The sequence below is a fragment of the Dermacentor albipictus genome, chromosome 1, assembly GCF_038994185.2.
Source record: "Dermacentor albipictus isolate Rhodes 1998 colony chromosome 1, USDA_Dalb.pri_finalv2, whole genome shotgun sequence".
Taxonomy (NCBI): Eukaryota; Metazoa; Arthropoda; class Arachnida; order Ixodida; family Ixodidae; genus Dermacentor; species Dermacentor albipictus.
Genome location: NC_091821.1, coordinates 15,892,288 through 15,964,376, shown reverse-complemented (window position 1 = coordinate 15,964,376; position 72,089 = coordinate 15,892,288). Strand labels below are relative to the sequence as shown.

General features: G+C 44.9%; 2 long non-coding RNA genes and 1 other non-coding gene across 4 annotated transcripts in view; all 3 read left to right on the top strand.

Moving 5' to 3' along the window:
- Positions 1–21,555: 21,555 nt before the first annotated feature.
- On the top strand, positions 21,556–62,611 carry LOC135917105 (uncharacterized). 2 transcript variants are annotated; one of them, XR_011511427.1, is made up of 4 exons: positions 21,556–21,679; positions 26,319–26,440; positions 29,674–29,958; positions 62,539–62,611. It is a non-coding gene; the product is annotated as an uncharacterized lncRNA (long non-coding RNA). The 2 variants fall into 2 exon arrangements; XR_010569183.1 differs by lacking the exon at positions 62,539–62,611 and adding an exon at positions 57,297–57,424.
- TRNAK-UUU (transfer RNA lysine (anticodon UUU)) lies at positions 27,450–27,522 on the top strand. The gene has a single exon. It is a non-coding gene; the product is annotated as a tRNA-Lys (tRNA).
- Positions 62,612–71,891: 9,280 nt separating the features above from the next.
- The window catches only part of LOC135917124 (uncharacterized), a 3,577-nt gene continuing 3,379 nt past the window's right edge, over positions 71,892–72,089 (top strand). The window contains exon 1 of the long non-coding RNA XR_010569196.2: positions 71,892–72,033. This is a non-coding gene — a long non-coding RNA (uncharacterized lncRNA). The remainder of the gene's footprint in view (positions 72,034–72,089) is intronic.

The following is a 72,089-nucleotide window of genomic DNA, read 5'->3' as shown; positions in this document are numbered from 1 at the left end:
TTTGCTACAAGCGGCGCATTCTAGACAGTAGACTACATTGCTTGATGTGCAGGTGAAAGCCGAAGTTACCTTGTGTGTGTAATTCGACGCTGTACTTTTTACTGTAGTAGTGGATTGAATGTGTTTGCATGTAGAGCACCTGGGGCGACCACAGGGATTGGTTCCCAACTTCTTCTTTTTCTGTAGTTTGGCGTGCACAAGAACATCTTTAAAATTAGTGTTGCGTCTGTAGGCTACTCTGGGAGGGTCGGGAAAAATCTTCTTAAGTTTCTGGTTGCTGGTGAGAATCGGGTAGTATTTACTTAGGATGTTATTCACGTTTGGGAGTGCGTTTGAGAATTTAGTAGTAAGAAGAGGCGTTGTTGTTCTTGTGATCTTCGGGTGGGGCTTGAGGACCTCGGCTCGATCAAGTTTGGTTGCAGCGATGTAAGCTGTTTGAAGGTCACTGTTTGGGTGGTTCCTGTTTGATAGCGTTTCTTTAAGGTGATCGAGTCTATCTATGTAGTCTTGGTTTTCAACGCAAATGCGACGTAGTCGTGTGGCTTGGCCTTTAAAGATGCCTTGTTTGCAATGTCTGGGATGGTGGCTGGTATATTCTAGGTACTGTTGTTTGTCGAAAGGTTTCCTATACAGCGTTGTCTTTAGTTCACTATTGTCAATGTATATTGTTGTGTCCAGAAAGTTTATGCGCTCAGTTGAGGATTCTGACGTGAATTTTATTGTTGGGTGAACAGAATTTAGAAAGGATACATATTTATCTAGACTGTCTTGGCCATGTCCCCAGATTATGAGTATGTCGTCTATGTATCGTAGGTATGTGTGGGGCTTGGTAGTGCAGCGCGATAGGAAATCTGTTTCTAGAATCCCCATAAATATGTTCGCGTAGGTTGGTGCAAAAGGCGTACCCATGCTTGTACCATGTATCTGTAGGTAGTAACTGTAGGTAGGTAGTCATATCATTTCAAATCTGAGCTGCCGGAATGACATTGTTATTAAGGAAGCAGATAAGGGTGGAAGTATAGTTATTTAGCCAATAGAAAAATACAAGCACGAGGCTTACAGACAACTAAACAACCCAGAACATTACCGCAAACTAGATAACGATCCGACATTGTCCTATACAGTGACAATTACCAACAGGCTGAAATCACTTTTGGCTGATGAATTGATAACACCATCAGAATACAAATTTCTTAAACCAAGCAACAAAACTGCCGGACGTTTTTACCTCCTTCCGAAAATTCATAAAATTCCATCCGCTGAACTATACACTGCTATTATCCCAGGCCGTCCGATAGTATCAAACAACAACACCCCGACAGAGAGCATTTCCACATTCCTTAACCACTACCTTGGTAACTTGCCGAAAACACTTCCGTCATTTGTACAAGATACGCCCCACCTGCTGAGAATTATAGAAGACATTAATACTAAAGGCACACTACCCCACAACACAATTCTCGCAACACTAGACGTCACGGCGCTGTACACCAACATTCCAATCCCTGATGGTTTATCTTCGATAAAACAAACGCTGTCTAAACACAGTGCACAACACTCTACTGAAGTTTACCTGTCTCTCCTTGAATTAGTTCTCACACTTAACTACTTCGAATTTGAAGAGAGTTACTACCTACAGATACATGGTACAAGCATGGGTACGCCTTTTGCACCAACCTACGCGAACATATTTATGGGGATTCTAGAAACAGATTTCCTATCGCGCTGCACTACCAAGCCCCACACATACCTACGATACATAGACGACATACTCATAATCTGGGGACATGGCCAAGACAGTCTAGATAAATATGTATCCTTTCTAAATTCTGTTCACCCAACAATAAAATTCACATCAGAATCCTCAACTGAGCGCATAAACTTTCTGGACACAACAATATACATTGACAATGGTGAACTAAAGACAACGCTGTGTAGGAAACCTTTCGACAAACAACAGTACCTAGAATATACCAGCCACCATCCCAGACATTGCAAACAAGGCATCTTTAAAGGCCAAGCCACACGACTACGTCGCATTTGCGTTGAAAACCAAGACTACATAGATAGACTCGATCACCTTAAAGAAACGCTATCAAACAGGAACCACCCAAACAGTGACCTTCAAACAGCTTACATTGCTGCAACCAAACTTGATCGAGCCGAGGTCCTCAAGCCCCGCCCGAAGATCACAAGAACAACAACGCCTCTTCTTACTACTAAATTCTCAAACGCACTCCCAAACGTGAATAACATGCTAAGTAAATACTACCCGATTCTCACCAGCAACCAGAAACTTAAGAAGATTTTTCCCGACCCTCCCAGAGTAGCCTACAGACGCAACACTAATTTTAAAGATGTTCTTGTGCACGCCAAACTACAGAAAAAGCAGAAGTTGGGAACCAATCCCTGTGGTCGCCCCAGGTGCTCTACATGCAAACACATTCAATCCACTACTACAGTAAAAAGTACAGCGTCGATTTACACACACAAGGTAACTTCGGCTTTCACCTGCACATCAAGCAATGTAGTCTACTGTCTAGAATGCGCCGCTTGTAGCAAACAATACATAGGTGAGACCGGACAACAAATCAATACAAGACTCAATGGTCACCGCGCGGACACAAAACACAATTTACCCAAAGCAGTAGCCAGCCACTTTAATGAACATGGACATATGTTTGACAAAGCAAGGCTCTATATACTACAAACAAATTTCCGTTCCCCTCGCGAAAGGAAGTACACGGAATCATACCTCATACACAAGTTTAATTGCCTACACCCGACAGGAATTAATTTGGCACGCGGCAACTTAGAATCTTTAAAAGCTGTAACTTAAATCTGAAACTCTCATATCATCAACCAATACACAAAACACATTAGGCCACCAGCCAACTTTAATTCTTAACCTCATCTACTCTTTCATTTCGGAGGAAAAAAGGGGAGAGGGGGAGAAGGGGAAAGAAAAAAAATTCCTGCCTACTACTCAATTTAATGTACTCTTTCAGGATTTTACGTCTACACCAAGTGTACGATCCCCTTCTTCCATGTACACTTGCCCGCGCCCGCTTCTGCACGCGTCACCCTCCTGTTTGCTATACCGATGTCGCCCCCCCCTTCCTCCTGCCCCCTTTTTTAGTCTTTTTTTTTAAACCCCCTCGACAACACATTCCGAAGTCAATATGCCTTTTTCGGCGCCTCAACCCGGAGTATCGCCTTCTGGATGCCGCCGTAACGACACCTACGTTAAGCGCGTGGGGCAGTGCCCCTTGAAAGACCATGCCGCTGCCTTTCAGTCACCCCACACATTGCACCGCAGACTCCTCGTCGCCACCTTAACTATTTCAAAATTACTCGACCTATTGCTTGACCGGCCGTTCTAATGCCTCAAAAACATGCCGCCAACGACTCCCCTGAATACCTCCTAACCTTTCGCATCCCCAACACGCTCCCAAGCCCCCGTATTTCTTAAAGATTTCATTTTTCTCTTTCTTTTTCTTTCACCCCCCCCCTTTGTTGTGTCTTGGTACGGCCCTGGCTCCCCCCTGCCTTTTTTTCCCTTTTTTCCCCCTTTTTTCTGCTTCTATTTCTTTTCTTTCCTCCCCGCGTGCCCACTCTCACGCTCTTGTCCCTTCGTCTTGAGAATGAGGCTCACAGACGTCGGACGACAACGCCTGTTCCCTCTTGTAATCTCTCTCTTTAAAACCAGCCGCCAGCGACAACACCCGCACGTGACGTCACTGCACTAACCCTTTAAAACTAACACGCCGAGGATGGCGAGGCCGCCTTTGAGGAAGATAGGTCCACCTATCGAAACGTTGGCCAGCCTGTCTGAGGCACTTCAACCCTGTTTTAAAAAAGTTTATACCACAGTAATGGTAGGTCTGTCATGGCCTTGTCGTCTTCTTCTATGTTCACTTGCTTCGTCTTCTGAGACGTGCTACTGTGGGCGACCACGTTTCACAGCTGCCGCTGAGTTAGACGCTTCGGAGTCTATCGCAGTAGGCACAGCGCCGATGAAATCCGAAGATCACGTGACCCGCAGGAGGCAGCGACGTGACGTGTGCAGTGAAGCACGCACTAGGCACACCTCGAATTATACACTTTTGATCTGGCGTCGAGAGTGCACGGCAGTTGACACAGCGCGAATGAAATGCGAAGAGCAAGCGATACGTGTGAGGTAGCCCACCTAATGGACAAGTCTGTTTCCTCTGCTGCTGAAATTCCGATTGGCTAGGTTGGGGCACGCGTCAGAAGGAGACAGGCGCCCCAACCAATCAGCACTTCCGCAGCAGACGATATTGACAAGTTCACTATAGATGGACACTTACCGAATACCTGCTCCCCAACTCTCCCCGCTCTCTGATGAGAAGCTCTGCTTGCACAGTGCATATATCCAACATCGCTACTACTTCTTTTCCATCTTCGTACACAAAAATTGTAACCGACAATATTGTTAAATGATTATTTCTCACGATGTTTCTGCTATCTTATAAAAACCCACCCCTGATGTAATGCTCGTGCGGGGGACTTTTAACGTAATAAACTGAACTGAACTGAATTTGTCTTACTGCATTTGAGACAATACAGCTTTGTCGTTTTACTATTTATTCCCATTGTGGCTTCACGCGAGCCATTTTTCAAAGGGATGAAAGTGGCAAAAAGGCGGTAAGGCGGAAAGATAGGTACCTACAGTGCCAAATTTTCGGCGGAAATAAATAAAATAAAGTAGTGTAGTATAGGCAGAAATTGTGACTTTCTCTGTCTCCTAAAACTGCTAACTTTGCTTTATGGTGTTTGACGTTTAGTTGTGTTTGCATTTCCACCGCTTCCGCATTCAGAAGAAACGCGTTTACCCTTGCCTTCGCCGATCCTTTCAGTAATTCTGACACGCGTAGCAAACTTGAAGGCTATGGTTTTGTTTATGAAAGGAGAACCTCCTTTAGGACATTTTAAAGTCTAGTGCTGTGGACCTGAAATTGGAGAGCCCCGACGCAGCATTCGCATGTCTGAGCTTAATGTGCTATAGTAAATAAAACTATATCAAGACGCAATGTTGGGAACAAGAAGGAGGCTCTAAGGTCCGACCGAAAAGATCCGTGATTGCACAGAAGGCTTTCAACAACTGCTTTTCAGTTAGTAAATAGTGGGCGTCGGCGGCACAAGAGGCCCGTGTAGCCAACTATGCTGTCGGTTGTTCAAAAGTTCGCGTTGGTCCATTCTTTTAGGTCTTTCGTTATTTTTGCTTCTGACGTCCGCTACCTATTGCAACCCATTAGGAATCGAACGCTGAAAGTAACTTCTTAACAACTGACGACAAAAAAATAGGAATAATTGCTAATGTAGTACTAGCTTAATCAGAGTAATGAATAATAAGTGATTATATGGTTAATAAAACACAGGCCTTGAATCCCGTAATTTCTTTTTACACTGCAGAAACGCGCTTTCGACCACAAACTGAAGTGCGCAGGGCGGCCTGGCAATGCTGGAGAAGGCGCTTCTTCGTGATCGCCCGAACACCACAAGGCACCCACTTCGGCTCGTCGCCGTATACTGAAAGAAAGCTTTCAATTCGTTGCGGCATGAAGCAGTATTTGAAGTGACACGAGAAGCAAAGCTAGGCCTTCATGCCGTGAATTTCATTAAGGCTTTTCTAAAACATCACACGTTCCCATTTCGTGTACCAGAGGGAGACTCAAACATAGTAACCGAAATTGCCGTGCCACACAGCCGAATAATGGCGCTAATCTTGTTCAGTCTGGTTGTGGCTAATCTCGCCCGACGATTAGACACCAATAGCGACTTCCATTTTAGAATCTACTCGGACTATATTACCATGTGGATAACGACAAGCGACATTAACTACCCATAAGATAAAATTCAGAACACCCTCAAGGCCATTGACTGTTTCCTCCGTCACACCGGTATGCTGCCCAATCAATCAATCAATCAATCAATCAATCAATCAATCAATCAGTGAGTCAGTCAGTCAGTCAGTCAGTCAGTCAGTCAATCAATCAATCAATCAATCAAAAAAATAATTTCACTATCAAATACAGTTGATGGGTAAAGACAAAAAGCCATCTATCTGGCTTGACAGCGTCTGCCCCCCTCCCCCCCCCTCAGAGTATGGGCGAACAAGGCAGATGGTAAATACAGCACTTGCACAGAATAAACCAGAGTGCACAGAAGTCAGCTGAAACGTGCGGCCCCGGTGCTTATCAATGGGTTAATCTCGACGGTTCATTAAACGACGGCTTGGTAGGCTGCCGGATCCTCGGCTGCACGAGCCCGTTCTTGTGCTCGGGCTGCAGCATCGGCATAGCGCATACGAACTCGTTTCTGGTTGTGCTCGCAGCATTGCTGATCGAAAGCTGCCTGCTCCTACGGAGTACGTGTGACGCGTGACCTGTGCATTTCGGAGCCGGAGAGAAACTGCTGCGTGTGCGCTCGGCTTCGACGGAGATCAGCGACCTCACTACTGGCGCAGCCTCTCTTTATCTTTGTTGTTTTTTTCGTGCATCCTCATCTCATCTATCAACTCATCCGGCGCATGGGATTGCGCTGGATGAGCTTTCGGCGTACAGGCGAAAGACGGACGCACGGACGAGTCGGCTAGCTATATACAGCTTCGCTGTAATAATGCGTATATATAAGGGTGGGCCATGTGCGTGCTTCCCTACTTCAGCCAATAGTAAGCGTAAGTTGATTCGCAAGACCAACATAGCCATCGCAGATGACTTAAGAAATTTCTACGATAGGGGTGCAGCCGTTTTAGGCACATAATTATGTGCCTAAAACTAGGACGGTGTCTGAGTGATCGAGCCAGGAAACATGAACAAAATTTAACGAAATATGAATTGGCGCACTTGCCTGCGCACTGCAATGTCTGTCGCTGTGCACCTCTTTTTAAAGAGATAAAAATTCTGGGGAGAAGCCATGACCAAACTGCACGCGAACTGATGGAGGCTTATCACATAAAAAAGAAAGGCCAAGGCTGTGTTAGTGACACCTCCATTAGGTTGTTTCAATCGGAAATAGATTTTTTTGATAATTGGTGAAATTCGACATACCGCGAAAGGGAACGCCACAAGGCTCCGTCATTTCGCCGATGCTATTCAATCTGGCGATGAGCACACTACCCAAGCAACTGAAGCAAATAGAAGGGATTGGTCACGCAATATATGCTGACGACCTCACCATCTGGACTACGGGAGGGTCGACAGGTCAACAGCAAGACGCTCTGCAAGAAGCGGTTGACACTACGGAAAAGTACCTGGAAGCATGTGGACTGACGTGCGCACCTGAAAAATCGGAGCTCTTGGTGCTAAGGAAGCGCACAAGAGGCCGACAACCGCAGCAGATACCAGACCCGGTAGTAAAGGTGGGAGGCATCATGATTCCGCAGGTTACGACGCTCCGCATCCTCGGACTCCTGATTCAAAAGGACGGGGCCGGGGGAGCAGAGTTGGAAAAAATTCAAAGAACAGTGCAACAAATAACTCACCTTATCAAAAGAGTGACGAGCAAAAGCCACGGACTCAAGGAAGAAGACTGCACGAAAATGATACAAGCGCTGCTCACGAGCATCGTCACGTACGGGACCCCATACGTTGACATGAAGAACAGTCAACGAGACAAAGTAAACGCCCTCATCAGAAAATCATACAAAATTGCCTTGGGTCTGACCCCCTCCACGTCCACAGCGAAATTACTCAAAATGGGAGTCCACAACACGTGGGAAGAGCTCGTGGAGGCGCACAACGTCAACCAACTGGAGAGACTAAAGCTGACAAGGACGGGAAGAGCCCTGCTGCAAGATCTGGGCTACCAAGTCGAGGATGAAAGGCACCTACCTCAGCGTATCCCACACGAGATCAGAGACAAGCTACACATAAGTACCATTCCCAGAAACATGCATCCCGAGTACGACAAGGAAATGAGACAGGCGAGAACACAGGCGCTCAAGCGCATACTCGAACGCACCAACAGCAAAGAAGAAAACGTTAGATATACAGATGCAGCTGCGTACAGTACCAACGACCGATTCGCAATCAGCGTGGTCGACGAGAAGGGCGAACAACTTACAGCCACATCCATACGTGCCAAGGACGCGAACACAGCGGAAGAGGTGGGCATAGCCCTGGCCATCGCAACGTGCAAGAAGGCCATGGTTACCGTGGTGACGGACTCGCAAGAAGCATGCCGAAGGTATATGAACGGAAGGATTGGAAAGGCAGCGCTTCAGGTCTTGAACACCACCAAGATAGAAGCAGCACAAAGCCTCTGGACACCGGGGCACGAGTCTCTCACGGGGAACCAGGCGGCGCACGCCGCGGCTCGAGATCATGCACGCCGAGCCATCTGCGACGCGCAGAGAACGCGTACCGACGACTGTGAAGAGGATGAAGAACGCATATCCAAGAAGTACTCGGATATCTTGGCGCACTACAGGAAGCAGAGGCGTCGCTACCCGCCCGCGCATAAGACGATGAGTAGGGACCAAGCGGTAACCTGGAGAAGACTACAGGCTGGAACGTACCCACACGGAACACTGCTGCACGCCATGTACCCGGGCATCTACGGGCGAGACTGCAAGGTCTGCCCGCCGGACACGCCCAACACCTTGCGCCATATCGTGCTTGGATGCAAGAATAATCGAGAAGCACAACCATCATCATCGCCATCAGGCGATAACATGCAGAAAGAGGCGGACTCGGAAGAAGAATTGGAAGACCAGTGGGAGGCTCTGCTGGTGACGCAAGACCCTGACAGCCAGCTGCGGTTGGTGAACAGGGCTCGGGCGGCGGCAGCGAGCCATGGCTACCTGGACTGAGGAGGCCACCCACCTTTGGGCTCAAGAACCCTGGTCTCAAAATAAAGTTTATTTCTCTCTCTCTTGATAATTGGTTGCCACGCTAGCCTGATCAGTGTTCTTGTTGGCTGCGATCTGCGCATGTTCTATATGTTTATATATGCCCGCGGGCTGCCATATATAAAGCAGTTGAAAGTTACCGCCCGCGTTGTTTATGTGTTCTCTCCCACTGTCCCCGTCTTTATTTGCACTCAATCTGATATGCAGTAAACACCAACTAGGCCAAACTGAAGTTCTTATGTCTATCTAAGCCGCTGCAGCTGACTCAGGTACGGGTTAGAACGCGCCTTTGCGGCTGTTTGGCCAGAGGTCACAACTGATAGTCGAAGATGGCGCGTGTTTATCTCTTTGTGGCAGGCCTTGATATGCCATCTCGAAGTGAGTTGACCTGTTTTAGTGTATGATTGTATTGAGCGTGCGCTGCTGTGGAAGGCAGTAACATTAATGCTGGGCGGCGAACTTCTGCCTAATGTCTGATGGGCTGTGTCTCTGTATGTGCGCAATAGCTTTAATGATCATACTCGTCATGACACTCTTTTGGGTGTTAGCAAATGGAAGTGTAGCATCCGTCCCTGTCAAGGGTCAAGCTTGTCATTGATGTGTTTTGAACACCTATATTGTTTTATTTATTTTTTATTGTTTGATCTTCCCCTTGCTCATACGGCTGCGGATGATTATTTTTTCCGACGCCTTGAGGCTATATAACTCTTAATGCGATATAAGAGAATGAAAAGATGCCTAAATGTTTCTAATTATGAACTTGTTGCTGTTGCACAATTCATTCTCGTCTTTCGTGTTGTTAGCCTCGGCCTTCTATTATACAGGATGTTTCAGTTAACATGGACCAAGTATTAAATAAACAAACATAGGCGCTACGTGTGTCGAATTGACGCAGTATTGGTCTGAGCCATACGGAGCACGTCATGATATTTTTTTACCCAATCCGCTAGACTGGGTAATTAACAACGATTGCTTAATTAATTTTTGAAGTAGTAAGGCTAGCGACAAGTCTTCAATACAAAAGTTACAGCTTGACGTAATAGTTCTGCGGAAACCTGCAAGGTGGAGAGAAGTAATTATTAAAGGGAAAATTAGACATTCACCCAAACGTAGCTAAGTGCTACGAAGGAAACCCATACGGGCTCCTCGAAAGAAAATAGTCACAGATTTCAAAAAAATTCATCCTGGTCAGGGACTCGAACCCGGGACCACCAGCTTGCCAGGGCCTGCGGTGACTGCAATTGACGTTAAGTGACAAAAGGGGAGTACCATTTTCAGAGAAGAAAAAACATCGAAAATGCGGCATACACATGCGAATGCGATGAGGGACCGGAGGCAGCATGGTTTTATCTTCGTCCTTCAGAACACAATCCACCTCGCCCCCTCCATCGTGTTTCTTCACGGGTCCGAACTGAAAAGTAAAGATGTCTGCGCTGCGTCAAATGCTGCTTCTGGTTTCATATCGCATTCGCACGTGGCGGCCCCTTTCACGTTGAAGAATGTTTTTTCTTAAAACTGTGCGCCCCTTTTGTCCCTTAACGTCCATCGCAGACACCGCAGGCTGTTCAATCGATCTCTGTGCGCGGAGCCGCCTTTGCTATTACGTTGAACTTAAATTTCGGGGCACTAAATGGACGGCACCTTAGCCGGCCGACACGTGGTATTTTTTTTTTATTTAGCGCACTTTAAAGAAAGGCTGGGGAAAAATTTAACAGGGCAATTAATCTTAGAATAGATGAAATAATCCAATATTTCTTAACAAACTCTACAACTTCTGCATTGAAGATTTATCGATAGGGTTACTATGTAGAAAGTTAATTAAGCAATCTCTGTTGATTAGCCAGCTTAGTGCATTAGAAAAAATATCATTACGCGCTCCATATCACTCAACAATACTCCACCAATTCAAGACGCGTAGCGCCTGTGTGTGTGCTTTTTTTAATACTTAGCCCAAGTTAGCTGAAACACCCTGTATAGCTCATAGTTTCCATTCAGCACTAAGTTGAAGCGACGTAGTGTTGTGCACACGGTTTCGCTCATTCTGCGGCCTATGATGTAAACCAAGGTATGCGTTCGACGGATGGCAATCCTGTCTGATATGAAGCGGGACGTCAGTACCGTGACATATAAAAAAGAAATTGAGATTATTTCTCGTACCACCTTTGATACGAAAATCATGTGGACTGCTTGAACAAGAACGATGCTGTAAATTAAAGCAGACCTCCTGAACGAACCGAACAATTGTCGCATGAGCACACACACACACACCCACACGCACACACGCACGCACACACACACGCTTATTTATATTTATACAACCACACTGAATAGTACCACTGGAGACACTTAGTTTTTGGTAAGGAAGCGCGCAACATGATGCTTATAAAAATGCCACTGAGTTTTTGTCTTCCATGCACAAAGCAAGCAATAGACAACAGGCCAAGGGAAGCTAAGGTGACAAAGGAAAGCGACTGCAGACGACAGCCATCGGCGTCTTATGATTGGCTGAAGAGGCTCATTCAAAACTCCACACTAACACCAGCCCTGGGCGGAATGCTGTTACTCACATCATTCGGGCGCTTCGTGCGATGTTTTTTCCATAGTTTGCCACTCATTAAAAAAAAAACATTCACAGCCTTCACAGGAGTTTGTGATTTGAGCGCAAGAATTTTCGTCAAACCGGCAACAGTCTTGTCGCGCTCCGCGCCTGCTGCGCAGTAGTCCGGTCAATATGACGGCATAAGAAAGCCAGTCACAGTGGCCTGGTATCGCGAAATGTACAATGTGAAGCACGCACGATGAATGGTCACTAAAATGCGTCGTATCAGCAAGATGAGCATTTACGTCGCTCAAATTATGTTGCCTTGTGTGCTCTCCCAACGGCACCCAGTTCGATCGCTTAATTCAGCGCGTTTAGCCCAAGCTCTGACCTTTGTTTGTAATTAGCGGTGGAAATGCATATCTTATGGATTGTACTGAAGGACTGAATGAACTTCACATCAAGGTGCGGGACTTGCAGCATACGCCTCACAGCTCAATAATTATTTTATTTATGCGTAACTTCGATATTTACGTTCAGCCACAGCGCACGTATCGGCAACTTCTCAGGCTTCCACTCTGGCTCAGTGATATTTCCTGCAAGAAAAGTGGAAAAATAAGTATCGAGAAAGCGGTCAGACAAGGAGACATGATTTCCCCAATTATTTTCACTGCCTGCTTAGAAGTATTCAAGCTATTAGACAGGGAGCTATTATGGGCGGTGTTCAACAGTGAATATCTCAACAACCTTCAGCTTGCTGATGGCATTCTCCTGTTCAGCAACACTGGGGCACATGGCAACAATCGATTGAGGTCTTTAACCGAGGAAGTATAAGAGTAGGTTGAGGAATAGTAGGCAGAAGGCAAACGCAATGTTGAATAACCTGTCAAACCAACAAGAACTCATGATCGCCAGTCAGCCAAAGAGTATGTACAGGAGGTAGATTGTCTAGGACAATTACTCACAGGGAACCCTGACCCCACTAAGAAAACTTACAGAAGAATGAAAATAGGTCGGGGTGCATACGGCCGGCATTACCAAGTCGCGACCGGGAGCTCACAACTGTCGTTAAAAAGTGTGCAATCATTCCATTCTTGAAGTTGTATCATATTGGGCAGAAACTTGAAGGTTAACCATGAAGCTTGAAAATAAGTTAAGGACCACCTAAACATGTGATGGAATGAAAAATGTTAGGCCTAACGCTAAGAGAGATCAGACAGCAAACTGGGGTAGTTGAATTTAAGAGAAAAAAATGGAGTTGGGCAGGTCGCGTTATTTACAGGGCAGATAATCGGTATTCCAATTGAAATACAGAGTGGGTGCTAGGGGAAAGGAAGCACTGTCGAGGCCGGGGGAAAATTAAGTGTCGTAACGAAACAAGGAAATTTGTAGGTATAACTTCGAATCAGCTAGCGCAGGTAAGGGGTAATTGGAGGTCGCTGGGAGAGGCCTTCGTCCTGCAGTGAACAGAAAAGTACGGGGATGACGTTTCACAAAATGGAAAATTCGTGTGGGATTTTAATGGACTATAGCTCTTGAGCCGCAATTCGCTTCGTGCTGCGAGGCTTCATTCGCATGTTTAGAGAACGGTGTCGGGCGCCGCTTGGGTACCGCCACCCCACATTGGCGTCGTACTATATGTGCAGTGAAGATTCTGAACAAACTGCGCCAGTGTCGCCAGATCGACACTTTGAACCGATTTAACGGGAAAGAAGCTAGAATGTGGAGCTGCTATGTGCTTCGTGTACCGTAATGTGCAGTATTCTGTCGTGTACTTGTGTGTGTGTTTTTATGAGGCTGGTAAATTTATGGCAACGTTGGCGCTGAGCATCGTGGTAATGTTGACTGAGTAGCCTTGACTTCTACGAGGTGCCACATGGGCAATGACAGACAGCGTAGTTAGGGGCTCGAGGTCCTGACATCACCAACCTATGATTTATTATTGGCCTCCAAAATTGATGTGTACGCGCTTTGTGCATTTCGTCGCTGTCGGAATGCGCCCGCCTGTACCTGCAAAAAGAAACTTTTCACCTGGTACGGAGCATCATCGTGTTTTTTTTTTTTTCAGATGAGGAGAAGCCAATAAGAAGCGATGAACGCTGATGCGATGTCAAAGTCTGCATGATAGGCAGCGAAACTTGCGGGTGTGGATATTACGTAGTGAAGTTTTCTTTCATAAATTGGGTCCGGAGTATCGGTAGCCGCGACTTCTTTCTGCATTTCGTTTTTAAGGCTGCATTCATAGCTCTCCGTGCGCTCGACAACAATCGTTTATTTAACGCTTCATTTGCTTGATCTGTCCACGTCATGTGTTCTTCAAAAACGAAGCCAAGAATTTTAGTTTCGCACGATATTTGCATAGCTGATGACCCTAATTTTAAACCACCGGTTGTATTGAGTGTTTCATGCTGAGGGAAAAATAAAACTGCTTTCGTCTTTGCAACATTGAAGTTGAACGAGTTGGCGACACGCCAAGCGTGAAGTTTACATAACACTACGTTGCCTTTTTCAATGAGGCTAGAATGGTCAGTTACTTTTATTAAAATACTTGCATGGTCTGGATATAGAATATAGAATAACTTTTGTCTTATTATCTATGTTTACCATATCGGTCACATACATGTTGAAGCGTAATGGGCCCAAGATATTGTCCCAAGGCACAAACGCATGAATTGGTTTGACTTCAGATAGAACGCCGTTAACAGTGATTTGCTGTCGACAATGATGAGTGTTAGGAAAGTACCTCTAAAGCCATAATGATAAAGTTGCTCAAAAAATGAGTGGTGATTAATTCAGTCAACTTCCTTAGAGTATTCAACGAATATGCCTAGCAGTAAATTATCGAAAGACTGCAAGCATAACATCAGCTCCAATTCTCAGACAAGCTTTTATACATAGCCATTACACTGATTGAAATCCTGGGCGTCCCCTTCAACACAAAAGGATCGCCGAACCCCTGCATAGAAATGCAACATGTGGTACGGCATGCTGCCTCTAATCAAAGGGATATTGTTCCGCTCTGTCGGAGCAGATGTTGGCGTGACCAAGCAGCTGGTCTCGGCACTGCTGCACTCCAGGGTCAGCTACGGCGCGCAGCGCTACAAGCTCAACAGAGGAAAATGACACCGACAGGAGACACGATATCGGGAAGCGCTCCTCGTCGTTACTAGCTTGCCAACGCGCATTAGAGCAGAAAAGCCGCACAGATATGCCGTATTACCCCGAATCCAAGACATTGTGGAAGGCGCCGTTAGAGGCGGCGGGCATCGCATCGACCACACGCGATAAAGAAGGGCTCTATGGCTATATTTCGATCTAAATGGATCACCGCCATCGATACTCAATGAGATGCCACCATAAGAAGTTTCTACCTAAACAAATGCGATAACATCAGGCTGAACGCCGTGCAGCATATATCTGCAAGTGTGAACAGCAGACAGTAGAGAAGCTAAAGGACGCTGTCACTCAGGTTAACATTAATGCAGCCTGTATCGAAGCTGGTGACAGGAAATGGGCGATTGTTTTCTAGAATGCTAATACAGACAACACTTAGGCAAAAATCTAAAGTATCGACGCCCACCCGCATCCCAGGGAATATGAGCGGCGAGCCATTGCTTGAACTTTCGACAGAACGCTACGCTCCTCGAGTGGTGGAAGAACCATAAATATTTACCCTGACTCGCAAGACGCATATCCTGCTTGTACGTTTTGGTATCACCTGCATTCAACCCTACATTGGGTAAAGCAGTCGTGCAAGGTGGCAGCTGAAAACTGAACTGCAACCAAGAGTGTGGTCGTCCACCGGCTACAGGGTCACAGTGGTATCCGCGAAAACGAGAAGGTCCGTGAGGTGGCGCGAGCTCTAGTTTTCAACGCTCTGCCTCGCTGTTACCTGCATCTTCTGCATTACCACCGTCCAAATCTCAGCGCTGATTTGCATGACCCTGATCGAGTCCAGCGCTTCTTTGACAAACAATGACAGAACCACATGCGAGACACTGTGGGGCAGTCACGGGAAGCGCAGATGTCACGGGGGGTAGGAGAGCTTGTACCGGTTGCTTGGCCAGTGATCTTTGGACAAAAGTTTTCTGCAACCTCAACATCCAACCAATTCTGGAAGAGCGCCAGTGCTTTTAATGGGAAGCGTTGTTCAGGGAGAGAACGCCGACCGCGTACGGTTTTCCAGATGTCGGAAAGTGGCTTCCAGGGGTCTAGTGACTGGCAAAACATTGTCCAACGTCGAGATGCTACTCTATCCATATGACGCTGGATACCAAAATGCAAAATATCACCGATTGGACTCAGCACAAGCTGGAATGATGCACAATATCACACAATTTGCGCAAATTAGCAAAAGGGGAGAACAGCTATCGTTCTAGCTAAGCAGAAACTTCATATAGAGTGCGAACAACCATAAGGTAACAACATGGGGCTATCGACTACTTCATACCAGTACAAAGGAGAATAAAAAATAATCCAAAACGTACCACTCTCCACACTTCTTTTCGAGTTATTGTAGCGTGAATTGGCTAGGCAAACAACATTGCGAAGCTAGGGAGCTGCTCAGCGCAGCCTGACCCATGTAGAGCGGTATCCTTCCATTCCGCATGCAAAGTTAAATTTCCACTTACTGCGACGACATGGAGTGGGAAAACGCGGATGTACCGAAGACGAACCATGCACAGGAAAATGACCTGGAAAAGGAACCATTTACCAATTAATTAAAATGAATGAGTTCTTGTCGATGCTATACGTGAGCAATAATTTTATGATTGCATTCTTGCTACAATCGATACTCACGGGGAAAAGAGAGCGCCTATGATGTCAAACTCGCTGTCCCTGCCTTTCTTCAAGCTGACATGGTCCCCACCGGCGTGACCTTGTGAACCGATGCTTTGCTGCTTGCTTTCGTTGTCTTTTTGATTTCGGCGCCAGCGTTCTGCCTTGGCGCTGTTACCACGCCAAATGTACATCATTCCGTGTGCACCACTTCAGTGCCGTAGCAGGGTTCTCGCCTGTCAGCATTCGCTAGCCACTAGCACCGAAACGCTGTGTTGCTTACTGGTGAAAAATAAAATTCGGCAGAAACCGTCGACGACGATTATCAGCGTAAGCGAATAGCCTGAACAAACGAATCAACCAACGAGCAAATCAACGAACGAGCGAACACACGAGAGAACGAAGGTTTCACCTTGCCTAGTCCGAACACTGACCATCGACCAGTGACAAACCACGAAAATGGGCTAAAGAGGAAAAAAAAATCTGTTCGCTTCAAAAAAGCAGCACATTGCTACGGCTTTCAATTACCTACCGTCAAAGAAGAAGGCCGTTCAAGCACTATTGCGCCTTTTGCTATCTACCGGCGTTTGTGAACGTCTTTAACTGGAATGCCCCTTGTGTGTCTGTGCCTCCGTGTGTGCGTGCGTTTTTAACGTTTTCCTCTCTGTCCTCTTTCTAACCCCTATATCCCATTCCCAGTGTAGGGTAGCAAACCGGAGATTGATATCTGGTTAACCTCCCTGCCTTTCCTCTGTATCTCTCTCTCTCTCTTACTGACTGAGCAGCCCACTGGGACAGTGGACACCGCGCCATCGTCTTAAGAATAAATGTTTTTTTTTTCGCCATGCACAGAAAGTTATGTTTGAAGATGCGCTCAGTATTTCTTGATGTGGCATGCGAAATCCATCCACAGAAACAGCACTATAAGCCTCTGTATCGCGCATAGAACCTCACACAAATTGCCAAGCGTACCCGCCGTGGTTGCTTAGAGGCTGTGGTTTTGGGCTGCTGAGCACGCGATCGCGGGATTAAATCCCGGCCATGGCGGCCACCTTTCGATGAGGGCGAAATGCGAAAACGCTCACGTACTTAGATTTAGGTACATGTTAAAGCACTCCAGGTGGTCCAAATTATTCCGAGTCCATAACTACGGTGTTCTTCATAATCAAATTGTGCTTTTGGCGCGAAACACCCCAGAATGTTTTTTTTTTATTGCGGAGCGCGAATATTTCTCAGTAGCATCGTAGCTAGCGCTTCCTGTTCCTAACGTAATCTTACAGCTGGGACCTGAGTTAAAACTCTGATGCGGTGGTCACTGAGAAACATGTATAAAGCGCAAAAGATGACCTGCCACGCCAATTGCTTGTAACTGGCTGACAATGATTGCTTAAGACACGCAATGCCTTGGAGACATCCATAAAGACACGGCCGAAAGACCCTTAAGGAAGTTTATACGCAGGGTATGATGCGAAGTACACTGTATATCCCAGCTAACGTTAGCCTAGCTGTCCAACAAAAAAAAAGGTTTAAAAAAACACGGTAGAAGACACAGTTATTAGACCTACCGTGTTCTGTCGTCACAGCTCTGACGGCCGCACACCGTAGGACTTAAAATTGTAGCTTGCACCTTGTTTTTCAAATCTTTTTTTTTTATCCAACAGCTTGGCTAACGTTAGCTGTCTGGAATATCCTATATATGTATAGTGGCTCCTTATTTGCCGATTTACGAGCTTAACTCTTGCTTTTCTTCTATTAGATTAGGGTACTGTTCTGGCGTATGACGTAGAAGCAATGCTCACCTTCTTTGCTCGAGGTATGTTCGGAGTGCTCGCTAGAGCAGAAGCAGATGCGGAGAGTGACAAGTGGCGCCAGGATTCCAATTATTGCCCCAGTGAGTGCCCGCCTCCACGCCAGGCGAACGTCAATTGCTCTGTAGCCTCTAGCGCGTGAAGGGGGCGAAGCGTCGGACATGCTCATAATCCCTTCCGGCCCAGAAGATCCAGGACACCCAAATTATCATACCGGCACGTGAATCATCTTAAGTTGAACCCTTACTACCCTTACAATACAGATTGGCTATTTATAAACTTATAAGTTAGCTTACCACTTCACACTCCTCACTAAACAAAGAAATTCAGCTTTACTTTAAATTTCGATAATTCCCTACTGGACGTATCCTCACGATGTCTAACTTTTATAGACATTATTTGTTCTAATTTAAGACTGTAGCGTTATTTTACCAGATTTATAAATGGACAATTGATTTTTTAGGGTGAATAAAAAAATGAATATGACGTTGGGTTACCTTGCTGGGGTTTCCTGTATATATAATGCTTTACAATAAAAACAAGCAAATATCGGAAAGCATTCGTATTGCAATACTTAAAGGCTTAGCAGATTCAACAGATTAGCTTGAGCACTTAGACACTCGCGAAACCCTCTCATGCACGATGGTACAATTTCTGGCCTTGCTTGACGTACCAAGTAGTTGTTGTGCACGTCATCTTCTCCATAGTTTTGCTGCACAGAAGGTCAGCGACACTGGCCTACATGGGGCCAGGCCTGCATGAGTTTTTCTGGGGTTCAGGATGCTCAAAACCAGTACAGCCCATGCTACCTCCCATTATTGTGGGATGTCTCCTCTGGCCCACACAAGGTCAAAACATTCCTGCAAATCCCATCGTCACTCAATCGGTGGGTTAGTCAGCATCTGATTGCTGCTGCGGTCAGGTCATGCAGCTTAGAAACGTGATGGGTTGCTCATAGATAGCTCGAACTCTCTCAGCGTAAAAGAAACATCCATCAGATACGCTGGCGGCGGAGGCGGGTTGATGGTGCCAGCTGTATAGTTGGACAAAGTATACTATCGCAAAGGCATTTGGCACATCGGATGAGGAAATTTGTATATTTCGCGGCGAGCGAAAAGAGACCGTGTTTTCTCCGTACTATTTAACATCACCGTGGCTAGTCACCAAAGACATTAGGCCACCGCAGACCAGTAGGATGTACACGTATGACAATGATATCTGCCTGTCTCTAGCACGATCACCTCGTGCGAATACTGCATGAAGCAACTGCCATTCAGGACCTTTTGTAAACGCTTGGCCTATCACCGTCAGTGGAGAAATAGCGATTTGTACTATTTCCCCGAATGAGGAGAAAATCTACACGTTTGAAGATGAATTTCGACGGATACCGGATTCATCAAGTCACCAGCGCTCGATTTCTTGGCATTACTTTGGATCACAGGCTTCTTGACGCCAAGCTGCTGGCCGCTTTGCGGCGTCATCGTTACGAAGCCACGTCTGCTCCAGAGCGTCGCTGGCATATGCTCGGATAAGCACATGATGTCTATGCTACGGCTACATATATCGTTGATTACCTATGTTACCTAGGGTATGTAATGAGGAGGAAAGATAACCGATGGTCATTAAGGGTGACGGACTGGATTTCAAGGAGTGGGAAGCGTAGCAGGGAGCGGCAGAAAGTTAGGTGGGCGGATGAGATTAAGAAGTTTGGAGGGCCAACATGGCCGCAATAAGTACATGGCCGGCGTAGTTGGAGTAGTATGGGAGAGGCCTTTGCCCTGCAGTGGGCGTAACCAGGATGATGATGATGATGATCTAGTCGAAGCTAGTTCAGCTACCTCTGTGTCACGTTCAGACAGCCAGTAATGTGTACTTAGAATTAATACACAGGAAAGATCTTCAACTTTGCCTGGGAGCCCCTGAGCCGGCTTCAAATAAAAAGGTGCTTTAAGAACCTGAATCACGCACCCTCCGGCTTTAGGCGTCTCAGACTCTCTTTACGCAGCTGTTACGTCTGAGCGAGTCTGCCCGCAGTAATTCCCTTCTCAGGCGCATAGGTAGCAGGCCACATTCGCAGTTTTATGCAGCACTGAACATGATTCGCGTCTTAGGTTTGCGCTGTCACGGCCCTGTCTGCCACAGGAAAACGACTACGCTAACGACCGGCCCCGGATATTTGAAGATCTTGCATTTAACTTAAGTGTACCACTATTGCAGGTAAATAGCTGCATTCCATCTGCAGTAGTCAAGCCACTCGTTCGGTAGCAATGGACCACAATTGGTCGTAATCGCCTCCAACTATACACCATGGGTCTGCCAATATAGACGGAAAGCATTGCGCAGATGCATTCTGTATTTCCTCTCTGCGAGTTGCGAAGTCTGGCTTTCTGGACTCTATGGCCTCGTCGACATTTCCGGAGAGCCTGACAATAGCTGCTGCTCTCCGCAAACTAAATGATTTGCCTGCGCAGAATGCAGTACTTCTTATGGACTGTGTGCTTGCATTGCAACTATACTCGGCCACTGTGTATCATCAACCGAGTTCCCGCGAAAATCGCAAGCACTCCTGAAAGGCCTCAGCAGCGACGACTTCACGCTCAAGTTTCAGTGGATTCCTCTTACGACATTGGTATTGCTGGCAATGGAAATGCTGATGCTCTTGCACACGCAGCGCTTTTTTCATCATCCTAGAGACAAGGCGGCACAGAGTAATCAAGTTACAAAGTCTGACGTCCGCAATCACTTTCGGTCGCTTTTGGGTCCACCACATGCACCCTGAGTAACGAAGCGATTTCGTCGGGGAAAAGCATCACTTCTATATTCAATACAGGCAAGATATCTTGATACACCACCACGATTATTTAAGACGGGACGTTCCGGTTTTCCCAGCTGTATTGCATGCGATGAGACTTAAGACGTCGAATACTTTCTGTTACCGCGCCCAAAATACCGTGATAAGTGTGACGCCCTTCTTCAGAAGCTGCGAAAGCAGGACCTCACGTATGGGTGCCAGCGACATCTCGTGTTCCCAGAAAGGTCAGTGGTAGACCGAAAGGAAGCTTCACGTCTCCTTCTTGCATTGCTAAAGGCAGACAGATTTTATTGACACCGGGTAACATACTGCAGTGACACTACAAGAGAAGCTCAGGCGGAGCATTTTCCAGTCTCGATCGCCAAAAGACACGGGCCTGCTGCAACAACACATCACCACCACCACCTGAGTTCGATCGCGGTTGTGAGTTTGTGAGTGGTGGGAAAAGTTTTAACAGCGGAGCTGTTTTAACTTGAGTTCCAGCTGTGCCCGGCGGCTGCTCAAAACTTAGCGCAGCTATGCAAAGGGAAATGGAGAGGAGGAAATGCTAGGTGAGACATAGGGAGGCCACAGCTGTGCAGCAGCTGTGCAACACCTCTGCCACGCGCGACGTGGCACAGGTGTTTGGGTGAGGAGATAGAGATTCTTGTTTGGGGAAGGAAAAATTGTGGTAAAGTGCAGCGCAGTAACTGTCTCTCAGTTGAGGACACCTCAACCGCGCTGCACAAGTGGGAGAGGTGATTGAGGAGGCGCACAGTGGGGGATTGGCTGCGCCTAGCGATGACCTATGCTCTGACGTGCACGTGCTTTCCTAGTTGGGAGACGAGGCGTGCGCCGGCGAGATCAGTGTCCGATCCAGCGATAAGGTAAGCAGACATAGGAAGGTGCTCTCTCCCGAAGAAGAGAAACGACGGCGAAAGAGAATGAGGCAGGGGGAGGAGGCGACCAATGAGAGCCCGCGCAGGACGCGAGGAAGAGAGGTGATGTGCAGGCGTTTCTGTGCGGCGCGCAGTTTCGAAAGATGGAATCCCCTTGTCCCGACGGATGGACGGACGGAAAAAGTTTAGCGAGAAAAGTACCTGCATGGTTGCCAGCCCGCGCTCAGGCCACCCAGGCATTATGTCCGGCGACGCAGAGCCTTGCCACCGCTGCCCAGGCCCGCTGGATTGCCCATAGTCGGGCGTGTACTTCCGAGCTAGTCAGAGCGCTTAGCCATCGCTCCTCGAGTAGGTCCGGTTCTATGTTGTCCTCTGTGCATTTCCGTAAGATGTGTGCCGTGTCTGCGTGTTCATGCTTGCAGAGCTTGCAGATTGCGTCAGGGTAATGTGCGGAATTTGTTTAAGTGTGCTGGGTTTCGAAACGTTCTGGTTTTGAACCTTCTACAATCTGTTTCTTGAGATCTGTCAAGTTGTTTGTGCGGTTGTTGGTCTGCGTCTCTTTGTTTCGTATAGTGTGTCAGTATGTTGTGGTACGTGACCAGTCTGTCCCTGTCGTCTTGTATCGCTACTTCGTCATGGTCGCCTTCTCCGTGTTCTCCATCGCCTCCGCCGCAGTCCTCCCTCCTTCCGCGGGAAGTGCGGGGTGTTGGGTCGTCACTGTCCGACCCGCAGTGGGTTAGTTCTTGCGCGACTAGTGGGCCTTCTCGTTGATGTTGGGAGGGGTGATCGGGTCTTCTGTGGTTACTTCTCTTTTATGTGCCGGGATTCATTGGAGGTATATGGGTGTGGTTTTGCCGTTCTTGAAGTCTTCTGCTCTGCGGTTCAGGATTTTTGCCGCCTCGGTGGAGGCCCAGCCCTTTGTGAAGTTCCTAATGGCCGTCTTTGAGTCGCTGGTTATTGTTCTATCTTGTTGCTGACCGTTGATTACAGCCAATGCGATTGCCGCTTCTTCCGCTGCCTCCGACGATCTGGTCCTTATGGAGCCGGCAGTCACCGTCTTTCCTTTCGTGCCTACGACCGCCATTGTAAAGAGGGAAGTACGCTCGTCACCGCCGACACCTACATTGTCATTCCTGTTTCGGGGTACAGGACGGCGTCTACGAAGAGCACCCCATCCCGCGCACCATGGTTTTTGAGGATCGTTTTCGTGTGGCATTTTCTTCTCTCGACATCGTGCATGGGGTGCGTCCCGAGCGCCAGCAGGAGTTTGCACCACAATGCGGTCAAGGAATCGGCGGCTGCGCCAACGGCCGCCTCCCCCGTCGCCGCTGCTTACGCAACTTGGCGACGGCTACTGCTGCCTCAGTGACACAGCTGCTTGTAGATGTCGCACCCTACCGCCGCCACCACCTTACACGTTCACGTCCGTCACCCCTTATATCCTCCAAATGTAGTTCGCAGGGGGTGCTCTTCGATTTGTCATCCCGGACTGGCTGAGGACTGTCCGAGTAGCTACGTACGCCAAAGCTCATTGGCTATTTCTAGTTTTCCTTACCGTCACCACCACGTGACAATAGTGCACTACCGAGCCAACCCATGGCGGAGGTGCACTCCCCATACGTGGGCCGACCCGAAGATAGTGCAATACCGGGCCGACCAGCGGCGGAGGTGCAGTTCGCCGTTAAGAGGCCCACATACACAGCTTCGCTGGTCATCCTTCTTCACAGAGTTGAAGGGCACTGAATTTTTGTTCTTCGCCATATGGAGAGGCTGAAAATGGATAGGTGGCCTGACCATGACGGCATAACGAAAAGTGCAGACGAACGGACGGCGCAGACAAATAAGAGCTCCAGCACTGGCCTCGTCCGTAAACTAAATAGACATCCTCAACAAAAGAGCTACAGACAGTTCTTTTGCGCAAGCATGTCCTTGTATACCATTATCTCGGGCAACTTTATCCGGATAAGCAAACGTAACATAGCCAAACCGAACTGAATGCATCGCGTTGAGACCGCTGGAGCATACCGCAATAACTATCACCAACACGTTGTTCAAAATCTGTAGTTAATCATTTGTCATAATGAAGCGCAGCAAATTGAAATGGGCGGCTTTGTAAACAGTGTTCTTGAGGAATATGCGCATGAGTATGCGCAAAACTGGCGAAATATGGTGCAGGTCTCCAGCATTTCATATTGAAAAAGAATAAGCCAGCTGTAAACTTTTCCTTGGTGCTTCATTAAATCAACGGAATTTTACACTCTGCAAACATGCAAACTAATGGTGCTTTCCGTCCCATACTCATAATCGCCTTATTAGAAGCACCGTAACGCGGGGCCACGCATTAATACTGTGCGCCACAACTCTCGGTTCTCTTCTAGTGATCGTTTTATGCAAACAACGTGTCGATAGCTCACTGCATCACTCATTAGGTCTTGAGAGAAATACTTGGTTACGTGAGATACAGCTACTAAATACTAACAGCGTCCATGCGTCTGAATTGACCTCCCCCCCCCTCTTTTTCTTTAATTCCACGGTCATGTGTGACGTTGCTTCTTTCGCTGCTTGTTTATTTGTTTACCGGCGTCTTACATTTCTTTGTTTCCATATAGGTTCTATTTTCTTATTTAAATAGTTTTTTTCGACCATATCATCTTACGCCCAATAGAAATGAAATGCGGTAGCAAGAAAGAAGTTTTTCTAACCCTCCGACTGGACTCTCGGACAAGTTTTCAGGGTAAAATTATTGGACCGTGGCCAAATCCATCGCTGGCGCTGAAAGGTATACGTGCGCTCCAGTGGAGCTTTTGATGTGCACTGGCTTCAATGACCGTTTATATACTACTGTCCTATACATCGTCCATAGTGGGCACATACTTTTTCTTTTCGTACTCCCCCGTTTTCCTTGCGCCGCAAGTACGGTAGTCAACCGACAGCTCGTCTGGGTAACCTCTCTACCTTTCCTTATACCCTTGCTTTTTATTTCTCTGGCTCCCTCTGCAGGTGATTCCCCGTCTAAGCTCTACATGCCTCCTTTTGTTTCTGCAGACTTATGCTATTTCAAGTGCGTTTTATTTGACGTGGATAAGCGGCACCTTGGTGACTAAAAATTACGCCATGCATTTTCAGTTTTTAAACAGCAACAAAAACTCCCGCTTTCCACAGTGCAGCCAAGAAGTCATGGAGGCGTATGATGTTACCGGGCGCACAGCGGTGACAAATGACGAGAAGCGCAGCTGTTGTCGTGCGCAGAACAGTGGAGGGACGGGGAAAAAACAAGAAATGCGCAATAAAGTATCGCGACAAGCGCGCGAGCATGTTCGAATTCAGTCCTGAAACGATGAAGACGTTCATGCTGACGTCGCTTGCAGGCGACGGCAAATGAATCGCCCTCCAAGCACACATACAGGCAGGCATGCTCTGGGTCATAACTGCGTTCTATTTAGAAATTATTCGCACTTACAAAAAAAATAAAATGAAAGAGGTTCCTTCGTCTATACATTGTGTATGCTTTTTTTATTTTACTTCATACACCTAGAGAAAAGGCTAGAATATTTACTCGAATCAGGTAACTAAAGATGAATCATCCGAACAGGCAGACATCATTTGCAAGAAAAAAACAAAACAATCCATATACTATTAAAACTAATTTCAGTATTTGCCTCCCTAATTACTTTATGGCACATTTTTATACTGGAAAGTTGAAGGGAACCATCATGGAAGTCTAGTTCCGTGTCTCTACTTCTCGAAATGGATATGCATAACGAAGTAATGGGCTTCCAATTATTCGCGTAATTAACGTGATACAGAGGCCACATATGCATATGCGCCACAGGCCGCATGCATATGCGCATTTGCGGTGCTTGGGCTACTAGCGCATGTATACAAAAACAGATTTGGAGTTAACTGTCTCTTGCATCGCCTGCATCATGTACGACTATTCAGAGGTGTTCTACGTTGAATAAAAAAAAACAGATATCTTCTGAACACCCACCTGCCCCGCCAAAAGAAGAAAGGACAGAATTAGGCACTGCAGTTCATATGCTGAGAGAGGGAGAGAGAGAAAGCAAAGCGAGGGAAAGAAAGCAGGTCAACAAGAGGAGTGACCGGTTTGCTACCCTACATTGAGTGTAACGGAAAGGAGGAATAGAAAGAGGAAAATAGTGAGCACTTAGCGCAGTGGAGAGGATTCACATGATCACTATAAGTGGTCTCTCATGTCGGTGCATTTCAAGTATACGGTACTGCACGGATCGCTTTTTGTGCCCGCGATGGATGTGGCCACGGTCTGAGTACCTTCGACTCAGAGAACGGTCTCGAGTTCAGTCGGTTTAAAGTTGTCCTGAGAAAGAGACGTTGGACGTTGTAGCGAGTACTGATACACAATATAGATGCTCGATGGATTCCGCGTACTACAAAAGTCATATGTATGGCTATCAGCCAATTTCCACGCGGTAGCAGTGGGCATTAGTAAACACCCTTCCCAGCCCCAAGCAGCAAAGAAACGTTGTTTCAACACGGGAAAGGCTATATGGCAGTTATAACCGTAGCAAGTGATCAAGCTTACGCCGTCGGCATTTGAAGACACTTGAAAAACTCCAGAAAACTTGTTTTCTCTTTTTTTTTGCAGCCAAGAAAACCAAGTTCCCTAGCAGCGTCTGTTCTCGTCAAAGGTATTGCCAGTGTCTGGGGTGTCTTCGCCTGGCAGCGTCTGACAGCCCTGGGAGCAATGTCGTTGCCGACGATGCCACAGTGAGCCGCAATGCACTGAAATATTATGTTGTGCACTGTTTCCAGAGTATGATGATGTACTTCCCCTAATGTCGGACACCATCTGATCGTACGTTCCGGGACGTAAAGCCCACTTGAGACTGTAAAGAGCTGCTTTAGATTCACAAAACATGACCCAGTTCTGTGCCAATTCATCGGGGACGCAGTTCATAGCGGCACGAAGGAATGTAAGTTCTGCTGCTGTAGATGTAGCCATGTGTGACATCTTGAATTTAATGGCAATGTTGGGCCGTGTAACAAAAAAAAATATTCCATACTGATTTTATTCCTATCTCCTAAGGTCAAATCTACGTAAAGAATAACGCGAGCATCGGGCGGCGACCCGCAACGTTGTTTCAACAGCCCAATCAATCAATCAATCAATCAATCAATCAATCAATCAATCAATCAATCAATCAATCAATGTTTATTGCTGATAAAATAGGAGTGGTACAAAGCGAAATATGCCGAAGGAGGACCCTTGGTTACAAACTCCTATGTTAATTAACTAACAATTATTATGGCAAACATATAACAAAATTAAAAGGAAAATCTTAGGCGTAGCAAACAAAGCATCAAAAATTTCAGTTCGTAACATGAAAATTCTAATGAAACATGCGCAGTTAACAAGTTTAACGGAACGCAACACCTATACATTCAGTGAAAACATTTCTAGCTTTTGCCTAAATACCTAAATAGACATCATTATCTTCCAGTGCAAGTGTTAGTGAATTCCGTAATGAAATTTATGAGAAACGAATACTCATTTCTTCATAATTAGTCTTTTTTTTGCAGTAGAAGGTTATTATGGACACAAAACCTAGTTTTTTTAGGATTAGATAACGAAGACGGGAAAAATGTCATTGATGATGATGATGCTGTTGTTGTTGATGATGATAATTTTGCGACGAAGAGCCTTCAGAAACAAAACAAAACACAAATACTGTAAGTATATAGCTTGGAGATAGGCAGCATATTTAGTTCCTTGCAGTCCCGAGTAGCTCAGTCGGTAGAGCGTTAGGCTTTTAACCTAAGGGTCCAGGCTTCGAACCCTTGCTCGGGCGAGACCATAACTTTTATTTAGTTCTATGAAAATAGGATGATATGGTGATAGTGGGGAGCGGACGTAATAAGGCGTACTGCTTGCTTTTGCAGTTTCTTGCAAGGCCAAATGTGAACTGAACATGAATTTACAAAGGATGTTATGCAGTAACTTAGATTACTTTGTATGAATGCATAATACAAGTAGAATAAGGCTGGTTCGGCTAAAAGAAATTCCAGATTTTATCAATGCCCTAATTCTACATGAAATCTTTTTTTACAAACAGGAGTAATATGATGGTGAAATTTCAACTGGGTGTCAACTATAACTCCCAGAAATGTTTGTGGTCTTTTAAAGAAGTGACTTTAGACTTGACATAGAGGCAGGGTTGCTTGACAGTTTGCAGGTTTTTGGTGGGTGAATGAAAAAGCATCAACCTAGTTTCGGATGCATTAAATTATAATCTATTAGAATTGCACTACTCTTCAAAAGAGGTTAAGTCAATTTGCAGGTTTGTTAGAAACAAAAATCACAGACTCGGAATGTTGAACAAAAAAATGGTCATGCCACCGGCGTAAAGCAAGCGGGAAGGATATTTAACGCAAATTGGTGAGTCATTAATGTATACTAAGAATAATAAGGGGCCTAAGATCGAACATTTTGGAACAACCTCTGTTATTAGTGGCAGGAGTAGGTGTAGAGATATTAAAAAAAAACGACATGAAACCTATGAAGGAGAAAGCCCTGTAATAGTGACAGCGCAGGACCACTTATGCCATAGCACTCTATTTTACAAAAAAAAATTAAATGATCAGTGCTATCAAACGCTTTTAAGAAATTCACAAAAAGAGGATCTGCGATATTACCACTATCAATGAATCAGCAACTAGTGTCAGTCAAGCATGCAATTGCTTTATCAGTACCAGGACCTGCTCTAACGTCAAAGGCTTTCCTCATTCAAAGGAGAACACTTTTATTTGCTTTGAAAGCCAGTAGCATTACCCGCCTTGACAAGATTTTCTTGTATAATTGGCGGACAAGAGGAGAGGTGCGCTTAGACGTAGAGGGAGTTTCAGTGGGTCCGAGGTAGCACATTCATAATAGAAAACTGGATGATGAGGGTGGTGCTGGAGTCTGATATTCGTTGACTTTCCCTTGCTTAGCTCGTGGTTGCTGGTTGAAAATCGAGCCGTCGTTCAATGCAAGGTAAAAAATGCCGTTAGAGCAGATCCTCAGCGAAGAAAAGTTGGCTGAGCAAATTAGCATGTCTGCCGAAAGGCCTCTACAACGTTACCCTGTCACGCAAAATTGTTAATATAGGCACAGATATCAATTCTCACTGGTAGCGCCGACCAGTCAACGCCAGAGAGGTAGGCCAGCAGCAGTATTTTATTCCTTTCGCAACGAAGCAGCCTCCGGGTTTTGCAAAAATAAAAGCAGTTTTGTGTGGATTAATAACGCCTCTTTAGTGCGCACACGCCACTTTGACGTTGTGTGTTTTCGCAATTTTTTGACATCGCGTGACAGACAGGCGAAGTGGACGCAGCCCCAAAGAATATGACTAATAGCGGAAGGCTAATGGAGAAAAAAGAAATATCTCTTTTTTTTTTTCGCTCGGCCTAATATTGCCTAATTAGTGTGTACACGTCATATGAAGAGGGGGGGGGGGAATCTTGGTGACGTCGCTTGACAGACAGTAGTATTGGAGGCAGGCCAAAATTTTTTGGCCAATCTCGGAGTCCTAGTTGCATAAATACAATAGAAACAGTTAGGAACAAATCTACGGTAAAGCGCTCTGCTTCGTTGGAATTACGAAAGCGGCAGCCGTACTGGCAGGCGAGGTCGAACCGTTTGTATATCAGTTTGTATATATATGTGTGGTCTTGATACGTCAGGTGAAGCAGTGCCAGTTGCTCGATACGCTAAAGTGGTTCGCAATAAAAGGCGTTGATAAATCGTCATGGCCTTTCCTGATGTACCAACTCTCAACCTTTTCACGCCAGTATAGAAGCTTGAAAGTTTGCCCATGGCAGAACACCATAGCCTCCTCGATAAAATATTTTTATCGACTGCCAGCACGCGTTCCTCGCACTAGGACAACATAATCATCAGTGTACACGTCAGCTGGCCGCCGGTGAACAGGATGTCAAATCCGTTCTTCTATTTCACGCAGATTTGACCACTCGGGGCAACATGCACGGCTGGCGCACCTGAAACAACATGGCTCGATTCAACAGTGCTTTTCTTGAGCAGAGAGTGCGCAGAAGGACCGGATCATGTGTTTGAGGACTACGCACGTGAGCGCTCGGGAAGGTTCGTCAACTGGACTGGAGCGCCACCCACTTTGACTTCCTCGGACGATGCGCCTATTAGAAGCTCATCACCCGAGCATCCTTTCAGTGGGCACGTCAGCTGGCCGCCGGTGAACAGGATGTCAAATCCGTTCTATTTCACGCAGGTGAGCAATAAGTACTCATGAATGAAATCTAGTGACCGATGCCTAATACAGCTGACGTGCCCACGTCGCTTTTGTGCTTTGTTCTGTTACGTGAGAGACGTCGCGTCGTGTCTTTTAATGCTCTCTGGCGACGTGGAATCCAATACAGGGCTCAAAACGGAAAAGATGCTGCTTGAACTTCTTGACGGACAAAGAGCGATGCTTGAAAAACTAGAGAGGCTAGAGAATAGGTTTAAGAATGTCGAATAATCAGTGGCAATTGTTAAAGATCTCGGGGCTAAAATGGGGAAATTGGAACAAACTGTGGAGCAGATAGACAAGATAATAAATGAGCTTGAGGATAGAAGCAGGCGCCACAATCTTCTTGTGTTCGGTGTCTCGGAGCCTGCCGGAGAAACGCCAGAATTACTTGCACAGACAGTGCTCGATGGCTTATTCCGTGATACACTAGGAGTGAAGGTGTGATCCGTACAGCGTATTCATAGAATTGACCAACGGCATACTAACGAATCACGCCCTGTAATCTTAAAACTGGTTGACCATCGTGAGAGAGTTGCTGCCCTGGGAAGGAAGGAAGGAAGGAAGAAAAAAGTGGAGAAGGAAAGGCAGGGAGGTTAACCAGTTTAGCTCAACCGGTTTGCTACCCTACACAAGGGAGCGGGATGGTGACGATGAAAGATGGGGAGGAGAGAGACAGAGAGCACATAGCACAGCACACACATCGTCAGTTACAGTCCGTCACTCTTGCGTGGTGCGTCACATCACTGTCACAGCCGCTTGTCCAAGCCCGTCGCTTTCAAAAACCGAAATAGTCCCTTCGTCACCTTCAGCTTCGATGTCTTCTGTCGGCGACATCTGAAAATCGTTTCAACTGACAATAGTCTATTGTCAAGGTACGCTAGAACGGACGCCAGGGACGGTCTCTGAACATTATTTATTTATTTATTTATGATACCCTCAGGGTAAACAGGCATTACAGAGGGGAGTGGTATAAAATACAGAAAAACAACAAAATTTAAACTACAACAAGCAGCACAATGTTTCTAATTATGCGATAATAGTTACGTAGAGGTAGAATACAAGATGTTACAGAGCATTGGTTAATGAAGTCACAAATTTTTCATGATCTGAAATTGTTACTACCAATTTGGGAAGGAAATTCCAATCATTTGATGTGCGTGGTATGTAGGACTGTAGGAATGATTCTGTTTTACACAACAGAATGCCAACTTTATGACAAGATCCAGACGGGGCGAAACGTAATGGGGTGCAAGTATTAGTAAATCGCGCAGGTCGGGAGGGTGATAAAGATTGTGAAAAAGGCTTAAGCGAAGCATGACACGTCGAGAAGCAAGCGTAGGTAGCTTAAGGTTAGCCTTGATTGCCGTGATGCTCGCGATTCGATTGTAATTAGAGAGTATAAAACGGACCGAATTATTTTGCGCCATTTCAAGCGAATGTACCCAAATTATTATAATGCTGATCCCAAACCGAAGCGGCATCTTCTAACTTAGGGCGAATGAGTGTTTTATACAGCATTAGTTTGAGAGACGAAGGCGATTTTGCCAAGTTACGACGAAGATATCCGAGAATGCGATTAGCGTTGCGGACAACATAAGAGATGTGAGTATCCCATGTTAGATTGCTACTGATGTGAACTCCGAGGTACCTATGTGAAGATACGCTGTCGAGTAGTGCATTATTTAGGTGATAAATGGTTAATCTAGTTATCTTTCTAGACACTCGCATGAATTTGCATTTTTTATTGTTTAGTACCATAAGCCATATATATATATAATATATATATATATATATATATATATATATATATATATATATATATATATATATATATATATATATATATGATATATATATATATATATATACTAAATTCTAAATACTATATTCTATTCTACTAAATCTATTCTAAATATATACTAAATTCAGCTATATATATATATATATATATATAGATCCGCTGATATACTGACTACGCAGCAGCCAGCAGCCAAGCTAAACCCACGAGGGTAAGCGAAGAAGTTTTCATTCTTATTTACCGAGAAGACGCCAATACCAGTTGGTACTCGAGCCCGGGCTTGGATGTCCCTTGTGCAAGGCGACCTCGAGACCCAACATACGTCATTTCCCATGGGACTTTCCTATCCTCCACTGTATAGCCATCAGAAACACTGAGCTACAATAGCAAGGCTGTTTGAGTGCTTCAACCCGTACTTAGACAACCGAGAACGTCTCCTAGCCCTCACAAATTCATGAAAAAGACGGGAATCACGCGGAAAGCACAGACACCTACATTAATGTCACCACATTGAAAATTATATTTGAGGGTACTTAAATAGATTATAAACATTGCGGAGCCTATCCGTCAAATAAAAATTTGGAGGACGCTTAAGCTTCGCCTTTAAGAGTGGAACGCGATAGCATTCAAACACCCCTGACTGCTTCTCACGCTTCCTGGCAACTGCAGCGTATGTAAACGTAATGTTTACCAGGAAACGCTCGCGGTGAACGCTATGCACGAAGGCGAGCTTTCCGGTAGAAAAACGGCCTCTTGCATGGACAGCGATCCGGCGGAGGTGAGCGCCATCTGGGAGTGTTTCAAAGCAAGCGGGCGCGCCGCGTCGTGGACTCTGGGATATTTAAGGACCCGCGTGCGCAAATGGCGTACGCCGTCTCCGGTCTATGGATTGCAGAAACGATGGATAAGGGGTTTGAGTTTTCGCGAAAAAGAATTACGTTTAACCGTATATTCATATCGTAATCCGAGAGCTATCCTGTGTGGAGGTGGTGTGTAAGTCGTAGTTTTCGATTTTTGTACACATTTCAGCTTGAGAAATTCAATTAGCTTAGACAATTCCTAGCGTTACATGGACGGCCTGGGTATGTATGATTAAAAAATCTTTTTGTCGAAAGGATGCCCGACGCCTGACGCCGAGGCCAACGCCGGATTTTTCACGTCACGGGCTCCTTAACGATATCGCGTTAACAGACCTTGTGGGTATGCCCCGCAACTTCCACTCTCAACAACACCGTACTTCGTAGCTTACCACCGCAATTTACAGCTGAGAAGAATTATCCACTTCGTAGCACAAGTTCAAAAATTATGGTGGCCCCTTCGCTCAGCACATCAAAAATGTGCGGGGCGAAGACGCATGAGAAAACCAGGAAACCCGGGCCTCAGTTATCGCCTCAAAACATTGCGCGTGCCGATGAGGGGGACTGACCACACTGGAGGGAATGAAACGTACACGGAACAAAATATAAAAGGGGTTAAAGGCGAACATTGAAACAAAACAGTTGGCAACTAAATGATAACCCAAATTTTGAGAAGATCTATACATTAACTTAGGAAAAATTTTTTTTTAAAAAGTCGTGAGCCATATTCCAGTCTCCGAAGGAGGATGATCAGTGAAGCTGTTTAGCACACAACCCAGAGGTGAGACAGAATTTTGAACAAAGCTATGAACACATTTATTGTCTTATAATCTGTGGTCATCATGACGATAGGTACACACACACAGTCTCGTATCGCCTCTGTTACTAGATGCATAAGCATTTCTATGCCTACCCAACAAGAAATTTGTCCGTCACGTAAGACAATGAATGGCTCATCCCGCTTAAGCAATGGCTCATGTCCCTGTAAGCAAGAAAAAATGTCTACTTGAGAGTCTACTAGCTGATCTTGAATATGATACCTATTGATAACTAATCTACTGAAAACGCATATCCAAGCCACGGAACGTATAAGCTTTTGCATAGAATGAAGTGACTTTGCATCAAATTCTGGAACTGAGTTTTTGCACATGCCGATTTGTTCACGTTCCCGAAAAATCTATGGAACCCTAGCCATGAACAGCTTCGCTGTGAAATAAAATAAAGTACCCTGCGGTCGGTACCCTAGCCGCGTAACCTTTCGGACGCTTCAGTGAACTTCTGCAGAGCAGTAACCATAGACCCATGGTTTGTGCCTAATTAACAGGCACCAAAAGTCAAAATCTTTTGTGTTGTAAATGCTAAACCCAGATTCCCAGGGGGAAACATGAGGAAAATTCAGCGGAAGGAGGAAAAGCGGCGCAAGAAAGAAAGAAACGGTCAATGGTTTCTGGTTCATTAAAAAAAGAGCAGAGGTTAGTTATAAATAAAGCAGATCTATAAGGTAAAAATTCAGACGGGGAACTTTGCAGCGGAAGTTTGATAATGTCACCTCTCATTGACATGAAGGGCATTAATATTACTCGTGTTCTAGGGAAATTTTAGATGTCGAAATTCATCTTCGGAAAGTAGGCATGATTCATTACAATACAGTAATAAAATGCGTATAAGTCTAGCTCCTGTATAAAAATCAGGAAGAATACTTAGTTCACTTGGGACTATTGAATGTTATTTATTCTTCCTCCTCCTCCTCTTTCTATGATTAGGCCAAACATTTTCAGCCTTTAACCCTTGATTGACGGCACATATAAATACCCCAAAAAACATCATATTTTATCCAAATGTGCAAACACATTAGTAATGAGAATAACCAACAAAAAGAAAAAATATATTTTCGAAACCTTTTCTGCAATAAAGGGCGGGGGGGGGGGGGCAGACAGATAACAGGAAGTAGGCTGCACATCAAGTATTCACCCTAACCATTTTTACAGATAGCGCTCGTCATATGTGAATCGTGGATGCAAATTTCATTTGATTTACTTCCCGTGTGTGGCCCCACTACAGCCGGAGATATTGCATCCGTCTGTCTCCTTTGACCATGCTTTCGAGAGAGAGTTCCGCGCATACCTTCTTCTTCCTCGTCCTCTGTTCTCACTCAAAACCAAATAACGCTTGTTGCCTGTCATTCAGTGTTGGCTGAAGACATTTAGCCAGAGATTTTGTACGACAAAGGCCTCGCCTGCTCCCCGCAAAAATCAGAACTCTTCCTACTCAGAGCCCCTACAAACCGCAAATCCGACACTGCGCCATCCCCGGAAATCACTGTGCGAGCCGGAGGAGGCGCGATCCCGGTGGTGACCACCATCCGTGTACTAGGCCTCTTCATGCAAGCTCACGGGCGCAACGGCAACACAATTCACAAACTGGAAGCATGCGTTCAGCAAACGATGCGACTCATTTCAAGAATTGCCAACCGACACTCTGGCATGAAAGAAGCCAACCTCATAAGGTTGGTACAAGCCTTCGTTCTCAGCCGCATCACCTACATCACCCCGTACCTCTGCCTCAAAGCGGCTGAGAGAGAGAAAATAGAGGGGATTATCCGGAGAGCCTATAAACAGGCTCTTGGGCTACCTATAAGAACGGCCAACGCTAAATTGCTAGCCCTAGGTGTGCACAACACCCTCGATGAACTAGTAGAAGCGCACCTTATATCTCAATACGAAAGGCTAGCTCAGAGTGCCGCCGGGCGAAACATCCTCCAGAATCTCGGCATCAACTACGAGTCGATGCAAAGCATTAAAGTAGACATTTCTCACGATCAGAGGCGCCATCTCAAAATTAATCCACTCCCTAAAAACATGCACCCCGAATTCCACAAGGAAAGGAGGGCCGAGCGGTCCAAAGCCCTACATCAGAAATTCCACGCCTTCAAAGACGTAGTCTATGTCGACGCAGCAGAATACATAGAACGCAACTGTATGTCCCTTGCAGTGGTGGACTCCTCAGGTCAAATACGCGCTGGTGGTTCAATTCGCACCAGAAGCTCCGAAACAGCGGAAGAGGCGGCTATCGCTCTGGCAATAGCCTCCACACATTGTCATTACATTATTAGCGATTCCAGAGCAGCAGTACGCAATTTTGCGAAAGGTCGGGTCTCGGCTCCCGTAAAACACATAATAGACACAAACCAACACCCACGACCAATCCACATCATTTGGGCACCAGCACACTCCTCCCTACCCGGCAACGATGCCGCCCACACCACCGCTCGAGGACTCGCCAACCGAGCACCCGGACGGCTCACGCTAGGATCAGGGAGGGATCGCATGGTCAGTTACCAGGAAATAACTCAGCACTACAGGTTAGCCAGGACAGTGTACCCGTCAGCACACAAATCGCTTAACAAGCGACAAGAAGTAGCTTGGAGACGACTTCAGACGAACACCTACCCCAACCCCGTAGCCTTTCACTATTACTACCCGGACCAATACCCTAATACATGTAAGCATTGTCAGCAAAAAGCGGATCTATTCCATATTATGTGGTCGTGCCCAGCCGAAAATCATACAAATCACGAAATAAGTAATACTGAGCAGTGGGAGGCCGTGTTGCTCAGCTCCGACCCTGACCTGCAGGCCAAGGTCATCGAGAGAGCTGAAGAAGCCGCCCGGGCCCAGGGGCTCGTGGCTGCCTAACAACAAGGTCATCCGTCAATACCTTGTTTTCAAATAAAGTCTTTACTCACTCACTCTGTACTGAATACCAAAATTCATAGTAGAGTGTGGGTGTAGGCCAGTTGGTATTCATGATTTTGGGATGCTGCCGCAAGCAAAACACAACACTTGAAGGAAAGGACAACGCGAAGCGGTACTGACAACTGATAATTTAATGAAACGAGCGCCAAGCTTTCATAAAACATACACACGTGTGCACCCGAAAACCAACGTAAAACCAATAACAAGAACAATAAAAAAACAGAACAAAAGAAGGGGGATTTTCGGAGTTTTCTTTTACTTTCAGTTGCCGAATCATTGCTTGTCAACTTTCGGAAAAAGGACATAAAGCCACCCAGCTCTAATGAACACGCTAGCAGAACAATGTTGCAGTACTTCCGTACATACATAAGGTTTTCCATAAAATTAAAAAGATTTCTGGTAAATATAGGGTTGATGTCGTTTTAGCACCTGGTAAACTTTCGAAGTTGTGCAGCATGGTGGCAAGGGGAACCACGGGCTCGGCCTACTGTGATACGAAGCACACAAATTCACATGTGCCTTGCACGACACGTGTGATAATAAGATTCCACTAAAGTGCAGCAGATACTACATTGGACAAACCGGTAGGTGCATTAACATTCGCTTGCGTGAGCATGAACGTTCCCTGGGGGCTGCAGGAGGGTCGACATAGGCTATTCATTACCGTAGTTGCTTGGGCTGCTCTATTTTCTTTTCGAAGACTGAGATTATCGGCAGAAAAAGTCGCCAGCTGGAAAGAGAGATTTTAGAGGCAGTGGCCACGCGATGCTTTAACGGTGGTGACTGAGTTAACTCGCCGTCAGTTGCGGTTCCTCGGAAAGAACATTTGTTTGTTTCCATGTGATAGACACGTGTTTGGTGCCTCAGTATTCTGTCAGCGTTTTCTTAGTATTTGTATTGCACCCCTGTTTAAGGCCACTCTGTGTTTCTTATTGGTTTTTACATGGCCTTTAGGGTGTACACGTGTGTCTTATCTATAAAAGCTTGGCGTTCACTTCATTAAATTGTCAAAGTTGTCAGTACCGCTCCGTGTTGTCCCTTCCTTCAAGTGCTTTGCTTTTGGCAACTTCCCAAAATCAAAACATCACCATAATTCAGGAAGAAAAGAAAAGATTGTCTGGTTTGTTGCCTGTCGGCAACATTCGTCAATAAAGGGTTAGGCAACAAACTGTTACCTTCGTTTCACCGAAAGCATTCAACGACGCACCGGCAGGGCGATTTGGGGGTGGGAAGGTCGATTTTGCCATTCACTTCGCATCAACACGTTATCAGGCCAAAATGAACCTTCCTGCGGAAAGAACACCATTGTGGTGACCAGATCGACTTCGTTTGCTTTTCGCAGGCTTGAACCAACCGTGAGGTAGCGAATCCGGCCGTGAATCCGCTTTCATTCGGGCAAGGCACACCGTGCTTGTATCCGTGACAGATGAGCCGTTACGTCCCGAGGCTATCCCTCGGCGCAGGAAAAGACCGCGCGATTAAGCACCGGACTTGCGGGCGCCTCTATTGAGCGCCTGCGTTGTGGCCGTAAGCTCTGGAAACACGTTTTCTTACCGTGCTTTTCTGCTTTGACCGCCCCGGGCATCTGGTGGGCGAAATGGCCCGCAACGCTGCGAATGAGAACCTCATAGCAATATAACAGCGCAAAAGACCACGAGGCCGGCGACGATGCCAGCGCTGGGTCGACCGCCTTGCTTTTCTCGTCTGTTGCGCTGTTATTACAGTGTTGAAGTCGAACAAACTGGCGGAACTTCGTACGAGTGCGGCAAACCACAAGCCGCCCGATGACGCACACAGAGGCTATTATAGCTGCGATACGTCTTTCGCTACATTGGAGTAGAGTGCTATGATGAAGTTGTCCGATGAGAGAAAAGAGGGTGTCATCAACTTGGCCCGAGGCTATATATATATATATGTGTGTGTGTGTGTGTGTGTGTGTGTTTCTGTTTGCTCGCAACATGTGAATATATCTATGAGCCATTCCATCTTGGAAGGGTGCTAGAACTGCAGGTATCTCTTGCTTCCAAGCCCTATGGCCAAGTTGCTGACACCCTCTTATATATATATATATATATATATATATATATATATATATATATATATATATATATATATATATATATATATATATATATATATATATATATATATATATATATATATAAGTATATATGTATATATGTGTATATATATATGTTTACTTAATGAATAAGCTGGGAAAATTCTCGAAACTGTATAATGGTCAACTTCTCTGTCAAGGAACCGGAACGAAGTCCTGCCGGGCTGAACTGTCGCAAGGTATTTTACTTGCCTACATATTATCGATATCCATGAGCGAATTAACTTTCGAGTTACCTGCTTAATTACTCATGTCAAAAGAGGTCCTAAAATTTTTCCATGTGCAGCTCCGTCAAAGATGCAAGTACTCAGCAGTGCTTACGTAATCTGAATATGTTCGTCCGTCAGAATGCGTACCCAACTTTATAATCTTTCTTTTGCTGTCAGAATTGTCATAAGCGCGCTCCGCCAATTCAACGAATTGAATTTGCTGGTAATGGCGCAGGGGCTCCTAAGATTGAACAGAAAAAAAAAGTATAATATTTTAACTTAATTGTCGCTGAGACAGGCTAATCTACTCGGCAATACCTAACGGACATGGTGTACGCGAAAAAGGCCCACAATGGCCTCACAATTCCTCAGTTACAGCAAGCACATCACGTTTCTCTCAAGATGCATGCTGCATAGAACGTCAGAACTGAGGCCTTTTGCGGAGCAGGCTTTGATAAATACAGGGTATATCGTGTTTTTCTCAGGCTTCCGTGCATATTATAGACTCCTTTTTCTTCTTTCACCCATCTTTCAGCCAATCTAACAACGACACATGTTTTTTGCCATTAGCGTTGAGTGATTACGGAGCCACTGCATAATGAAAGTCCCAAGTCAAGAGCAAAAGTTCGCATTGTCCTTGTCTTGCATTTCAGGAAAGGCTATGAACGAAGCGAATAAGGCAGTAACAAAGTTGTAAAAAGGGCAACGTCAATTACAAAAGACGCATTCAGTACTACGACTGCTACGCTCATTGGCGGCAGGCGCCGAAAAGCCTTTCCCTTTAGCATCGGTCGGCCGCACAAAAGGGGAGCACAGCAGATCGCCGCTTGCGAGAAAGCGAGTGGGAATCGCGGCGGAATGATCGCCGAAGGGACGCCTCCCGCCTAATATCTCACCGCGCTCAAAAGCGCCTCAGGCGAGCCCGCAAATATTTGCGCGCCCGATTCTGCAAAAGGATTGCCCTTACGGCAGTGGGCCAGCCGTGATGGCTGCCAAAGTGATATCGAGAGCTTTGGCAGAAGTAATCATTAAAATAGATTATGCGCCGAGTTGATAAACAGTAAACATCGGCGAAGCGTTCTCTGCTGTGCTCGAAGAAACGAGGGCAAAAGGCGAAGAGGAAACGCGAAATGCGATCAAAGAAAATCGACAACTGGGTCAGCTGGCAAACACTCGCCATTGATTATCGAGAGCACCAGCAACAACAACAACAAAAAATATTAAGTCCTAAACGCAAATAAGATATTCTACGTGCTCGCCTTTTAGTCTCATTTGTGTGACTCTGAATGCGGCCGATGAGAAAAGGAAGGGTGTTGCTGACTACAGGCGAACCTATCCTGGAGAACAACTAGCAACTGTTCGGAAGGGAGCGGCACAGTGAGTCAAATATTAAGCCCTCAGCGAATATAAAAACACGCTTCACTCACCAGGTCTCGTCACAATACGTGCGGGAAGGATAAAGGGATAAGGACAGAGTTGTAAATCAGTGTGACAAGCAGCAAGAGAGGAGCCTAAGAGATGAGGTACTGTTCAGCTGTACCTGTAGGGCGTGTTCGTCTTGCATGCCGAGTTTCGCTTAGGCGACGTGACGATGTCCGATACTTGTACTAGCTGGACAAGTCCACACTAAGTGAGATGTGTCCAATTAACTGTGACAAAAGCTTACACTTGTGTCCTCTTTATATCACATCGCTAGCCCGCCAACACGGCTCACCATTGATTCTTCAAACCTCGAAAATACTCCACATGGTACTATCAGAACGCTTTGCTGAACCAGTTTATTTACTTATTCATTTATTTGTTTGTACATACAGCAGTGCAATAGGCGCTATAGCGCCTATATAGAGTGGGTTATCAGAAGGAAATTATACACAGGAAAGTACGATGCAACGATGAGGGTGATGTGCTACGACCATTCATCTTGGATGACAGATGCAGAACTTCGGGGTGAGCATGAGCGAATAGACCCAGGTAAGGAATTCCGGTCTTCTATTGAACGAGGGAAAAAGCTGCATTTAAACGTATTAGTTGCATGCAAAGTAGGGCATCAAGTTCAAGTTGTGGTGTCGTCTCGTCGATGACTCTGCCGCGAGGTTAGCATAGTAGTTTTTGAAAGTCTAACGGAAGAATTGACGATGCTATGCAAGAAATCTAACGATGCTATGCAGCGATGTGAATAGAGCGAAGTTAAATTCGAGGAACGAAGTGCAGAAGAGGGTGAAAAGTCACTATCATAACGGTGACATATAAACCTTACAGCTTTTTTCTGAATTGCTTCTAGCCTGTTAATCTCACACTGCTTAGAAGGGTTCCAAACGACATATGCGTAGTCAACAACAGGACAGATTAGCGGTTTATATAACAGTAGCTTAGTATCTTTTGGAGAGTTGGATACTGTACGACGTAGGTAACCAAATTTTTTAGTGCTTTGTTACAAATGTAATCAATATGATTAGACCATAAAATGTTATGCGTAAAAATGACACCGAGATACTTTTATTCAGATACCCTAAGCACAGCGCGGTTATTGAAGGAGTAATGAAAAAGAGAAGGATAATGTTTTTTACTGAAGGACTTAAGGACGGCTTTATCAATGTTATTGTTCATTTACCAGGTGTTGTACCTAGTGCAAAACCTAGCAACTTACTCTTGGAGCCAGTAATGATCATTAGAGCGGTTAATAACTTCCTATAAAAGGTAATCATCAGCCTAAAGTTTGGGGACAGATATGACGGAAGTACGCGAGAACTCCGAAGAAAAATGTGAGACAAGAGGATAGAGCACTATACACTCACAACTGACAGTTGACACAAGTAAAGCAATCTTTCGGCGGAGAAAGTACCTACCTTGCATTAGTGTATCCTATACATTGTGGGGATTTGGTAATTCGTCGCGCCCCGTTGCGCAGGTGTATTCACCTGTTTCTGTCATCCCTACGCCTCACTCACTCCGAACCAGTTGTCAGCGGTGGCGCTCCACTCGCGATGGTTCGCGGTGAGGGCGGGGCTAAGACGTAACGATGGGCCCCTGGCGGGTACTCTCGTGGCGGTAGCGCGTCTCTACTCCCTTGAGACTGCGCCGGGTACGTACATGCTTCCTCTCGTTCGCCGACATCTTTGTGACTAGGACTTGAACTCACGGACGGTGCCTTTGCCCGTGCGGGGAGCGCGTACCTTGTGTTGATTCTGTCCCGACGCTAAGCCGAAGAACAGGTGCCTAGTGCTCGCGTGAGGTCGTACCACGCCGAGCCACACTTATCGGAGGCCCACGCCGAAGGAGATTGCCCGAGCTCTCGCGAGTTGGCCCATTGGTTACTGCGATAGCAAGTAGCATAGCCGCCGGGACTTTTGCTAGCAGCGTGTCCCAGCTTGAGCCTGTGCTCTCGCAGTGGCGAGCGATAGGCGCCCCTGACTGTACTTTTCGCCCTTGGTGCGGAACCCCTTTGGTTCCCCGCCGCCCAAGGACCGGGCGTTTGTGCAGTGTCGGGTGCCGTCGGATAGAATAAACGGTTTCCGTTAACTCAGGGCAATACTGTGTTCTTGCGTGCGTCACTCGGTAGCCCCTTGCGGCCTGAGCTCGCGAGCTGCGGCGCTAGAGGTGACGACTGACGCGGCCCTGTGGCTCGCTAAGCTCGAACCCGCGGTAGTCGGTACTCCTCTGAGACCCGAAGACCCCACAACGCCTACCTTATGTTTGAATAAAAATTTGAGGAACTTCAACAAGAAACAACTGGCATCACCAGGGCTACCACAGACCACGATGCGAAATGTCCTGTGTTATGACTCTACTACGCCATACGTTCCACGCGAATACGACATACCGTAGTGGCGTTCGGTACGTGAAATACACAACGATGCAGCTGAAATTCCTTCCCCTAAAGTTGATCTCTTGAAATTTACCCGTGTAGTACCTAAACCCAGTCTCACGTGAAGGAAAATGAAAACTAATTGTTTACCTATATTTCTCGTCGAAGACAGTAGATTTGTAGAAAGCACAAGCACGTTTTTCAGGTATAAATAATTACTAGAGTAATTTATCTCTTTTTTTGTCTGTGCTAGACTATCCACCGCTGAAACTTTACTCTAGCATATCAAGAACACAACTATAGGTTCTTGCATTAAACTTCCCGTGCCTTAAACAGCCTTCGAGGCCTCAGACTGAACGTAGCGTGTATGATACATTGGGCATTAGAGGTTAGATAGAGCACCGTGCTTTAAATGGCAATTTTCCCATATGATCCTATAAGTCCCATAAAGGGTGTCCCACATAGTTTGAGACAATAATTTAAACATGAAAGGTGTGTCGGAAGCGAATTGAACCGAACGCATACTATTCTCAAATGCCTATAGTAACTCAGGCAATTATTGTTTTCTCCATAACTGAATCACTAATGAAGTTTAATTACCCGACTTTGTAATTATTGGCTGAGGACCCCAAGTATGATAGGCATATTTGTAGAGCACCTTCAGAAGCCACCGACCGAGTTGTTTCCTTTACGATACGTCTGGTGTAGTCCGTTTTTCCGGGTTGCAAGGAAAGCTCACGCAATATGAAAAAAGTCACGTGACGGAGCGTTGCGCAGTGGTATCGTGCGGTTCTCAAGCGTGCGTTCGGTGAACGAGGTCGGCTCCCGTCATATGATGGCCTAAAGGCATGCAGCTGGCCGAGCGCTTCCGATGAGATAAAGAACGCCCTACCGCTTCCTCGTCGCCAGTAACGATGCAGCCGACCTTGTTCACAGAACGCACGCTTGAGAGCAGCACAATACCATTGCGCAAACGCTCCCTCACATGGCGTTTCTCATATTTCGCGGGCTTTCTTTGCAACGCGGAAAGAAGGACTGCGTGAGAGGTATCGTAAAGGAAACAACTCGATCGGTGGTTTTTGAAGGTGCTCTACAAATCTGCGTATCAAATACTTGGGGACCTAGTTTGTCGTGGAGAAACAGCCAGGGTTGTTTTGTGGCGGTAGGCGGCGAGTGGCAGGGAACTGAAGGACGGACGAAGCGAAGAAGGCGAACGGGACTAGTGACCTAGCAGTGAAGGTTAGCGGTTAGATCACCCAGAGGCAAGATCAGTATTAGAAATGCGGCCGCAATATATTTGAGAGCGCATGTGCTATATGGATTAAACGCGTTTCCCCGCTGGAAAAACTGCACATAATCAGTCCAGCTGTTTCGGAAAGGCATATTCATCACACCGTAATGCCACATCCACACCTCCTTATCTCCGGCTCCCCTGTCCACCTTACGAAATGCGCAGTGATGGAAAGTCGCAACGCTGACTCTGGCCTATATATGCGTTTCAGTGAGCTCTTAACCTTGCATGGTAACGGTTCACGCATGACGGATGGAACTTGGTAGAGGTCAACTTGTTTGTGTGGCACCGCATTTCTTTTGGTGCACACAAAACAGCGACAGAAGAAAAAAAGACGGCAGGAAAGTACAAAAGCTGCTCTGTGTCGGCTTTAACTTGCGTCTGTTATGTTCTTGTTTTGCAGTACGCAATGTCAAAAGACCCTCAGTGGACAATGCACTTTCCATGTACACCCTTCCTCGGTGTCCTATTCTTTCGTTTTCTTGCTTTCTAGCATATATTTCATCCGGTCGCTGCGATCACGCTACTGAAATCTAGCGTGCAACTTATGACAAATGAGGGATCATTGCACTGCTTTTGGTTAGGTCGCAGGCCTGCGCCAAAACCACGGCGTAGCTGCGTTCTATGGCACGAGCTATTCACGCAGGGAGGCGTAAACAGAAGGAAAACAAAGTAACTAATGCCGCAACGGATCTTCCTTAAAAAGAAAAAAAAACAAGACAGTAAGATCTCAAGTATAATGACATCAATTGAACAATGCAGAGACTATGCACACAGGATGAGAAACACTAGACGAGGAGTCACATTTCTTAACGCTGCAAGCTACATGCTCACCTGTTATTTCCGTGAATGTTTTATAATTGTGTATAGTAATTCATAACGCTTAATGAACGATGGATAATTTTTGCGCCATCCTGTGGCGAGGCTGCATGAAGTTAATCTGAAAATGGCGGATTTGTATCTCAAGTTCACAGTACATGGGGTTAGAACTTGGTTAGCTTGATCTCGATAATGCGGCACAATTGTATAACTAACTTTTGGTTCATTGCTGCTAATGTAATAATAATTGTGCACGTGGGAAATCAAGCCACCATCCTTCTGGGCTCCCGACCCCTCCCCCCCTTCCCCTCCCTAGCTTTTCCTTCCGCCTTCAACATACAGCGTGCGGCCGCAATGTTCTTGCACTTGGACTTTGTACCGAACATCACAGCATCGGTAACGGCAGATATTCCATTGGAGTGTCCATATGATTGCTATCGCAATAAATCGCAAAATAAAAGTGGAACTCCCATTTGCGGCCCTTCGTTGCCTTTCATCCACTTTCCTCTTCCTTTTTCTTATTAATTCTACACTTCAATTAAGCATAAGAGACAATTTCTGCCATGTTTTCGATGGCTTGTCTCCTTGATTTATATCATTATTTCCCTCGCTATGTATGAGGACGACGCAACGAGCTATGGAAAGAAGAATGATAGGTGTAACGTTAAGGGATAAGAAAAGAGCAGATTGGGTGAGGGAACAAACGCGAGTTAATGACATCTTAGTTGAAATCAAGAAAAAGAAATGGGCATGGGCAGGACATGTAATGAGGAGGGAAGATAACCGATGGTCAATAATGGTTACGGACTGGATTCCAAGGGAAGGTAAGCGTAGCAGGGGACGGCAGAAAGTTAGGTGGGCGGATGAGATTAAGAAATTTGCAGGGACGGCATGGCCACAATTAGTACATGACTGGGGTTGTTGGAGAAACATGGGAGAGGCCTTTGCCCTGCAGTGGGCGTAACCAGGCTGATGATGATGATGATGATGACGATGATGATGATGATGTATGTTAAAATGATAACACAGCCTCGCTTACTTTGTTGGCTACACAAATAGCCACTATGGTATAAATGCTCTTGCTACCGAAAACTAACATTGCCTTAATTTCAGTGGTCACCCATGAAACTCCTTACATTCCAGATTAGTGTGCATCACACGCACGCTTTTTCATCCTGTTTGTCGTCTCTAGAAATTGGTGGCTACGCTACAGCGCAGCGGGCATATTCAATGGCATTCAAAGTGCTTGTGTCAGAACACCACCCAGATGCACAATGTCTCCGCATAAGCTGGAAAAGGAGGGTTCAGTGTATCTCAGGAGTTTAAGTAAAGTGCCTGTACATTTAACTGTAGTATTCAGTGCGGAATTTATACGGTGTAAAAAGCGGCAAACAAGAACAAGCAGCCGCGAGCAAGAAAGAGACGCCGAAACACATTCTCTCACGAACATGTGATCACACAAGCCAAGACCTGCATGTAAGTACTGCGTGGGCAATATAGTCTATGTGCCTAATATCTCATTCGGCATGTAATACCATTGCTTTTGCTGTTCGATTGTGTAGTTCTACACACGAATATTCCTACTGTGTAAGCATGTAGAAATTGTCAAATTCCGTGCAGAAGAACAATACAATTTGCGAAAATGGTATACCGCATGCAGTTGAAGAACCCACAATCCGAAGGCATTTTTTGAAACAACACGTCTCTGAACCGTATTATCTCTGCACCTTAATCGCAGTTCTCAAATAATAATAATAATAATAATAATAATAATAATAATAATAATAATAATAATAATAATAATAATAATAATAATAATAATAATAATAATAATAATAATAATAATAATATAATCACCAATATTATTATCATCATCAGCCTATTTTATGTCCACGGCCGGACGAAGGCCTCTCCCTGCGATCTCAAATTACCCATGTGCAGCGCCAACCGATTCCAACTAGCGCCCTCTAATTTCCTAATTTCATCACTCCACCTAGTCTTCTGCCGTTCTCGACTGCGTTTCCCTTCTCTTGGTACACATTCTGTAATCCGAATAGTGCAACGGCTATCTAACCAGCGCATTACACGCCCTGCCTTGCTCCATTATTTTTCTCTTAATGTCAATTAGGATAACGGCTATACCCCTTTGCTCTCTGATTCAACCCGCTGTCTTTCTGTCTCTTAACGTTATGCCTAGCATTCTTCGTTCCATCGCTCTTTCCGCGGTCCTTAACTTGGTCTCAAGCTTCTTTGTCAATCTCCAAGTCTCTGCCCCATATGTCAGCACCGGTAAAATGCACTGATTGTACACCTGCCTTTTCAATGATAACGGCAAGCTTCCAGTCAGGAGCTGACAATGTCTGCCCTATGTGATGCAACCCATTTTATTCTTCTATGAATTTCGTTCTCATGATCAGGGTTCCCTGTGATTCGTTAACCTAGGTAAACGTACTCCTTCACAGACTCTAAAAGCTGACTGGCGATCCTGAACTCTTGTTCCCTTGCCAATCTATTCATCGTTATCTTTGTCTTTTGCATATTAATCTTCAACCCCACTCTTACACTCTCTCTGTTACGGTCCTCCATCATTTGCTGCAACTCGTCTGCAGTGTGACCGAATAGAACAATGTTATCGGCAAACCGAATGTTGTGAGATATTCGCCGTCGATCCTTAGTCCTAAGCTTTCCCCATTTAACAGCTTAGATACTTCTTGAATGAATGAATGAATGAATGAATGAATGAATGAATGAATGAATGAATGAATGAATGAATGAATGAATGAATGAATGAATGAATGAATGTTTATTTTGACAGAAATAAAATACAAATAATCTCTGTCAAAGAGGCTGACAAAAAGGCACGAATGCCTGACTAAGTGTCAGTCCCCTTCCCCGACCCATTCCCAGAGCACAAAACACTCAAGCACACAGGGTAAGCATGGTACACAAAGTGGATGCATACACAAAAAATGAAAAGTATATGAAATATGTAACAGAAATACTGAATTTGATTTGTGTACAAAACAATGAACAGTCATACCTGAAGCGACAGCAAATACATGTTCACTTTTTTTTGAAAATGTTTAGAGACGTTGATTCATTTATTATAGTGAGTAAGCCAGGGTGATGATTCAAAAAATCTGCAACTATGAATGCCTGCTTTTGCATGCCGCAATTGGCACGGATCTTGCCCTTGTTGTAAATTAATTGCCTTGTGTTATATTTATGTTCATTCGGGAGGTATTTTTTAAAAAAGGCACTTTCGTTGAGTCTTACCTCTTTAAATATTGCAATGGCTGTTTTTTTGTTAATAAGGTTTTCTAATGTTAAAATACAATTCTTCTTGGAAAGAGGAGCGGAGTAGCTTCAATAGGGCGCATTCTCAATTACCCGAATCATGCGTTTCTGTAAGGTTAGTAAACTATGGATGTTAGTTTTCGTCGTGGTACACCACACAGATAAACAATATTGGAGGCGCGAATGCACTAGGCTATAGCATAACTGTTTTTTTAATCTAGAAGGTAATAGACGTTTTAATTTATTAATAACACAGATGGATCTTGCAATGCTGGTTTTAATGTTGCCGACATGACTGGACCAATTTAAGTTTTCTTCAAACGTAACACCAAGGAACCTCTGGCACGTAGAGCGTATAATGACTTCATCACGAAATTGTAAGACTAAGCTATCATCAATACCTTTGTTACGAGGCCGAAAAATAATGTATTTTGTCTTTTTAGTGTTTAATTCTAATTTATTTGCTCTAAGCCAGTCTGAAAGATTACTGAGCCAAATATTTGCTTCTTCCTCGAGAGTAAGCAAGTTTCCACCAGACAAGAAGATATTAGTTTCATCAGCATACATGATTATGTCAGGTGTTAGAGGCACGTTTGTGATGTCATTAATGTATAATAAAAAAAGAAGTGGCCCTATGATGGACCCCTGCGGAACACCGTATTTGATTTCACCCCAATGCCGATTTGGAATGACAAATGTATGTGTACTGTAGTCGGTTGGTTAAATAATTTTTGATTAGGTTAACAGCAGTTCCCCTAATGCCGTACTCACTTAACTTTTTTAACAAGATATCGTGTTTAATGGAATCCAAAGCCTTTTTAAAGTCAAGAAATATTCCTATTGTGTGCAGCTTGTCCTCAAAGTTACTTATTATTTTTTCTTTGATCTTTAGCAGCGCCATTTCAGTACACTGGTGTTTTCGGAAACCGTATTGCTTTTCTGTTATAATATTATTTTGAGTACAGAAATTTATAATTCTTTCGTTAATGACCTGCTCTACTATTTTGGAAAAGATTGGGAGAACTGAAATCGGTCTATAGTTGTTCACGTCATTCCTGTCTCCCCCTCTAAAATTACCGATACCCGTGCAACCTTTAATTCACCGGGGAATGCGCCAGTGCACAAAATTAAATTGCATATGTGTGACATCACTTTACAAATATGCAGCGCCACAGCTTTTATTGGTTCTGCCTTTATGTCATCTACACCGCATGCTGTGGAATTCTTTAACTTTAGAAATAAGCTACTTATTTCAGCTTCATCTGTTGGTGCAAGAAATAGCGATCTGCTCATACTACATGGAATATAAGACCTGTAACCTGGGCTATCAGCATCAAACGCATCAGACGCGCCACATTGTAAGAAATGCTGATTAAACTTATCGGCCAGCGCAGTCCCTGTGAAAGATACGCCTTTATCCATAATTTCAAAAACAGGATTACGGTCGCTGTGCGGAAGCAGATGATTCAATGTTTTCCAAAGTTTTTTGGGATCATTAAGAATATGAGTGAACTTATTCTCATAGTACCTCTCTCTTGCCAGATTTATATCACGGCCCAATTTATTCCTGATCTTCTTGTGGTTCATTAAGTACTCTGGTTGCCTTGTCTTTATAAAAGTAGCGAATAGTCTATCACGTTCCTTTATGCGTTTTAGAAGGGTGGTGTCAACCCACGGTTTCCTGCATTTCTTGCTTCTTGTAGCTTCTCTTAGAGGGAAAGCTTTGTGATAAGGGTCTTTGATTACGCCGAGAAAGTGAGTGAATGCCTTGACTGGATCCGTCAATGCGTATAATTCGGACCATTCCACTTTGCTGACTGACGCTTCAAAATCAGCAATCGTGTTCTTGGTTATCAATCTGCACTGTGAGTGTGTGTTATTTTTGCGCTGTTTTGCGCAGACGGGATCGTTTTTGCTGCGCAGAAAACGAGCAGTAAAACAGAGCTAAACAACAGGACGATGAGAGGGACGCCGACACCATCGCTGGTTGTAACTAACTGTGTCAGCGCTGGTGTCTGTGTCACTCTCCTCGTCCTGTTGTTTAGCGCTGCTTTACTGCTCGTAGTCATGAACTAACCAGCCCAAATGCGTACTCTTGTGCTTGAAAAAATTGCGGACGAAAGAAAGTAAAATGAATAGCTATGTGAGGTTGCAACATTACTGTAAATAAAAAAAGAAGCTTTTCTGCGATATTTATACCGTCTGCGTTTTCTTCGCGGTCATATGTAAGACTGTTTCATCACGTCACGTATTCACCAGGGCTCCGAAGGTCGCGTACTCTGAAAAATCGCAGAATATAAAAGTTCGGGAGAGGGAGGTATTCTTTTATGTCCAATTCGCTTTGTATTGTCGTAACCCTGAGCAAGACCAGAAATGATTGCCGTAGGTCGAGTTTTTTTCCTCAGCTATTTTTTCTGAATTTCAGAAACGGGCATTCGTGAGCACAACGGCTCCTACATCACGTTATTTACATACTGCAGATTATTTGTTGATGTTTATTGCCAGGAATATGAGTCCGCGGGCGTAGGAAAAGAGGAACAGGAGAAAAAGTCGAGCGGGGGCGGGGGGGAGGGGGCAAGCCTGCCGCGTGTACAGAGTACATGAGGCTCTATAGGCGGAGGCGTTGGAGCAAGCCCATGTCCTGCGGGCCCCCGGGTCCGTTCGCCGTATCCCGGCCGCATTCCCGGACGGGTCAAAATGAAGTGGCGGACATCCACGTGGTCGGCCGCGACTGAGCAATGGAGGCAAGCTGGGGACCTTTAGTTGTGATCCGCTTTCTCGGATGCGATAACCGCCGGAGTGACAACACGCCGAGTCCCGATGAGCGTCAGCGGCTGAAACCACGGGGAACTCGGACGGTGCACGGCGTAGTCAAGGTAGGCGTGGTTGCCCGGATTTTAGTTGTCATGGCTACGAGTGTTTTCGACGGGCTCCACGGGAATAACGTGACTTCGCAAGTTATTATTGTAGGTTATTGCTGTACAGCATTTGGTCTTCCTACAGCTACCTTACTTCAAACATTAAACACATTGTTTTTGTGTGACGCAATCGTTGCGAGCCGTTCGAGTGGTACAAAAATGAATCAATCACACAAATTTGTCCATCGAATAATCATCAATCAGGTACAGCGTAACACCTTACAGTAAGAGTTGAGACTACAATTTTTTCAAATAAAATATAATGTTGTAGGCCACTGCAAACGGGCACCCGTTTTGCGTCGCTAGGAAACGCAAACCCAGCGATGTTCCAAAGGGGGTTCTGCAGCTTAGTCCACTTCAGCTGTCTGTTCTAGATGCGCTGAACTCGTCTGGTTGTCCTTAGCTTAGGACCTACGGATTTTGGCGTCAAAATGCACTGGCCTCGAAATGCTTAAATTAACACACCACAAATAAGCTTGAATATAGTTTTGCTGCATAAAAAGAAACGCGCAAGCTATTACAGTAACCGATGGAAGGTCTCAGAATGCTTATACGGTCAGTATATAATATCAGAATACTTCGAAAAGAAAAGGGAACAAAAACGAACATCGAAACACCATATAGAGGGAGTTCCCGATAATTGTGCCAAATATTTAAAAAGAACTGTGTCCGCTACGAGAAGCATGAAAATCAAGGTACAGATTATTCTTCAACGACAGTAAGTTTCTTTAATGTATTTGTGTAAACACAAAATCTTCAAAGAAGTAGTGTAACGCATTAAGAAATATCAAAATAATCTTTCTTCTCTGAAGAATGCTAGCTGTGATTAAAATTTTTCGGGGCATCAAAAAAAGCGCATGCAATATGAAAAAAAATATACCGCGTGATTAGACACTCGTGCGAAGTGACGTTAGTGCCCTGACACATGCTAGCAACGAATGATTGATGCTGCAGGCAGACGGAACACATGAACAGGCCGAAAGTAAATATGAGTGATGGTGAACACACCCATCGTCTCCGATGCTCCGCCATGCTAAACGAATCGGTCAAGAGCCAAACGCTGACAGAGCTTCAAGAATTACTTCCCATGCGCAATTTATTGTATATATCATGCCTTTATTTGCTTCATTACTTTAAGAGATAACATATCTCGCTGAAAGTGTGATCGATCCATTTTCCTTGCTTAAGCCTCTTCATGCGTCCCGTCTACTTGCAGCATCGATCTTCCTTGGCAGCATGACTGAGGGCATTAATGTCGCCGTCCAGAAGTTTTGGCATTTCTTAGTTAACCCCAAACGTAGTGTAGATAAGCGAAACATAAATGGGAGCACCAGCACTCACATGGAGTTCCTAATGAATTTACTGGCCCATTTAAGATGGCCTTTAGGGAACCTGATCATTTTTCCACACAAAATGGCAAGTGTAGTTTGCCTTCTGATCATTGCACATGCATGACTTTGTCATAGGTAATGTGGCTGTCGTCTTGCGGTACAGATAACATACGTAATGCCCTCCTTTACCGGTACGCAGAGTTGTTCTCTCACTGTGTGTCATTTTTCTACTCAATGCTCATTAACTTCACAGTGGTTAACTGCGAGGCTAGTACCAATAGATAAATCTGTCGAAAATTTTGCGCATTATTTGGCAAAATTCGGCACATTATAAACCTCTCATGAATAAAAGCTCCTTGTGTTTCATAAGTGAGCACATGCTGTAAGGTGCTTGAGCGCATAATTGCCGGCCACATGCGTCACTTTCAAAATTTCTGCTAAATGAGTAACTGTAATCCACGACATGGCATCAGCAATAAATAAGCACCTCCAAATTTATTGGTATTTTTCTTGTCTATTTGAAGCAGTTTCTAAACTGCTTCATATATATAAATATATATATATATATATATATATATATATATATATATAAATATATATATATATATATATATATATATATATATATATATATATATATATATATATATATATATATATATATATATATATATGTATATATGGGGTTTCGCGTGCCAAAACCACTTTGTGATTATGAGGCGCTCCGTAGTGGAGGGCTCCGGAAATTTCGATCACCTGGGGTTCTTTAACGTGCACCGAAACCTAAGCACACGGGTGTTTTCGCGTTTCCCCCCCATAGAAATGCGGCCGCCGTGGCCAGGATTCGATCTCGCAACCTCGTGCTCAGCAGCCCAACACCATGGCCACTGAGCAACCACGGCGGGTTGTGTTTTTCAAACCTTTCCAGTACATGAGCCCTTCGACTCCCACGATTCGCGGGAGTCGAGCCCGCGGCCTTCGTTGTTAATTAACGCAAAGTTAACTAAAGCACTCGAATCGACGACTATTAGCAGTAGTCGAACTCTCGACCTTTGGTGGGATCAAGATTCAATAGCACCGAAACTCATGGCGACACCGTTGATGGTAGAACGCACGACCATTGGTAGAAGTCGAACCCACGACTGGTGTTATAAGGACAATTATGACACTGTTAAATAATCAAATCAAATCAAATCAATCTTTATTTTGCAGTAAAAGAAACAGAACTGGATGGTCCTTTTGGGTTAACAGCTAGTAGCATGACGGGGCCCAAAAGACGTTACATACATGGCAACATCAACTTCGCACATCATCAAACACTGTAGTAGGTGTATACATATATGTGAGGCAAAAACATAATAGTCATGACTGCATTATAAATAACTATGCCATATTGCACCATAGTAATGACAGCAAATGCATTTATGCAGAAGAGAAAAACATGCGTTTCTGCAAGAGAGAAAAAAACAACAATGGAAACGAAATATTATACTGAAACACAATATCCTAACTGAACAAAATATTGTCCGAGTTGCTTCCTATTGTAACCTGCAATATCTACATATTTGTTGAGAATAAACGGTAAGTAGCAGGCTATTGATTGGTGTTTGTGGTAGTATGTACGGAAATGTGGAATAATCCATTTGTTAGATTTCCTTGTGTTTAGCTTAGGCAGATGGTGTTCTAAGCATTCTAGACGTTCGATGAAGTTCTTTACTAATGTGTCAGAAAATTGCATCACATATAATAAACGGTATGTGTAAAGGTGATCTACTCTGACCATACTAAACAATTTATATGCATCTCTAGTCGCAGGCAAAGGTTACAGATTTCCGATGTGATGGATAATTTTTTTTTCTGTAATATCAAAAATCTGTTTATATTGGCTTTAGTTGTCGTACACGAGACCAATGCACAGTAGTTTAGGAGTGAAATGAAAAGGGCGTAATACATCTGTAGTTTGGCGGAGGCTGGCAGCATACCGCGACAACGGCATAGTACTCCTGTCACAGAGGATAGTTTTTTACGTAGATAGCTTACATCTGTATCCCAAGTTAAAGTAGATGAAAAATGAACGCGAAGAATTTTTTAACTGTCTACAATCCCTATTTGTCGATCCTCAAAAATTATGTTATGGTTCAATGTTGCCTTGTTGTTTTTCGCATGAAATATCATAACTTTTGTCTTTGTTGCATTAATCTTAAGTTGATTTTCCTTAGACCATATAGATAGCTTCTTTAGTAGATCATTAGATTGTGAGAACTGGTTTATATCAGATCCTTCCATTAAAATGGTGATGTCATCTGCATATATAATAAATTTTGCCCTTCTGTCTAAATCTACGATATCATTAATACAGATGTTAAACAAAAGTGGTCCCAGCACACTCCCTTGCGGTACCCCAATTTTTTTTTGTAAGAGGGTTGAGGTTAATACAGATAGAGTTAGTAAAGACACTCGAACCTACGATGTTTGGCGGGACCAAAATTGATGGTGCCACCATTGATGGTCGAACCCACGATCATTGATGAGATTCGAACGGACAACCTTTAGTGTTAACTGTGGCAAAGTTAAATAAGGCACAGTTCATTAAGACATAGTTAATTAAGACACATGAATCCACGACTTTGTTGGGGAAACAAGTAATAGGAAGTAACAACGCATTCGAATGAGAACGACAAGTAAATTAATGAATGTCTCATGAGCGCGCAGGCTTTCGTCTTCATCCTCTTTAGCGTATGCCAAAGTGACTGACTCTTTTTAAAAGACATTACGCAATAAAGAAAAAGTTACAAAAATGCTTGTTTATGTTTTTGAACAAGCATTGATTTGATCATGCGTTTTAATGAGAAAGGGGTGTCTGCTTTGTCTGCCGAACCATATCAGCCATATCTGCTGAACCGCAGTTCTACAGTTATGGTGAGACCAAGGTGGCTGCGGTTGGGAGGCCGTATTCAGTGAAGTCCTTGTTGCGGCGAATCGGCGTTTGTCTTGCCCGTTCGCTGTCCATCTCATGGCCAAAACTAATATTACGCGCTACATGATAAACCCGGGCTTCCGGGTTGCGAGACGGTTATGCGAGGCGGTTATGGTTGACTAAAGTTGGGTTTTGTGCGTGCGTCATTGCACATGTCACGTCACTGCCTCCCATGTGTCACTTGCTCTTCGGATTTTATCGGTGCTTTGTCTGCTGGCGTGCACTCCGAAGCGGTATCTGTGCAACGTAGTCATCCCGCAGAAGCAAGGTGGCACAAAAAGGAATGCTGTGCAAGTTTACAACGTACATGACGACATGCAGATGAATACCTAGGCAAAAACATTTCCCCAAAGCGACTACAATGATTCACGTAAGCCGTCTAAAGTGCCGCTGCCGAACTTTTCTAAAACTGTATTATTGCTTACTATTTCAAAAAAGCTACCCTTTTTACTTGTGTTAGGTAACAGTTTATCCATGCGGAGTCCTCTGACACATATTTGGATTAAAAAGTATCTAAATATCGACGTTTCAACTCGCATGTCGTTAACGTGTGCATGAAACCATGCAGACGCAAACTGAAATTTTGACTTTTGTTAAGCTTGCAGCGTATTGCCCCTTGCTTCGCCCGGACATAGACTATGCGGCTATTTTACGGGACCCTTATTACATTTAAGGGACACTAAAGAGAAAGAAAGTTTGGCTTCGTTAGTATCTTCTGGAATACAAAAAAAACGCACTAACTGCGAGAAGTTTTTAGAAAACAAGCAAAAACGAAAGACGAGTAGCGCCGCCGCCTGGAAGTTCCCGGTTCAGCTTTCTATAACGTCTTATATATGCGATGGTGTGCGCGCAGTCGTAATGAAATGTTAATCGGCAAAAAAAACGACCACATATAACCGAAAAACACTGCAATTGGGAAGTTTAGAGTGCTTTTACTAAGATTGCTATGACCCAAATAAAAAAAAAACATACTTTCGAATTCGTAACATTCCACTAACGTGCAGGACCTGGGTTGTCTGCACGAAATTATAAATTTTGAACTTTGACCTTACTTTTCCCCTTGAACAACCAACCTATTACCGCAATATGAACGAAAATAGCATTCTTCAAGAATATCTTATCAATATAAGATGACTTATAGCGTTTCTCTTTACTGTACATTAAATATCGTTAAGAGGGTAAAACGGATTCGCAGACTTGAGGCTATAGGTTTATCTCATCCGGTTATCGCACGACCGAATCCCTGTCTAACACACCACAGCAGCTCCAGCTGGAATGACGCCATGCTCGGCGGTAGATGACAAGATTTAAAAAAAAAATCTGTCTGCTCTACAACGGTAAAACAGCTCTTTCACGTACAAGTACGCGCTTCTTCCGCGGAGCGGTAGTCACACCTTAACCCCACCGAAGTCGCCCACCCCCATTTTGACAGGGGGGAGCTGTCTCAGAAATACTTTTACAGCGAAGCTGTTAGTCTCTAGTGAGTCGGGATCTTCTGTGTCTGTCAGCAAAAAAAAAAAAAGAGAGAGAGAAAGAAAAAAGAACCGAAAAAAAGTGCATGTCTCATTTGGAATCTGGCATACCACAAACAGCTCAGTATTCATTTCAATAAAGAAAAGCAAAAAACAAGTGTCAAAGCCGCATGATGGATGATAAGGCGCCTGTCAACCACGCGAGGCACGTTTCTTCTCCCCTCGTATGTTTCGCGGTAAAGATGACGGTTGCATAAGCTGTACCGGTGGCAAAGGGGCAACAGCAGCATACGAATCAGTGAGAGACGTCACTAAACTATATATATAAGGGCGACCTGCCAAGCAACTCATTCAGTTCATTCCAATACCGCTATGGGTATGCCACGCAAAGACTCCCGAACAGCAGCGTGACTACGATGAGCGTCAAAAAGTGCAAAATCGTAATGCTCAACAACGGCGTCGTGCTAAAACTAGGCAGAACAATAAAGCTTTTCATATCCCCATCGCGAGCATTTGAGTGGTTTTATAACAACTTCGCCGGCCATCTACTTTCGCAGGGGCGGGATGGCGAGTCATTTTGTTTTTCCTGTGCAGGAATTTTGTTTGTTTGTTTGTTTGTTTTTGTTTGTTTTTTTGTTTTTGTTTTGTTTGTTTGTTTTTCATGTGCAGGAATTCGGGACATCGAGGACAAGCACCTCTGTAGGCGGCGGGTGCAGCACGGTTGCGTCACTCAATGGGAAATGAATTTAAAAATTGACCACACAACAACGCCTCGTCACACGCCATGGCCTTCGCGCTTAAATATTTTGTAGGTCATTTTCTCACGATGTGCCAAGTTTGGCTTTACTGCGGTCAATTTGCTAGATTCGACAGACACTTTTTTTATATGAACGGAACCTTCATAGTGGTGGTTTCATAAATTCATAGCAGGGAAATGCGCCTTTATCACCAAGGAATAATTTAATATTAATTTAATTCTGGGGTTTCCCATGCCAAAACCTAAATATGAGTATGAGCCACGCCGTTGTGGAAGTCGCCGGATTAATTAATTTCGACCACCCGGAGATTTTCAACGTACGTCCATTGCTCGGTACCCGGGCGTTTTCGCATCTCGTCCCCATCGAAATGTGGCCGCCGCAGCTGGGATTCCATCCCGCGCTTTTGGGTCTAGCAGCGCCAAGTCATAGCTACTACACCACGGTGGCGGGTCCCAAATTAATTGAAGTGGTGTAGTTATTATGACTCACTCTTCTTGCATGGGATGTTTGCCTTAATTCTGCAAAGTTTCTCAATTTAGAAAAGCATTTATGTAAACATACACTGCACTGCAGCACCTTGCGGGGGTATGTACATTTCATGAAAGCATCAAACGCCCCAAAACAAATGAAATTTGCAGCGCGTTTATGTAGAGTAGAATTTGTTGAAAGTGAAAAAAATATCTTGAAAATGTCGTGGAATAAACAACCTCTTTCAAGTGAGATTCGCGTTCTTCAAGATTTTGCATTCACCGAAATCACTAACAATATGCAGTAAAAAGAACGCAAAGGATAAAGCTGTGAACACATCATTAACTAGAGCCAAAAAGACGTCGGACAACCGCAAGAAGCCCAATGGACAGAACGCTACTCTTGTCTTTTGTTATCTTAATATCGTAGCAGCAAAGTATTGTCAACGCTTGCCTCAACATGCTTGTCAAAATGTGGTAAAAACAGGTCACAGGTCAACGGTAAAAACTTTCGAGCTATACGTGAAGCTGTGCACACGCCTTCCTTTTTTGTACAAAGGTGTGACAGTTAAAATCAACAAGTGCAGAAGAAAGATAAGATCTAAGCATTTCTAAGAATTTGCCAATAGATACTGCAGAATTATTCTGGCACGCAACAGGTGCGAAATCTTCTATGCGTTTTCGAACAACACTGGGCAGCTCAGCCTGCGGTGATGGATAAAACAATTATTCTGCGTCTACCAATCGGGAAGGGGGAAAAAACGCTCCCCTGCCTTCTCGAGGTCACACAAGTATTAAATTAACCGAGGTAAAGTAGCGTGCTGGGAAAGAATCATTACGTGGCGATAGACTGACGTGTTTGTGAAGAAACATCGAAAGCTCTCCTTGCCAACATTCCATCTAGTCACAATCCCCTCAGCGGCAATCCTTCTTTGCATGTCTAAGCTGAAAAGGACAATCGTCGGTGACAGGCACTCCCTAAGGCTATCTGTGTTTATTTCCTGGCGAATTCTCAATTCCTTGCACCGTGCGCTTCATTTCCTCGCACAGTGCGACGAAGCGCGCCCACACTACCTCCGAAAGCAGTCATATGAATGGATACGGCCACCTTCTGCAGAAACGCTAGCCTCTAACGTGCATGGGAAAGCAGCAGTGCAACTTTGTGTCCATTCTTTAATTATGAAGCGTGGAGGGGCGTCAGCGTCTCATTGAGAAAGCCGTTGCGACTCATGCGAACCCGTGCGCAGTCAGTGGCCACTTGACGAAGCAATAACTGTGGGAGCCGGATGTTTAAAAAATAACGCTCATTATGACGCATTTTTTTCGGTCCCACTGCACAAAACACCTGCCACAGTTTCTCTGCTAAATGGCCAATGATAGTGTATGTATTACATGCCTATCTGAGTGGAGTGCAGTGTTCGAATTTCATTAAGTTTCGTTGCAGCATGACTGTAGGCACGTCGATAATTCCTTTACTCCTGCATTGAAATTTACCCTTCTTATACATTGATTTATGAACTTATTCCTAATGTGAACGATTTTTATTGTCAGCAGTCAAGTCAATGATCATGGTTATTTTGTTGCGGGTCAATTGAGCTCCTAATATTAATGAAAAAACAGCAGATATCCATCTTTACGTAAGACGACCCGGATTATAGACAACACGGATGTGCACTTGCTAAACTACTCGGTGCAGTACTAAAGTCTGTGTATCTCTTCGACGAATTAGAGCAGCAGTCCGGAGAACAGATTTCTACCAGACGTTCCGATGAAGTAGGTTGGAAGCCCCGCAGGCGCTTCCTACCCACGGGCGACACCGCAGGCAGCCGTACATCGAGCGCCACGATTTCAACACAAACATGCACTGACTTCGCCCGTCCATCATCGAGTTCATGCTAACTTTTTTCCATTGGCTGAGTCATTTCTTCCGCCAAAAAGTGCTGCAGGAATTGAAAGAAAACAAGGGGAGCCACTGGTGTGCGTAGGTGTGTGTGGGCGCGTTTTTCTGTGAAGAAGTTCTGCCCCAACAGACCATCCATTTGTCGCTTGTTCTTTTACATTTTTCACCCAAATCTTCTTTCCAAAGGTGGCTTCTCTGCCTGACTGAAGAGCTATAGTGTAAAGGCGAACGAAATCGATCGACTGTGGGTGTGTATAGCTCTTACAACTCTCGAAACCATTCATTTATCAATGTTTGCGCGTCAACAGATTCCAAGTGGGCGCATGTATGTGCCCGTCGCAATCGACCTTGCCGAAGTTTGCGCAGCGATCAATGGCTGGATCGAGTCTGCAAACAAATGTTGAAATAAGCCACAGGAGTCTCGAGTCCCCCGCGCCTGGGTCTATAGGGGCCTCTCATATTTCCGCAGGCTCTAGCTACCAAAATCATTGGAGCCCAACAAATTTGGTATTGCTTCTCAGTTAAAATTGTACCGTACTTCAACTACATACAAACAGTTTGACGTCGGCGATTTTAACAAGTTTGCTGCACGAGTTTGCTCTATTCCGTGAATAAATCTTCTAATTTACATTTTTTTTAGTTAGAAATTATTTGAGCTCAATTGCTGGCATGGCTTTAAGGGTTCATCAAGGGTGCAAGAAAAACGTCAACGACATGACGGTCCGTTAAAAATACCACCAATGCCAACTGCACAAATTGTGGCTATTAGTGCACATTTCCTAATAGTAAATATTCAGAAGCAGCCATGTTTTGTTTTGTCTTTTTTCATAAGGTGACGCAGCAAAACGGTGCTGTTATATACCAAATCACAATGAACACTACCTGAGCCTTCGTTTGATCTCTTCTCCTTCCAAATTTTAATCTTTCTCCTTCACTTCCTGTCTCTTATTACCGCGACAGCGTTAAGGAGCTCATGTCGCAGAAAAGCCGGTGTCGTCGGCGTTGGTGTCGGCGTCAGCGACTTTAGCCGTGAGCAATAAATCCCAGAAGGCACTTCATAAACAAAAAAGATCTTGCACGGTCGGCTGGTGGGAATCGAACCAGGGACTTTGGAGTGTGAGACGGAGACGCGACCAATCAGCCACGAGTTCGTTCCTTCGATCAAAGCTGTACCGTTCCTTCGAAACGGGACAAAATCGCCTCTGGTGAATGCGGTGTTGCCTTCGAAACGTGCCGTATAAAGTTATACTGCGGTGTATATCGGTAATTATGACCATGTAGCTTACAGAAGTCGCAGTTTCACGAGTAGCGAAGCACGTTTCCGCTACTTTTCTTCTGCGCTCTGCGCACACGCAGAGCCATCTTGCGGCAAACACAGAAGGCCCCCTCCTCGCAATGTACGGCGCTGCCCCGACACGTGGCGCGCCACTCGCCCCATGATTGCGTCCGCCTTCATGGCGCGTCGGGGCCCGGCTATCTCTGCTGATCGCGACGTTTGGCTGGCGTAGCGCGTTTGAGTAGGCGGTGCGAACGGGGTGCGATAACGCTGTCGCGTTCGACTCTTGAAGGCGAAGCGTAAGCGTCCTCCAATTTTTTATTTGGGTCCTGGAGAAGCATGTAGAAATAGCAGCGTCCGATAGGCAGTAAATTTCACTCATATTATAGCTGCGTTCATTCCCTGAGTCGTAATTCTTGTGTCCTACTTCCCGCTGTTGCCTAACAAGTGCAAGACTAACTTCCCTGGACTACAAAGCGCACCAGCCCAAACGCTCCGGGATCGGCTCTGCCTTCTCCGATCTGCCTCTACAGTCGCGACGGCGGCCATTGGCCAAGACTATCAAATGTCTATGCACACGCAGATTTGGAAGTGCTCAGAATTCACATGCGCCACTTATCCCGCCTCCATTCCCGCCACCCGGCCACCTAGGTCAATGCAATAACAGCTCGGTGCATTTTGCAATGTTGTGTCTGCTCACCGTGCATATTTTACTTCAGGCTTCGCGCCCGCCTCTCCACCCTTGACTACTTCGGGGTTCCTCAGGTATCCCACAGAAAAATTTCATGTTCCTAGTATTTGAAAGGAGGCGGACTTGCCGCCGGCAGCTCTGAAATAAGTCACCTTACTAATACTTATATAAGAAATCCTCCGTCTATGCGCACGTATATAACAACTCGTCAGTTGCGGTGGTCATCTCATCGAGTCCGACGTCGATCATGTCCTAATTCTCCCATAATACAACATCAAAAGAATCGGAACTTACTGATCGTACAGGTGCTGTTCACTACATTCAACATCCATTAATAGCCACCCAACTGGTGGCCCGTATTTTGTGATTCCAAGGTGGTCCTCTGAACTCTACACTCAAGCACATATCACGGGCCTGATGAACATCTCGTATTTAAAATCAAAGATTCTTACTTTTGCACTGTCGAAAATGGACATACACTCAAAATTCGGTGGCTACTTGGTCATTGCGGCATCATCGGTAACGAAAGCGCCGACGAAGCAGGGCGCTCGACTCATCAACAAATCCAGAGTGAGCGCAATTGTCAAGGCGCGTTGAGCACGGCAACTTCGCCCACTTGCTCGCTGCAATCCATTTGAGCACTGACTTCTCTCCGTGGATCCCACATAGCGTATTCTACTGCTGCATCGTCTATCGCGATGCAACGCAACTTTCTTGCGTCACTTTTGGATATCTATATATATATATATATATAGGAAAAGTTTTTTTCTGTAGCTCTCTTCTTTTGTTTATTTTATTTATATATTTGTTCTATTTCAGCATTTTTTTCAGGAGCCCTATTTTCCGCCCCTCCTTTCATTATCTTTTTCAGAGAGGCGATAGGCCACTGACCTCCAACGATTCACAGATTCTGCTATATATGTGGCCACTTGCTTCAAAATAAAACAATGTTGTAAGTTTACGCTCCTGTTTCTCAGCCTCTTCTTCGTCGTCGTCTTGTGCGCAAAAAGCGGCATTCATGTTCAACCAACATACCCACACAGTAACCTTAGTGAACAGATAATAGAGGCGTGCTATGCACATGGCCGTTGACACGCCTGCTGTCACGTGGCCGTGTCACCAGCCGTGTGCATAGCACCAATTTATTGTCAATTCTACACCCTCGACGCTAACACAATTTCGGTCGTTGCCTCACCCACCCGCATTACCCCCTCTCCCCTTTAGAAGGGCCCTGCCTATATATACTGTGCCGAGGAAAGCATATGTCGCAATGAAAAAGACAACCATACTTGTCGAAACGTTGGCTCCTGCTTTTACCTTATTCTCGTTTTGATCCTTGTCCCATGCATAGGCGTCCTTACCGAGTGTCTGCGACTGAACGCCTTATAATCCAAACGAAAGTCAAGAAAATGCTCCCTAAGGTCATCATCGATTCATCCAAGAGTTCTTTGGGGCCCCCTGTGGTGTTTGTAAGAAAAAAAAACACCTTGTGGTTCTGCGTCAACTATCGGCATCTAAGCAAGGTTACTAAGAATGTCATGTACCCTTTGCCACGAATTGACGGCGCCCTATACTCACTGCTTGGCGCACAGCACTTTCGTTCTATAATTAGGTAAATTAAGTTTAATGGCACAGAAGCCACTGAGGATACGCTGCGCCAGACACAGGGTGATAATATTTCGTTAGTAAAATGCAGCATGCCCTACATTAATTAAAGCTTACTTAAAAAATCTGTTTCGTCGAAAAAGCCGATCCCATAAGTCAGAGGTATCAGTGCATCGTCTACTAGCATCAACATCAGGTGGAATGGGGTGTGTGACTTCTACAATACGCGGAAGTGCTTTGTCTATGCGTTTCGACATGTGGACATGTGATTAGAATATGAACTACTGTTAATGGTTCATGGTGTTCGTCACATGTTAGTTGTTCCTCCTCTGTCAATAAGTACTTATGTGTGATGAGTGTGTGGTCTATCCGAAGTCGTCAAAGAATTACTTCGATGGAGGGTTCCTAATGGTAGCATGTCTTCCACTCCCCAATGACAGGTTTAGAGATGAAGATTATTGTTGTCATTCGACTGCCATTCGCATTGCCAGTTAGAGAGTAGTACCTTTCGAGCACCTTGAAACCCACCCCTAACAGGTATGTTAACTACTGAAACATTTAGATTTCTTGCTCTTGCTGCACATTCGTCTGCTTTTTCATTTCCGGGGTTCCCAACGTGGCTTGGGACCCAGCAGAAACAAACGGTCTGGTCTTTATTTACTGTTTTTTATTATATGTAGAATGTCGCTATGACGGGTTTGTACTGTGATCGTGTATTAAGGGCCTTAAGTGCACTTAAAGAATCTGTATAGATTAAACAATTTCTTGTGTTTGGCGTTTATAACCATTTGTACTTCAATCCATAGGGCATAACACTCAGCGGTGAAAACTGATACAAACTGTGGCAGTCTGTGTGTTCCCGTGTACCTTTAATTACGCTGCTTCCTAAATAAATGGGCATCTTCCAGCCATCAGTGTAAAATTCTGCGCAAGTATAGTACGTGTCTTGAACTGTGCGAAATTCCTGTAGTATGTATTAACGCGGCGTCTCTTGCTTTTTTTTTGGATGTGTCAATGAAAAATCTAGAAATTTTGTGAAATCGTTCCAAGGAGCTATTCTAGTTCGCATTTGCATGACAGAAAGTGCTTGAGTAGGAACATTGTAGTCGGGGCATTTTTCTTCAAATGTAAGTATGAATGGTCGTATAGGGTTGCAGCGGTGGCGCAGAGGTAGAGCATCCGACTCACGTGCAGGAGGACCGTGGCTCGAATCCCGGTGCCGCGCAATTTTTCACCGGATTAAAAACAATTAAAAATCCGCGTGTTGATGAAATTGCATAAACAGGCCTGGAGTGCGGCCTGATCCCGGTGACCAGAACCGGTAACGCACTCGCTCACCAGAGCCGGATTGGCCACCTGGGTGCAGTACTTGGCCACAATCTCCTATATGAATACAAGAATCCAACCCCGGCCCTCAGACCCCAGCAGATGCGTAGCAACTGACCACGGTGGTGGTCAGACCTGTGGCGCAGCAGAGGCTGCTAAGAATCTCTGGGTCCGGGCAGGCCGCCATCGGAATCTGAACCTGTCAACGTTTAACGCTAGAACGTTATCTAGTAAGGCGAGTCTAGCAGTGCTATTGGAGGAACTAGCGGACAGTAAATGGAATATAATAGGGCTCGGTGAGGTTAGGAGGACAAAAAAAGCACATACAGTGCTAAAAAGCAGGCACGCCATGTGCTACCGGTGCTTACCAGAGAGACGAGAACTAGAATTCGGATTCCTGACTAATAAGTATTATAGCTGGTAACATACAGGAACCCTATAGCATTAAAGAGAGGGTGGCAGGTCTTGTTGTGGAACCTAATGAGATGTACAAGTTGAAGGTTGTACAGGTCTACGCGCCTACATCGAGTCATGATGACCCGGAAGTCGAAAGCTTCTATGAAGACGTGGAATCGGCGATGGGTAAAGTCAAAACAAAATACAATATACTGACGGGTGACTTCAATGCCAGGATAGGCAAGAAGGAGGCTGGAGACACAGGTCAGTGGGGGAATATGGCATAGGTTATAGGAATAGCAGGCGAGAGTTCATTAGTAGAGTTTCCAGAACGGAATAATTTGCGGATAAATAATACCTTCTTCCAAAAGCAGGGTAACCGAAAGTGGACGTGGAGGAGCCTGAATTGCGAGACTGCGAATGAAATAGACCTCATACTCTGCGGTAACCCTGGAATCAAACAAGATGTTCACGTGCTCGGCAAGGTGCGCTGCAGTGGCCATAGGATGGTAAGATCTCGAATTAGCCTAGACTTAAGGAGGGAATGGAAGAAACTGGTACGTAAGAACCCGGTCAATGAGTTAGCGGTAAGAAGCAAAATAAAGGAATTAAGGTCAAGCTTGAGAACAGGTATTCGGCTTTAACTCAGGAAGAGGACCTTAGTGTTGAAGCAAGGAACGACAATCTTATAGGCATCATTAAGGAGTGTGCAGTAGAAGTCGGTGGTAATTTCGTTAGACAGGATGCCAGTAAGCTGTCGCAGGAGACGAAAGATCTGATCAAGAAACGCCAATGTATGAAAGCCTCTAACCCAACAGCTAGAATAGAACTGGCAGAACTTTCCAAGTTAATCAACAAGCGTAAGACAGCGGACATAAGGAAGTATAATATGGATAGAATTGAACATGCTCTCAGGAAAGGAGGAAGCCTAAAAACAGTGACGAAGAAACTAGGAAAATGCAAGAATCAGATGTATGCATTAAGAGACAAAGTCAGCAATATCATTACTATAGTGGATGAGATAGTCCAAGTGACTGAGGAGTTCAATAGAGATTTTTACAGTACCAGTGGCACCCACGAAGATAATGGAAGATAGAATAGTCTAGAAGAATTTGACATCCCACAAGTAATGCCGGAAGAATTAAAGAAAGCCTTGTGAGCTATGCAAAGGTGAAAGGCAGCAGGGAAGGATCACGTTACAGCAGATTTGTTGAAGGATGGTGGGCAGATTGTTCTAGAAAAACTGGCCAGCCTGTCTACGCAATGCCTCATGACCTCGAGCGTACCGGAATCTTGGAAGAACGTCAACATAATCTTAATCCATAAGAAAGCGGACGCCAAAGACTTGAAAAATTATAGAGCGATCAGCTTACCAAGTATTTACTAAGGTAATCACAAATAGAATCAGGAACACCTAAGATTTTTGTCAACCAAAGGACCAGGCAGGATTTCATAAAGGCTACTCAACAATAGACCATATTCACATTATCAATCAGGTGATAGAAAAATGGGCGGAATATAAGCAACCGTAATATATAACTTTCATTGATTACATGAAAGTGTTTGATTCAGCTGAAATCTCAGCAGTAATGCAGGCATTACGGAATCAGGGTGTAGACGAGCCGTATTTAAAAATACTGACAGATATCTATAGCGGCTCCGAAGCCACCGTAGTCCTCCATAATGAAAGCAACAAAATCCCAATAAAGAAGGTCGTCAGGGAGGGCATTTTTACAATTCATTTTCATTTATTAATACTGTTAGCCCATTTTTGGGCCGTTACAGGGTGGAAAATATTTGTTGAAATGCAGTAAATGCATTGGCAATCACAGCCTTGCAGACATGCAAATACAAAATAAATTAATTGCGCACAACCTGCGGTTCACAACAAAGTGCAAGTGCGGTAGTAGAAGCACATACAGCAACATTCATATTTCCAAGTAGGTGAAATTCGCTATAAACGAGCTGTCGTGGTTAATTTGGTAGGTCAAAGTAAAGGTGTATTGATTTTTCAAACGAACTGACAGAGTCTGTTTGCGTTATCTGTTTGCGTCTGGTGCTGTGGCAACGAGTTCCATTCTTCAATTGTTCGTGGGAAGAATGAATATTTGAATTTGTTGATCCGAGCTTGAAGAGTTGTAAGTTGTTCGTTGTGGCTGTTTCTTAATGTTCGGGGCGAGCGCTTCGTTATGTACAGTTCGGTGTTTATGTTAAAGAAGTTACCCCGCAAAAGATAGAGGAACTTAAGTCTAGCAACTCTTCGCCGCTCTAGCAGTTGGGGTAATTTAAGTTCTGACAACATCCCCGAGACTGAGTCCGTAGACTTATATCTAGACAGAATAAATCTAGCTGCCCTTCTTTGTACTTTTTCAATCCTTGCTATCTGGTTTTTTGTGTAGGGGTCCCACACGATACAGCCATATTCCAAAGTTGGTCTAACAAGTGTCAAATAGGCGGTTAGTTTCGCTTTCGTGGTTGCCTTCCCTAGTTTCCGGCGTAAAGTCCACATTTTTCTCTCGGCTGCACTACATAAGCTATGAATGTGCCTATCCCAATTTAAATTTTCACTGATTGTTATGCCTAGATACCTGAAGTAGCTTACTTTCTGTAATTTGTGTCCTTCAATTTCGTATTCAAATGGAAGAATGTCTTTTATTTTGTTTGTTATTCTTATAAATGACGTTTTGCTGTGATTTATTTTCATTTTCCATTTTGAGCACCAGTCATGGATACTACTTAATGCCGAGCTTAAGGTAATTTGACCTTCTTTGGATGTTATATGTGAGTAAAGCAAGCAATCGACTGCGAATAACCGAACCTTAACACCTGAGGAAACTGTTTCTGCAATATCGTTGATATAACACAGAAATAAGACGGGACCGAGCACGGAGCCCTGGGGAACACCTGATGAAACACTCAGAATGCCGGATTTCGCATTGTTGATTTCCACATACTGCGTTCTATTTTTAAGGTACGATTTAATCCAAGCGACAATAGTACTATTAATTCCAAAATTCTTTAGTTTTCTTATAAGTTCTATGTGTGGGACCCGATCGAATGCTTTCGACATATCAAGACAAATTGCATCTACCTGATGTTTATCGTTGATTGCTTTTGCTAACTCGTGGACTGTTTCTACGAGCTGGGTGATCGTTGACAATTTTCGTCTAAAGCCGTGTTGATTAGGATTAAGCAGATGTTGGCCCTCAAGGTAATCAAATAAACTTGCTGATGGGGTTGATAAACTTGCGACTGGTTCAAGTATTTTGCAGCATGCGGACGTGATTGAAATTGGCCTGTAGTTTTCAACACAATGTTTGTTTCCGGTTTTGTGGACAGGTATAACTTTCGCTCTTAACCAGTCGGAGGGCAATTTTCGCTTATCCAGGGACAAGCTGAAAATAATGTTTAAGTATTTAGACACCCATTCTGCATAACGTTTTAGAAACTCATTCGGGATGTTAGTAGATGGAGTAGGTACAGCGGGGCGTGGCGCTTTTGACGGTGCTCGACATTTCTTTGCAGGCGCGAGTAAGAGCGGGCGCGAGAGAGAAAATCTAGGGCTTTTGCTCCTTGAATATATGACGCAGCCTAGGCACTACGGAGCAGGTTTCTTAGTGCGCGTTGTATTTGTTTGTCTCCTACACATGCCGGCATTGCAGAGGGCGGTCGAGCGCTCCGCCGCTGGCTGCCCGCGTGGTGAGGCAGTGGGCGTGGACGCCGCTTCGTGATCACTGTGTATGAAGAGGCAATGTTCTGACAAGTGTTGTAAAAGTCGCGGGTCGCTTTTTTCGTCGCGACGAGAGATCGGATTTTTTACAAGCACTGCTTTAGGAGGGCAGACGTAACCGGCAAACGGATGCCTCAGGAGAGCACCTGAGTCGCACCGAAACGAACCTATATGGTTATTCTGCACGTTCTCATAGATCATCAGTGCATTTTATCACAACGCAACTAGGCCAAGAAGGAAAACCTATTGTTGACTGTAGAATCACATGGTTTGCTGAAACAAGCGCTCCTTTGTTGAATAGAGAAATATGGGAGCTTGAAGAATTTCTAAAGCTTAAAAAACTAAGTAATCGCCTAGCTCAATTGGTAGAGCATCGCACGCGAAATGCGAAGGTTGTGGGATCGTTCCCCACCTGCGGCAAGTTGTTTTTTCATCCATTTTCATTTCCATTAATTTATCGTTTAATTATTTCGTTCATTAGGCACAAGTAATTTCCCCTATGTTGTCCTTGTTGTGAGTGTTTGTTGGCTTCTTATGATATTACTAATAAATATCAGGCCCGTCGGTTAACCCCCTCTCTTCTCGTTTATTACATAACGAGGCTCTCGAATACGGCAACATTGATGCCCCCAGGTAGCATGTGTGGGTTTATTTGCCGGTTGCCTTCACACAAAAAGATCACGTTCTCATGACGCCGGCAAAAACGATGCGCCGCCAAGGTCTGTGAGTGGTCCCTTACAAAAATGACTTTAGACTGTCTATAAAAAGTCTATAGACTTTTCATAGACGACCTTTCCTTTCTATAGATTTGGACTTTTGTTGATACAAAGTATATAGACTGTCTATAGACGAAAGTCGATAAAGTTTCTATTTCTTTTTGTCTATTCGAAGTCTATAGACGGTCTATAGAAAAAAGTTGATAAGGTGTTTGTTTCCTTTTTGTCTACTTCCCCTCTATAGAATACCTATAGATGAAAGTCGGTACAGTCTCTGTCTATTTTTTTCCGTACTTTGTCTATAGACTTTCTATAGACGAAAGTCGATAGGGTTTCTATTTCTTTTTGTCTACTCGCTGTCTATAGACGGTCTATAGAAAAAAGTCGATAAGGTGTTTGTTTCCTTTTGTCTGTTTCCCCTCTATGGACTACTTTTAGATGAAAGTCGATACAGTTTCTATCCATTTTGTCCATACTTTGTCTATAGACTTTCTATAGACGAAAGTCGATAGTGTTTCTATTTTTTTTGTTTACTCGCAGTCTATAGACGGTCTATAGAAAAAAGTCGATAAGGTATTTGTTTCTTTTTTGCATACTTCCCCTCTATGGACTACCTATAGACGAAAGTCGATAGAGTTTCTATCCATTTTGTCCATACTTTGTCTATAGACTTTCTATAGACGAAAGTCGATAAGGTTTCTATTTCTTTTTGTCCACTCGCAGTCTATAGACGGTCTATAAAAAAAAGTCGATATGGTGTTTGTTTCTTCTTTGTCTATTTCCCCTCTATATGGACTACCTGTATACGAAAGCCGATCCAGTTTCTATTTATTTTTCTCCATACTTTGTCTATAGACTCTGTATATTATGAACAATAGCCGACAAGGTTTCTATTTCTTTTTCTCTGTTCCCGGTGTATTGAATGTCTATAGAAGAAAGTCGATAATATGTAATTCCGAGTTCCCATAACCCGCGCCCTCTGCGAACGCGATGATATGGCACTGGTTCATGCACGACGGCACCGCAACCCCGGCGCAGCGGGCAAACCATGCGGACTGCTAGTCTGCGTTTGGTGCAGCTGCCCCGAACGAGGATTGCGGCGGAGCAGGCACCATCCGAGTCACCAAGGTCTTCCAGGCGCCCGAAGGCCCTAAACCTGGCTGCTTCCGGGACGTACACTTCGCGGAGACCAGGCGGTGAAGGTCAGATGGTGATGATGTGGCAAAGGTGGTGAATAAGTCGCGAAAGCCAGCAGACCAGGTGGTGAATTCACCACCTGGTCTGCCTCTGAGTTGTCGTGGTATTGCATGTCTATAGATTAACAATAGACAAACATCGTTAATCTGGGCCCAACCCGTGTACGCTGTAACCAAGCGCAGGTACCGGTGGATAATACGTAGCTGCGTTTGATATAAGCCACTGAAGTTGTATACTGCTGAGATTGCTGTAGAGCCTATTTGTAGACATTAGTATACACATAGTGTATACCTCCGCATTTGTTGACCACATGATATGATCTACGTAGTGGGTCTCGGCAATCCCAAGACAGTCTTCACAGTTGTCGCATCACTTTTGCGGCAGTAGAATAAAGAAAGCAAAATGCCGTTCCAATTGTTATAATAGATGTTATGAATGGCAGCTTCAGCTACAAGTGGATTCCAAACAGGCATCGAGCTAACAGCAAATACACTCGTAATGTTTGTAGCTGACAACGCGGACTTTGTGAATGTGCGATGAACCGATGTCGCGCATGTGGTGTTCGCGTTGTGTGTCGTCCGATTCTCGGATACTTTTCACATTTTCTTCATACCTCGGCTGCGTCACTAACATCGGGCGGTTTTTTGTTGACTGATATCCTGCACTATAAACCCATCAAAGTTTCTCATTCACTTAAAATAGGTGCCAAATTATCAGAGCCCACCCAGTATTTCGCCGGCGGTATGCCTGGCCAGCCACGCATATGAGTACCTCAATGCTGTACTGATTGCTTTGACCTATCATCGGAACAGAAAATTAGCACTAACATACGTGCGGGCATCACATTTGGCGGTACGCTGGAAGATATGCTACAAGTACGCTGTATTACTAATCGACGCTGGCAATAATGCGTCTGAAACGTTTGAAGGGCCCTGTAATGGCTTTTACAAACAGCGCATTCAAGTTAGCGTTCCATTCTCATACGATAGCCCACAGCGTTTGTCATACAACCTGCCAGCGCATTTCCTTCGTCCACGAAAAAAGATGAATAATGGTGATAAAGATGAATAAGCCACCCGTTCCGGCGCGCATGGCGCGCAGAGAGAGAGAGAGAGAAAAAAAAAATGAAGGAGGAAAAGGCACTCACACTCCTCCGAGCGCGCACGCCCTCGCGCGCGGAGCTCCTGCGCATGCTCGGAGATCTTGCGCATGCGCGGCGGTGCGCCATCTCAACGAGTGCGCCAGGCACGTAAACGGTTGTACCGGTGTGCGGTGTCCGCCTGAACGTTGGTGTTTGTGTATGCGTGTCATCTTTGTGGCATCACACGTCAACTACACTGAACGGTAAGCTTTAGCAAAGATGTTTTGCGTCAATAGCTCATGATTATGTGAGCGCATTT